General features: G+C 40.0%; 3 protein-coding genes and 1 long non-coding RNA gene across 4 annotated transcripts; 2 read left to right on the top strand and 2 right to left on the bottom strand.

Annotated features, from left to right (window-relative positions):
• Positions 1-27,393: 27,393 nt before the first annotated feature.
• On the top strand, positions 27,394-39,474 carry LOC115788977 (uncharacterized). Its single transcript, XR_004020656.1, has 3 exons — positions 27,394-27,501; positions 27,671-28,063; positions 39,441-39,474. It is a non-coding gene; the product is annotated as an uncharacterized LOC115788977 (long non-coding RNA).
• A 5,587-nt stretch (positions 39,475-45,061) lies between these two features.
• On the top strand, positions 45,062-47,217 carry LOC115788463 (uncharacterized). The gene is made up of 5 exons (XM_030741501.1): positions 45,062-45,274; positions 45,392-45,772; positions 46,022-46,159; positions 46,361-46,422; positions 46,563-47,217. The coding sequence occupies exons 1-5, from the start codon at positions 45,238-45,240 to the stop codon at positions 46,668-46,670; spliced, it is 726 nt and encodes a 241-aa protein (XP_030597361.1). The 5' UTR covers positions 45,062-45,237; the 3' UTR covers positions 46,671-47,217.
• Positions 47,218-52,838: 5,621 nt separating this feature from the next.
• Positions 52,839-60,677, bottom strand: LOC115787089 (stromal interaction molecule 2-like). Its single transcript, XM_030739664.1, has 12 exons — positions 60,557-60,677; positions 58,511-58,641; positions 57,590-57,701; positions 57,382-57,493; positions 57,013-57,128; positions 56,555-56,732; positions 56,272-56,449; positions 55,979-56,140; positions 55,781-55,881; positions 55,434-55,687; positions 54,451-54,640; positions 52,839-54,291 (listed from the first exon to the last, which is right to left on the bottom strand). The coding sequence occupies exons 1-12, from the start codon at positions 60,675-60,677 to the stop codon at positions 52,839-52,841; spliced, it is 3,108 nt and encodes a 1,035-aa protein (XP_030595524.1).
• Positions 60,678-62,371: 1,694 nt separating this feature from the next.
• On the bottom strand, positions 62,372-71,204 carry rbpja (recombination signal binding protein for immunoglobulin kappa J region a). Its single transcript, XM_030744085.1, has 11 exons — positions 70,966-71,204; positions 70,307-70,345; positions 70,081-70,176; positions 69,813-69,978; positions 68,965-69,139; positions 68,739-68,876; positions 68,535-68,647; positions 68,102-68,242; positions 64,688-64,843; positions 64,464-64,567; positions 62,372-64,382 (listed from the first exon to the last, which is right to left on the bottom strand). Exons 1-11 carry the CDS (start codon positions 70,983-70,985, stop codon positions 64,160-64,162), a joined length of 1,371 nt encoding a protein of 456 aa, XP_030599945.1. The 5' UTR covers positions 70,986-71,204; the 3' UTR covers positions 62,372-64,159.
• Between the last annotated feature and the right edge of the window lie 259 nt (positions 71,205-71,463).

Genomic DNA, 71,463 nt, shown 5'->3' on the forward strand with positions numbered 1-71,463 from the left:
GATCTGTTTGCACGATATGCAAACTGATGGGTGTCGAAAGTGGGGGGCAGATGGTCTTTGATGTGCTGGAGAACCAGCCTCTCAAAGCACTTCATGATTACCGGTGTGAGGGCCACAGGGCGGTAATCATTTAGGCTGGTGACAGATGACCTTTTGGGCACGGGGATGATTGTGGCTGTTTTTAGGCAGGGGGGGATGACTGCTTGGGCCAGGGAGAGGTTGAAAATCCTGGTGAGAATCAGGGTGAGCTGGTGGGCACACGCTCTGATTACCTTGCCAGGTACTCCGTCTGGTCCGGCAGCCTTCCTGGGGTTCACTGCCAGGAGCACGCGCCGTACCTCATGCTCCTGGACAGTGAGTGGGGTGCAGCCTGGTGGGGGGGGGGGGGGGGCAGGACTGGAGCAGATGGGTGGTCCTGAGGCATCTCAAAGCAAGCAAAGAAACAGTTAAGTTCCTCTGCTAGTGACACACTCAGGTCTCCTGCAGTCACATCACAGCCTCTGAAGTTTGTGATGTTCTGAATGCCCTGCCACACCTCCCGTGTGTTATTGCTGGACAGATGGGACTCTATTCTCCTCCTGTAGTCCGTCTTGGCTTTTTTAATTCCTCTTTTCAGGTCAGCTCGAGCAGCACTGTACAGAGCTCTGTCGCCTGACCTGAAGGCAGCATCACGGGTTTTGAGGAGTGAACGGACCTGGCTGTTCATCCAGGGTTTCTGGTTAGGGAAAACCCGGATGTTTTTGCTAACAGTCACATTTCCGATACAGAACTTAATGTAGTCCAGTACCGTCCCTGTGAATGTTTCTAGGTCCTCGTGTTCGAATAAGTCCCAGTCTGTGTATGCAAAGCAGTCCTGTAGGTCGGAGAGTGCGTTTTCAGGCCAGGTTGTAATGGTTTTTACAGTAGGCCTGGCTCTCCGTCTGAGGGGGGTGTATGCTGGGGTGAGCAGCAGGGAAAGATGGTCGGACTGGCCGAGGTGGGGGAGGGGTTTGGCTCTGTAAGCGTGCTTAATGTTGGAGTAAACATGAGGTCTTATCTTATCTTATCTTAATAATATAGTCATTCTTATCAAAGTGTCTTGAATAGGAATCAAATAAACACAAAAAATAACTTTATCATATAATATATATCTTCTTTCAAATACAAAGTGCACTTAACATGTCCACTTCAAAAACACAGCTTGAACACAACAAATGCCACAACAATGTGGTCTTAAAGGTAGAAAACTTCAAAGTGTTTTGCAAACTCTAATTTTGTCCAAAAACATTCTATTATCAGGAATACAGAAATATAGCACTTATTCTGATAGAAGCAATAATATTTGGGAAAGATTTCACTGTTCCACACTGAGAAATATGAAGAGTTGCATATACAAAATGTCAATCTCAGTGTATTTTACTCTCTCAATGTGAAACCTGTGCCTGTTTGGATGAACACAGAGCTGATATCCTGTGCCATGACATCCATTGATAAGACCTGCTAATCTGTATTCTCTGGGTCACTGTCACTTATACAATAAGTATGTGAGACACAGAGCTCGTTTGTTTGAAGTGTAATATAACACAGCACTGAAAAACAGACAGCTGAACCTGTAATACAACACTAGAAGTATCTTTATACAGTACCAACTTGAATTTTTGTTATTTTACGAGCAATTATGAAGATAAGGTGCTATGGTAACAGGAAGTGAAATTAGAAAATGTCTCATAGCGAAGTAGTAAAGCTGGACTCTTGTCTTGAGTCTTGAGTGTTTTCTTTAAAACTATTAAACTCTTGAAAACTCTTCTTAAACTCAGGCGGGTATTCTGAGGTACAAAGTGTGCAGTGGTCCAAATGAGTCATCTGACTCTTCTAAGACCAAAGGGCAGTCCTGATGTCCTCTAATTTGTCACAGGCATATCTGTGTTTTAAAAATGTATGAAGACTGGCCCCATTCTGGTCTCCTCAGTGAATCCTTGGATGTTAAATAATTTGTGTCACAACTGTGCCTCAGAAGCTCTGCATCAAATCTAAATTGAGAAACATGTAAGACGCAGGGCCAGAATTTCCTTTAGCTGGATGAGCTGATGTGTCAACACACCCACTGAAGTCATTCAGCAATTGAAGACACAGCAGTGGCTGAAATGAAAGACTCCTCAGCACACTGTGGAGTCAAGATGCTGTTCCTCTTTGCTGTACCTCATCCACTAATGAGACGCTCCATAGTTTCCAAAAGTAAGCTTAAAGTTAGTGTTAAGGCTGTACTGTCTTTGAACCTCACTGATAAGTTCTGTTGTGTAGAGTCAATGCTTGACAGCTGATGTATCCAAAGATAATTGGATTTACTCAGCTACTCATGACAGGAATCCACACAGTGTTTCATATGAAACACATCTACAGCTCACTCTTTTCTATTGTAGCTTTTTTCCTCTAGGTATTTCAAACAGCTACGCTTACTTTCAATTTCTACTTCAGCTTTAACCGATGCCCGTGCATTTCAAAGACCTCACAAGATAAAAGAGCTCACGAACCACAACCATAATGTGTAGACCATCTGGTGAGCAGTGGGCGCACAGCACAAACACAGAAGCAAATATCCCCTCCAACAGCTGAATGCAACAGACAAAAGATGCACACTGGTGACCTGATGACTACATTTGTGCACCCCTCACTTTTTTCAATCTTCATTCTGTATCCTTAAAAGCCACGTGGAGACAATGCCAAAAACACATACTGTATACACAATAGATTTCTGAGCAGAGGGATGCATTCTCTTCTTTAAAAAAAAAACACATATTGGTATTGCTGTAGGCAAACTAATTTTTTAGGTCATTTTGGCTATTTGGTGGCAACACAACAAGCTACACACACAAAATTTCTTTGATTACTTTTAGTCAGTGAATTACCAAGTGCAGTTTTAATTCTATGCCAAGCTAGTTTGACCAACTTCTTCAGCATTTTGGCTCTATAGCTGTTTACATTTATTTGTGGTAAATTTACCAGCTGATGACTTTGCATGCTATTTTTGTTGAGCAGTGTACCACAAGTCTGCTGCTCAAATCTGCATCAGTAATAAGAGTGTAAGTGAAAGAGTGTAAGAGTGAGTCAACCTTTTCTTTCATCTGCATCTAGCCATTTTATTTATTAATTTATAAATGGAAAATGAAGTTGATCCACTGGTATACTGAATATGCTGTATAAGATTCACATTTTTGCAAAACTTCCATTGACCTCCTCCATGAGTGATGACACAAAAAAAATAAACCCTAAAACATTTTTGACCCACTGCGGAAGTCATCTAAACTTTAAATTCATTAAATAGTCACTATTTGTGCAAGATATTTATGCATGCGTTCAGAAAATGGACCCATGCAGCTGTTAAGTAAAAATGCTAGTCACACTGATAAAAAAGTTTGGTGGTACAAACACAAAACTGAGTTAAGATTTAAATTGTGTCACTTGAGTCAAACTTCAAGTTGGCCTTGGAGCATGAGGTTGACAGATTATCAAAAAATGTAACTTTATTGCAGCTTAAAACTTTATTAAATATAAACAACATTTCCTTTATCAAAGGTAGATTTTTTTCTCATTAATAATGAAAGTGCTGTTACTGTAAACCATGTATGTGTGGGAAGTGGCTTATTTTAAAGCAGCAGCAGCGGTTGCTCAGCAGATCACACCTATATGTGTGGAAGTGCATACTCGTGAGCACACAGTTACAATTAGTTACAGTTAAGAAACAAGCACAGTAAAATCCCTTGTATTACTAATCTTTATTTATTTTTGTCATTGCCACTTTGATGTTGCTGTAGACATAATTTTATTCACTGCCTTCAGTGTACTATCTCCAAAAATATCTTTTCACTTTCTCTAGGCCACTAGTTCTCAATCTGTAGGCAGACCAACCCAGTGGGGCCACTCCCACAGAGAACAACACACTAGTGCAAACAGTTTAGGGAGGCCTACAGTTACTTCATGATATTAAGTGACCCCTAGCGGTCATGTGAGTAACTCCATGCTGAATGTTTAGAGGCACCTTCACCTTTAGATTTTTAGCACTATCCTTTAGGATACAGGATTAAGATTGTTATCTTAATTCTGTTTGTACAATGAATATGTACAAACATCCATTTTCTGCTGCTTATCCAGATCCAGATCACAGGCACACAAGTCTAAGTAGAGACAGCCAGATGCCAGGATGCCCAGACCCCTTCTTCCTGACCACCTGTTACAGCTCATTAGACTAGGATAAAAAAAAATCCAGGAATGCAAGTAGACTGGTAAATACAGATCTTCCTTGTTGAAATTACACATAATATGGCCAAAAAAGGAGGCCAACAACAAGGAGGAGGGACTGAGGCCGATAATGGTGAGGCAGAGTAGATAAATAAAGTAGAACCTCTCGGGGGTTCGAGCAGGGGCTGTGCTGATGAGGAAGAGCAGACCAAAAGTGGAGGCACAAGCCCTCTGGAGACTGACCAATTGACGAGCAGATATTTGATGGTATAGATCAGAAGGACAGTGAGGGCAACACAGAGCAGGAGATTGACCTTGAGGTAGGACAGGTGACCAGCAGTGAAGGCAGATGCTCTCAGGGGATCAAGCTGGTGGTTGATGGATGACTCCCTCATGAGATGAAGCTGCAGGACTGTCTGGCAGGACCAGCTCAAAACATGCTGCCACAGGGTTAGCTGGCTCTGGTTAGAATATTATGTAACAAGAACTACTTCTACTTTCAGCTGCTACTGTTAGGGGTCACCACAGTGGATCATCCACCTCCATCTCACCCTATGTCTTGCATCTTCTTTTCCCATACCAGCTCTCTGCATAACCTCCTTCACTAGATCCAAAACCTTCCCCATGGTTTTCCTCTTTTCCTCGTGCCTGTCAGCTCCATATTAATATCCATTGCCCAACATATCCACTATCCCTCCTCTGTCCAAACTATCTCAACCTTTCCTCTCTAAATTTGTCTCCAGCCGCTCAACCTTAGCCAGCTTTTTGATATACTCATTTGTAATCCTGGTCCTCCTGGTCACTGCCAGTGAAAATGTAGCCTCAATGGAATCCTAACCTCAAAATGAGGCCAAATAGAAAACAAAGAATTCAAGCTAATTACTGGCCAATCTCCACCTTTCTTTTCCTCTCAAAAATTCTTGAAAGAGTTTCAGAATTCATCACAATACAGAAACAGCATTAGTGAAGGTTACAAATGATCTTCTTATGGCCTCTAACAGTGGACTAATCTCTGTGCTTGCTCCGCTAGACCTCAGTGCAGCTTTCGATACTGTTGACCATAACATTTTATTATAGAGATTAGAACAGGGGTGGGCAACTCCAGGCCTCGAGGGCCGGTGTCCTGCAGGTTTTAGATGTGTCCCTGATCCAACACACCTGAATCAAATGGCTGAATTACCTCCTCAGTATGCAGTCAAGTTCTCCAGAGTCCTGCTAATGACTTCTATATGTGATTCAGGCGTGTTGGCTCAGGAACACATCTAAAAGATGCAGGACACCGGCCCTCGAGGCCTGGAGTTGCCCACCCCTGGATTAGAACCTACCATAGGTATTAAAGGTACTGCACTGCAGTGGTTTGAATCATATTTATCTAACAGACACCAATTTGTTCATGTAAATGGGGAGTCTTTGTCACAAACTAAGACTAATTATGGCGTTCCACAGGGTTCTGTGCTAGGACCAATTTTATTTACACTATAAATGCTTCCCTTATTTATTATTATTAGATATTATTAGAAAGCATTGCATACACTTTCATTGTTATGCAGATGATACCAGCTTTATCTATCCTTTAAGCCAGATGATGCACATAGATTAGTTAAACTGCAGGAATGTCTTAAAGACATAAAGGCCTGGATGACCTCTAATTTCCTGCTTCTAAATTCAGATAAAATTGAAGTTACTGTACTCAGGCCTACAAGCCTTAGAAACATGGTGTCTAACCATATGCTTACTCTGGATGGCATTACTTTGGCCTCCAGTAACACTGTGAAAAATCTTTCATTTTTGACCAGGATATGTCCTTCAATGCCCATATTGAGCAAATATGTAGGAATTGTTTCTAAAATTAGAAACATCTTGTCTCAGAGTGATGCTGAAAAACTAATTCATGCATTTATTACTTCTAGGCTGGACTACTGTAATTCATTACTATGAGGCTGTCCTAAAAGCTCCCTGAAAAGCCTTCAGCTGATACAAAATCCTGCAGCTAGAGTACTGACAGGGACTAGAAAGAGAGAGCAGAGAGAGAGCATATTTCTCCCATATTGGCTTCTTTTCATTGGTTCCCTATTAAATCCAGTATTGAATTTAAAATCATTCTCTACTTCTCTACTCTATGCTCTAGCTACCTTTAAGATTAAGATTAAAACTTTCCTTTTTGATAAAGTTTATGGTTAGGGCTTAGTTATGCTGCTACAGATCTAGCTGCTGGGGGGTTCCCATGATGCATTGCTTCTTTTCATTTACCTCTTTTCACTCTGTTTAAATACCACTCATGAGTAAATATTAATTTCTGGCTCTCTTCCACAGCATGTCTATTGTCCTGTCTCTCTCCCTTCAGCCCCACTGGTGGCAGCAGATGACTGCCCCTCCCTGACTGCCCCTCCCTGATCCTGGTTCTGCCAGTAGTTTCTTCCTGTTAAAAGGGAATTTTTCCTTCCCTTTCATGAAGTGCTTGCTCATAGGGTGTAATTTTTATTGTTGAGTTTTCTCTGTAATTATTGTAGGGTCCTTACCTTACAATGTAATGTGCCTTTTTGTTGTGATTTGATGCTATATAAATTAAATTAAATTAATAAAGGTCTGGAGAGGTTTGTTAGTGATAGTATTGTTCACTTCCCATGTCTCTGAACCATACAAGAGGACTGCCTTAAAGTTTGCATTGATGCCGTCTCATTTTTTTACTTTAATTTTCGGGGTGTTGAATTCAGTCCTCTATAGATCGATAATTTTTATTTCAATCAAACGATGTGGTGGTCTTTCATTCCTAACACAGTATCCAGTCCATATCACTACAGATATCCAGCATGATTTTTTCCCTACTGAAATATGATGCATTCTCAAAGTGTTCCTTTCATTTTTTTGAGCAGTGTACTTGTATATTATTCTTTCTTTCTACAACAAAATGTTCATTACATCACTTGTTTATTTTGCTTCTTTCCACCATTTCAATAGATGAAAAATTGATCAACTGCTAATAAACATTTAGACTGAGACTGTGTTTGTTACTACTGTGTTACGATTTAAAAAAAAAAATAATACTTACTTTTGAGCAAGTATAGTCATGCAGTAAGTGAAGTGAAAGTATACCCTCTTTCATTTCTACGGTTTTAAACATCAGGATGTAATAAATAATCATACAGATGGTCTCACATTGAACTCTTTGGTATACAGAGGAGTTCATCATCAACTCAGTGACTGCAGTGTGCCCAGGTCCTGTGACTGCAAACAAGTCCAAATCATCATCGTAAATAACTGAGACAACTTATGATTTAAAGAATCCTTTTCTTATCATTAACCAGCCAATCAAATGACTTTACTTGCAGGACACAGAGAGAAAGGTTTAGAATAGGTTTATTATCAGCAGAGTTTGGAACAGGTGGAAAACACACACACTTTCTTCGAGTACAAGGATCATTCAGAACTGAGTAAATCTGCACAGAAACGTTAATGTGAGAAATCATGAACAGGATGGGAGCCAGTGTTCTGTACCTTAGAAGACACAACGATCTGGTGACAACTGAGGGATTTCTTCAGCTTGAAGTAATCAGTCCTTGATTACCTCATATTCACAGCAGGTGAGTCAACAAGCAAATCTGCAGCAGGTGAGGGTTCAACAGGAGGAGGGAACACCTGTTGGCACCTTCCCTGAAGGAGATACTGTAAACATGTCCACAAACACACATGCACACAGACAGAGGAGAAAAGAAAGAGCGTGGGAGAGGAAAAAGGATGAAATAAGGCAGGTCAGCCAAGGAAGACCCGGAGATCATGTCACCTCCAGTCATAATTTGTACAGTCTAGCTGTGTGAACTTGCCCTTTTTATATACGCTGAAAGTAAAAGTTCTTTCACAAAGGGTATGCCTGTGCATCCTCAGTTATAGCTCCTCTACACTGGAATTTCTCTTGGTGAAAGGCAGTGATCAGGGATGGGTACACTTATATCCCCCAGGACTGATGCCTGTGCACTGTCATTTTTTCCAGTGGATGAGAGGGTTGATTCCCTGAGCTTTCATGTCAGAGAACAGCCTGACTGTGGTTTGCACTTGTGTGCCGAACAACAGGTCACTTTTCGTGGTTAAGTTAAAATTTCCAACTGACTAATATTTAAGTCTTAAATAAAGATCTAATAAAACTATTAGGTATGTCCAGTTTTTATTTATTCATACTGTAAATGTGGAAATATAATGTATTTTTCACTCTTACTGTGGGAGCTGTTAGCAGACAGTAATATAGCAACATAGTATCTCAAGTTTGGGACCTTAATTTTCAGTCAAAAAAGGCAGGACTGGCCAGGTCAGAGAGGTGAGGGCCTCAATTGAAGGAGGACACATTACTCAGGGTCTAGGTCACAACTGTGGGGATAATGGAGCAGGCGACTGACATATTGATCGGTGCAGTATCTGCAGTAATGTAGAGGCTGTACAGGTCTGTTGTTGTAAAACAAAAGCTGTCAGATATTTCAATGTTTGTCACATTATTTATTTATTTGTTTTCATTTTTTGTTGCTTTTAATTCCATTATTTTGCTGTGAATTACTTTTGTAAAGCATGTTGTGACTCATGTCAGTAAATAGTGGTAAATAAATATATTTGGCTTGTTTTTTTGTTTTTTTTTCTAGATGGGCTAGTAGTATTAAACCACAGATTTCTCTAGTTAGTCTGCTACTCTTACAACCTGGACTCAGACAAGCAGTACAGATGGATGGATGGATGGACGGATGGATGGATGGATGGATGGTCTTGTTAGGGGTCAATATCGTGGATTTTTAATGAAGTAGTACTCCCTGTTGTCACATTCTGTGTGAAAGCTACCAATTTCTCATTATAATATATTGAAATGTTTTGAACAAATTTTGCATCGTACACATCAGACAATTCATATCAGTAACAGTTAAGACTGAAAAGTAAATGTCTGATACTCTGTCATCTTGAAAAATGAAAACCTCACATACGCCAGTAGAAAACAACCACAGGTTCCACTCAACCAGCCAATCACAACTAGCATTACCTTTAATGGAAAGGTCTGCGTAGATCACGACATCTGAGAGACAGAACAATTTTACTGCAGTACATCATCAAACATGGACAGACTAAGTTTCTTTCTTGTTCTTCTTTTAGGTAATAATCTTAATCCTAAGAAACATTAAACAACTGTATTGATTCTGTTTCGCAATCTACATTAATTTTGATTCTCAACAATACAAGCATTTGGTATGATTTTAAACACTGGCCACATTTGTTATTGTGTTTGTATTTCAGGAGCTGATCTGATTTCTGGATCAGTGGTGGATGTGACAGTGAGATCAGGAGAAAACATCACTCTGCATTGTGACTGTAAAACATCAACTAAGGAATATATTGTGTGGTACAGAAATTGTACCCATGAAAATCAGCCTCCTCTTGTTCTAAAACTAAAAGAAGATCCGTGGAAACAATTCAGCGGTCAAGCCAGTCTACTGAATTCTCTACCTCGCTTCCACTTCGTAGAGAACCAGTCCTCTGGATCCTATGATCTGCTGATCGTGAATATTTCTGATTCTGATGAAGGCCTTTATTACTGTGGAACTGAAAAGGAACATGTGGTGGATGAAACAAGTATTAAGGTCAAATATGTTCACACATACAGCAGCATCACAACAAGAATCCTAATCAGTAAGTACATGTGTTGTTTTTTTTTATGTCTTTGTTTTTGTTTTATTTTTTAATATTAAGGAATTTAGCTATGACGAATCAATTAATAGTAAAAGTGTGTGCTCTTGTGTTCAGTGGAGAATTTATTTAATGATTAACTGACAGATCAATATGAGGTTACATCCAACTGCATATACAACAATAGTTTATGTAAAAATTTAGTTTACTTGCCTAAGTGGAAAGTCAGCGGCAAGTTTGCTTGGTCTTGCCTTTAAGTAGGATGACTGATGTGATGATTGCGCAATATTTTTTTTTCTCAACCCTAACCCTTCTCAATATTTAATATTTAAAAATAGTAACTCTCAGGTTAATTGTCAGAAAATTATGAAAGAAAAATGCTGGAGCAAATTATGTGATTATGTGAATTATTTGGCTATTCTTATTTTTTTAAAGTCCTTAAATATTCCTTCAATAGCACCTTGCAGTGCTGTGCAGTGTGCACATAATGGCAGGTTATCAAACGCTGCTCTGCATTTTTGAAAACAGACAAATATTTTGATTGGTTTGCATTTATTCTTTTTTATAAAGCTTGTTTTAGGTACTGATGTATGTAAAAAATATACACAGTATGAAAAATATACACAGAGACCTAACTGGAACACGTTTGTGAACAATTTAGACTCCAGTGATACAACTTCAACCGGTTACCCGACTCTGCAAGACTGCAGCATGTGCTGGAAACTGCTGTTCATCTTGTGTCCAGCTTTTGCTGTTTTCTCCTCTCTTCTCATCTCACTTCTTGTTCATCACCTCTGCCAGAAAACAGGTAACTACTAAATATGGAACTTTTGGTGAATCAGTCCTTCTGTCATCAGTTCATTACATCACTTAGTTTCATATTTTATTTTAAATTTAATGTTGGATGTAATTGTTTAATGATGTTTCCTTTTCTGTGGCTGAAAGGTGATCAACAAAGTTCAGAAACTTGTGGACAAACAAGAAGAAATCAGGTACATTACATTCGTGTCAAATTTCTTTGTCCAAAATTTCTCCACAATGATGTCACAGACTGACAAAGTCACGCATGATTACTTCAAGTTACTTTTGCAAAAAGTGGTTCTACAAGCTGTAAAAAAAATACAACATTAAGAAATTAAGTAATCTTTGTAATCATTATAGTATTCATTGAGTTGTAATAAATAGATGTCATGATGCTAAATGACAAAGATCAAATTGTTTCTCAGGATGAAGATTTGTGCTTCACACGAGTGCTGTTCCGTGCTCAGGATGGACATAAGCAACAGTAGATGGATTCTAGATGAAGAAAATATTATTCTTTCTCTACATTTTTACTGAAAAATAAAATCACTGCTGCGTCAGCTGTTACATATCAGTCTTATCTCTTTGGGGTTAATCATAGGAGGTTTTTTCTTTTCTCATTCTTTTCTCCTTTCAGTGTATTGTATCAAAACTATGCTTACAAAGTAGCTCTGGAACTGAAAAAGTAAATAATAAAGTATCAAAAGACAGTTGAAACTTGTCATTTTTATGAAAATTATACCATCAAATATCTGAAATGTTTTTCATGATTTCAGCTACAGCTATCCTTGTATAGTCACTACAGCTGGAATAGCTGAAAAAAAAAATCTTGAAATCTTTTGTGTTTTTTTTGTTTGTGTGTGTGTGTGTGTGGGGGGGGGGGGTCTTTTTAATATCTTTATTAACTAATTTGTTAACTGTCAATTTAAGTCATTACTCTGCAAAGTGCTTTGTAAATCTTTGTAAAACTGCTGTCTTGACAGATTTTTTTCCATCATATTTTTTTTTCATTTTTCCACATATATATGAAATACTTGCACTGCTCAATTTGCACTATTGTTACCAATAATGGCCTAAGTCATTTTTTAATGAAAGTTTTTATTTTGCCAAAATCATCATCATCATGATGACCATGATCATCATCATATTTTCACTGTTTCTCTGTTTCACACTTTTTTGTCCTTTCTGAAAAACCTGAAAAAATGCCTTAGGCCATTATTTAAAGAGGGTGATGATATGTGCTTTAGTGCAATCTCAGTTAGTCCATGTGATCAGCAGGGTTTAAGAGAAAACTACAATAATAATCAGAACCACTAAAACAACTGCAGGCTCAGCATCTAAGTACCTGCTGAAAACATATTCTTATTACTGTGAAACAAAACTCACACTTCAATCAGATTTCTCATAGCACATTAAAAGAATGTTGATGAAAAACATTTACAAAATAGTTTTGTTTTTTAAATCACTGAATGGGTTGGCATCTTTCAACTTCTCTAATCTCTTAACTTTGTACATTTGTTCATGCAAATTCACTGTGGTCTAAGCAAAAGCTCCTGCTTTTCCTGAAATACAAGTTACAGCACAGAGAATGTGGGACTTCTGCAACAACTGCTCCTAAAATCAGTTTTGATTTTTCAAGGTTTTCAGTGTGTTTTATTGTTAATGATACATGTTTTTTTTTTAATAAGTTGTGCTTACAAGTATATTGACTTGATATTATATTAAAGCATTTTTTTGCTTAATTAAAATGATCTTCTTTGAATGGGGTCTGTCATAATACATAACAATTGTACTCGGGTCATTTCCTGAGAATGTTTTTTTCCTCTACGTAAGCATCATATCCATATCTTTCAACAGATGATGAATGTATAGTTCATATTACCCAATGTGTTCAATAGAAATACCTCACCGAAAGAAGTTACCAGACAATACGACAGCGAAACCCACAAAATTTGGCCCACTGAGGCTTACAGGAACTCAACTGTGACAATCAGTCCCTCATTTTGCAGAGTTCAACATGCAGACAGATTAAAGATGGAAAAGGCTAAAATCTCATTTTTTGGATTATTGACATAATGAAACTGAAGTGTTAAATCCAACCCTGTTTTTATGAAAATTTTTTTGAAGTTTTTAGTTTAACTTCCTGAGACCTGAGCTCCTTTTTGCGATGTATTTTTAATTTCTCCTAGATATTTGTGATTGTTTGGACCTGATATCATCTTCCTGCCCCTTACTCAGAGTTTCTGTCTGATTTCTCAGAATTTGAATCTCAGTGCGCAGATTAGATGATGGAATTATTCATTTTTTTAACATTCATGTACACAGATCAAGTGTAACATTATGACCACTGACAGGTGAAGTGAATCATACTCTCTCTTCATCATGGCACCTGTTGTGATATATGAGGGAGCAAGTGAACATTTTGTTCTCAAAGTTGATGTGTTAGAAGTAGCTAGATGGCTACAGAAGAAAAGACAAATACAGGTAAGAAAAATAGAGACTGTATTGCTGACACTTTACTAAAGTGTAATCTTAAAAAAAACTTTTATCCTGTATCTAGACCATCACATGACATCACACCAATAGAAAACAGCCAAAGAGTTTCCGTTCAACAAGCCAATTACAACTTACATTTCCTTCAATGGTAAAATCTGCACAGATGTTGACACCCACAACTCAGACCCGTTTTACTGCCTTTTTACTGCACGTCATCATCAGACATGGGACGACTTCACATCGTGTTTGTCCTTCTGTTAGGTAATATTTTGGAAGCCCAGACTTTTAATAAACAATATACTATACTGATTCTATTTGACAATCTACATTAACATCTGTACTCAACAATTACAAACATTTGGCCACATTTGTTACTGTGTTTGTATTTCAGGAGGTGATTGGATTTCTGGATCAGTGGTGGATGTGACAGTGAGACTGGGAGAAAACATCACTTTGTATTGTGACTATAAAAACTCAACTATTATGTGGTACAGAAATTGTACCCATGGAAACCAGCCTCCTCTTGTTCTAAAACAAGAAGATGATCCATTTCGCCCCACCAGCGACCGAGCAACTTCAGTGACTTTACTACCTCGCTTCCATTTTATAGAAAACCAATCTTCTGGATCCTATGATCTGCTGATCATGAATATTTCTGATTCTGATACAGGTCTCTATTACTGTGGAACTGAGTGGCCATCATCTGAGGTTGGAATAAATTGTAAGGTTAAATATGTTTACAAATATGGCAGCATCAAAACAAGGATCCTAATCAGTAAGTACTGTTCTGTTTTTCATTTTTTCTTCTGATCAGTAGGAGTAATATGCAATAATTGTTCATTTTTTCAAACAGAACAACTGGGAGGCAAGAAAAAAAAAAAGCATATCACTCAGCTAACAATGTTCTAAAAATAATAACACTCAGGATGATTGTCAGAAAACATTTTTATTAAGGGAAAATGCTGAAGCAAATGATGTGATTATGGAATTATGTTGGCTATTTTTATTTACAAAAACCTTTAAATACTAAAATATTTGTGAATAATTTAGACCCCAGTAACCAAACTTCGACTGGTCACCTAACTTTTCAAGACTGCGGCATGTGCTGGAAACTGCTGTTCATCTTGTGTCCAACTTTTGCTGTTCTCGCCTCTCTTCTTGTCTCTCTTCTTGTTCATCACCTCTGCCAGAAAACAGGTAACTACTAAATATGGAACTTTTATCCACTGAATCCTTCATTTTATTACATCACTTAGTTTTATGACTGGTTAAATTTGTGATCTCAGATTTTTTCCAAAGACTAAAAGTGTTTTTAATCATAATAACAAAGCTTCGCCTAAATTTAAATCTCGTTTAGTGTTGGATGTTATTATTTAATAATGTTTTCTTCCTTTCTCTGACTGAAAGTTGATCGGCAGAGACCTGAAACCAGTGAGCAACCAAGAAGTAATCAGGTAAATTATATTAGTATCAAATTTCTATCATAGTTTCAGTCTTTTTTTTAATTCATTCTCCTACATTTTTTTTCCTAACATGAATCACGTTTATAATGGCTGCAGTCAATTTAGTGATTGTGCTTGATGGCACACTGGCATGCCCAATATATATGTCTTACACTAGATTTATTATCTCTAATAATAACTCATCACGAACTTCATCCTATGCCTTTTCTGCAATCGCCTTTTCTTATTCACTGGCATATTTCCATTTCTTACTATACCCTCATCTGCATCCTATTTACATGTTAAAAAAGTGGCATCGCTGGGATATTGCCAAGAAATGAGACTGTGACGACATCCAGCAATGACACATAAATACTTCCATACAGACATTAGGTATGAACTATAGAAAAGTATAGCTGCGTATCATCAGCATAGCAATGATAGGACAATATAACATGTACATGGGGTAATATATAAAGTGAAAATAGAACTGGTTGAGCCTATTGGATAAATATGATGGGAACCATTTGAGAGCAGTGATGCCAGCCCACTGCTCTCAAATGTCAATCATAATAGCATGATTATTGGTGAAAAAAAGGTGCAGATAATTCAGGCAGAATTAAAATGGAATATGATTTTTGCATTTATCCAAGCTCATAAAAATATTGTAAACAATTTTTAGTTGTGTTGTTTCTGTTCTGTTCTGTTTTTTTTTTTTTTTTTTTTTTTTTGTCAGTAACCAGATTAAAATTTATCAATTATATTGTGTCCCTCTACCAATGTCAAGAATTTTTGAAATGAATAGAAGTGGGAAATGGGGCTGTAATCATCTAAAACTGTGGACTCTACGGAGGGTTTTTTTTTAGGAAGAGGGCTTTTTTAATTATGAGACTTAACGTTTACAGTGCTGACCAGATTAATACACCAATATAAAGACTTGCAGAAAATCATGACTATCAAGCAGTACACCTGATTATGATCATAACTGTAAACAACAAATCTCCATTCACAGGGTGAAGATGTGTTTTATGCTACAGTGGAAACCCGTCGAGCAATACAGAGACCAAAGAAGATAACTTATAATTCAGACCTCTGCACTTATTCTGCTATCAACACCTCTGGGGTCTAGATTTAACAATGTCTCATTCCAAATGCATTATAAATTAATGACAAATCTTTTTTTTTTTTTTATCCTCCACCTATCAAGCTGAACAGTGACTAAAATTGATAAACTTTTGTCAATGAGCTGTAAAATACCTTAGATGATATTTAAGCTGTAGACAGTGATAAGTTAATGGTGTGATATTATCAGACCTTTGTTTGTTTGTTTTACCACAACGATTGTGAGCAGGTATGAATGGCCTCACTGAAAGCTGTAGTGACTTGAGTCTATGTGCATAACATGATCCACAATCTCCTCACTGCACGGAGGGGGGTTGTAGATGCATGAATGCTTAGTGCAGGATAATAGAAAAATATTCTTGTGTGTTTTTAATAAATGAATGTAAGAATAAATGTGTTTCTTTTTTTGATCTTCAATTAAGCAACTGAGTAGTATATATGGAGGCATTTAGTCTTAACTTGTCATATTAGAAAACTGTGGAGAAGACTGCGTGGGGACTTTGGCATCAGAACGTTACTATTGTCACTGAAGATTATTCATCCTCATCATCATAGTTATGTCTTTAATATCATTGCCATCAACAAAATTACTTTCTCACTAATAAGATACCTCACTATATAATGGTATGAATCCCAATGGATGGGAATTTATGCATATGCAGTCCCTAAGTGTTAATGTATAGCTCATGGTGTGATTACAAGTCTTATACAATAACATTACAAAAACAAAGTGCAACGGAAAATTGAGTAGCGGCAATAATAACACAACTGTCAAATACTTCAGAAACATTTGATTTAATAATTTTGTGAACTTTTTTTTTCATACAAACACACACACACATATACACTAACAGGCCAAAATATTTATGGTCATTTCTGCCAGTTACCATTTCTATTCTTCATGTGCCACCAAAACAACTCCAAAGTGCCAAATGACCAACTCTACAAATCCTCTCAAAACAACCAAGCCTGTCTGAGTGGTTTTGAGACCTGCGTATTTCTTCCTCATCCAACAGGCAGTGTTGCTGATGCAAGATGAAAGTTATTTACTGTACACTATATCTGTGAGTAGTCATGCTGAGGATGATTGTTGTGCACATTTATTTTATTCTGAATGTGTTCATTTATGGATTTATTTAGCTATTTTTAATTGAAAGGGTTTTACAAGGGCAAATCAACAATAAGAGTAGCTTCAGATTACATATTCGCTTCTGCCTCATAAAAGTTTTTCTTATATGGTTTTTATTTAATAGTGTAACAAATTAATAAAGTAACAAATCCAAATCTAGTGTGAATATATACATTAATTTATGGAAACAGAGACATGTTTACTATTGATGCAGATAACGTGCTAAAATGTGTTTGTATTTGTGGTCTGATGTTCTTTGCAGAGTGTTTTTGTTGTTGTTTCCTATATTACTGTGATTAGTAGGAAAAATAATAAACAAGCAAAAATGAATATACCATTAAAACAAATTTTACACTTAAGATTTCTTCCTTTTTATTACAAAATATGCTATGTCAACTAGTGCAGGGTTTTTGACACCCAGTACTGAGCATTTCTAAAAACTGAAATTTGAAAAACTAATTACACATAACGGGAATTAAATATAAGGATTTTCTTCATTCTTAATATTTTACATTATTTTTATATTGTGGATGTTAGATAAGGGAGGCTGAAGTGAAGTTTAATGTAATCATTAAGGCATTCCGCACTAACAAACAGGTCCTCATGTTACTGCAAACAGAAATTATAGGTGCACAAAATTTTGTTTCATTTTGTTCAAGAGTTAAATTTTATCCAATTATGACCCCTAAAATGTGCAGGTCTCCTAGACCCCATTCCTACTAGACTGCTCAAAGAAGTCCTACCCCTAATTGATACTTCAATCTTATATATGATCAATCTATCTTTATTAGTTGGCTATGTACCACAGCCTTTTAAGGCGGTAGTAATGAAACCATTACTTAAAAAGTCATCACTTATCTCAGCTATCTTATCTAATTATAAGCCAATCTCCAACCTTCTTTTAATCTCAAAAATTCTTGAAAGAGTAGTTGTAAAACAGCCAACTGATCATCTGCAGAGGAATGGTTTGTTTGAAGAGTTTCAGGACTGTATAGAAACACCATGAATGAAGGTTACAAATGATATATATATATATATATATATATATATATATATATATATATATATATATATATATATATATATATATATATATATATATATATATATATATATATATATATATATATATATATATATAAATGAAAGCAGCACAGCAGCATGAGTGTGGGTGGGCATAGTTGTGCAAGAGCAGTGTAGCTACACAGCCCCACCAGAGTTCAACAGTCTTACAGTTTCAGGGAAGACGCTGTTCCTCAGTCTGGTGGTCCTGCTCTTATTGCTCCTCAGCCTCCTGCCTGAAGGGAATGGAAAAATAAATTGTGTGTGCTGGGTGTGTGGGGTCCTTCATGAAGCAGTTGGCCCTTTTCCTGCATCTGGTCAGTGTCCCTGGTGGTGGAGAAGCTGACTCCAACAGTCCTCTGTGCAGCCTTCACCACCCTCTGCAGAGCTTTCTTCTCCGCTGCAGAGCAGCTTCCCTGCCACACAGTGATACAGGATCCCAGGACGTTCTCCACCACACATCTGTAGAATGAGGAGAGGACTGAACTTCCAAGTCCAGTGCACCTCAGCCTCCTGAGGACATAGAGGTGCTGATGTGCCTTCCTGACCAGACTGGAAGTGTTGTTGCCCCAGGTGCAGTTACTCAGGTGTACACCCAAGTACCTGTAACTTTGGGCCACTTCCAACACAGATCCTCCAGGGTGCAGGGGGAGGAGGGGGTGTATGACCCTTCTGAAGTCCACGATCATCTCCTTTGTTTTCATCACATTGATGCAGAGCTTATTCTCTCTGCACCAACCCTCCAGATGTTCCACCTCCTGCCTGTAGCTGGAGTCATCATTGTTAGCGATGCATCCGACCTTATTGCCTCTGACAGTGGACTCCTCTCTGTGCTTGTCCTGCTAGAATCAGTGCAACTAGACCTCAGTGCAGCTTATGGTCAACAGCTCAGTACTGTTGACCATAACATTTTATTACAGGGATTAGAACCTGCCATAGGTATTAAAGGTGCATTGCAGTGGTTTGAATCATATTTATCTAATATACTCCAATTTGTTCATGTAAATGGGGACTCTTCTTCATGCATTAAGGTTAATTATGGAGTTCCACAGGGTTCTGTGCTAGGACAACTTTTATTTACACCTTTCATGCTTTCCATGCAGTATTATCAGAAAGCATTGCATACATTTTCATTGTTATGCAGATGATACCCAGCTTTATCTATCCATGAAGCCAGATGACACACATCAATTAGTTAAACTGCAGGAATGCCTTAAAGACATAAAGGCCTGGATGACCTCGAATTTCCTGCTTTTAAATTCAGATACACCTGAAGTTCATGTACTCAGCCCCACAAATCTTAGAAACACAATGTCTATCCAGCTACTTACTCTGGATGGCATTATCTTGGCCTCCAGTAACACTGTGGGGAATCTTGGAGTAATTTTTGACCAGAATATGTCCTTCAGTGCACATATTAAGCAACTATGTAGGACTCCTTTTTTGCATTTGTGCAATATTTCTAAAATCAAAAACATCCTGTCTCAGCACGATGTTGAATAGTTAATTCATTCATGTTTTTTCCTATCTCTCTCCCCTCAACCCCAACCCGTCGCAGCAGATGACTGCCCCCCTTCTTTTCCTTTCCACTGTCGCAAAGTTCTGTCGTTTTGACCGTTGGGTTTTCTCTGTAATTATTTTTGGGTCTTTACCTTATTTGTTTTGAGTTGGCTCTATATAAATAACATTGAAACTAATGTACATCAGTTGACTAATGTTCATTAACTGATAAAAAAAATTGAAGTTTTACATTCAACAAACACAAGACAAAAACACAAGTTTTTTCTTCTATGTTAATTTCATTGACTTGATAAATATTAATGTCCTTCTTGTCTGTTGACATTAGTTTTTTTTCATTTCATAAATATAGATTCACCTATTCATTCTTATGAACAGAAAATGCTCTTCTTGAATGCATATGCATTCTGTGTGACAAGATTTGTAGAACAAAGGACCAAAAATGCAGAATCTCATCAAACAAAACAAACAAGCCTTATTTAGGTTGAACACTAATGTCCAAAAAAAAAACTCCACCACAGAACCAACATAAAAGCAAAAGTCCTCACAGGGAGCCAGGCAAAATAATTAGCAGACCAAAAAAAAAAGGAATTTTTCACAGGACTCTGAGGGTAAGCAGCAAAGTTCTGCAAATCAAATGTGACCAAAACAAGCACGACCACCTCTATAAAAATAGTCTGGAGGATGTGTGGTGTATATTACCACAGTGCTAAAGCCTTCCAGGAGTGGACTTCAAATTCACCCCAAGGTCAGACCCTGCATTGCTCAGGGAAACTGCAAAAATAATCAGCAGTTACATCTTAGATTCTGCAGGCCTCAGATAGCATGTTAAATGTTAAAGTTCATGACAGTACAATCTTAAAAAGACCGAACTCAAGTATAGCTTGTTTGGAAGGGTAGCCAGGTCTGATTTAAAATAGAGATATATTTTTTAAAAATTTCTAAGTAATTATTATTACTATTACTACTATATTACTGTAGTATTCATTAAGTTTTAACAAATTAAAATCATATTGTAAGAATGTTAAAATCTTTATCCAGATGAAGGCTTTTGTTTAAACATCATATTAAAGATGAATTTAAACTTCATATTTTTTGCACTGTTATAGTCTTGAATTGACTGATGTGTTTCTTTACATTAGAATTAGGGGTGGGACTTTAACGCGTTAATTTCGATTAATTAATTACGGGGAAATTTTAACGCATTTTAATCGCACTTTGCACCGTGGAACGTTTCTCAGTGCGCGAGTTCCCGGCATACAGATTATATCGACACACAATGTCCAAATTAGGGGCCGCATCCTGCGAAGGACCCGGCCCACGTCTTTCGCAGCCCACGAACACCACAAAGGCCGGAAGTGAGCGGCTAGCCTTCATATCAGCTGCCGTCACCTCTGCGTAGCTCATGTCGCCTAGCAACCGTGAGTGCGAAGCACAGCTGTGTAAAAACAGCTGTTAAACTGAGAACGAACTTTTTCTCCTTTTTGTGGTTTCATTTTAAGTCTTTAATTCAAAATAAGCTGTTAAAACAAGCAGAACACATTTCAACATCAAGGAATACAGCTGAGAGAATGATTAATTTCCAACTATATTAAGTGAGACATTAATGTTGAATAAAACTATCCAGTTATGATGCTTAACTTTAATTTCAGGAGTTTGCTTATCACAGGAGCACTTCCACCCTTCCTTGGTCTGTGTAGTAGACTGGAGGGAAAATAAAAAACATTTTGAAGTTTAAGCTTATGTATATTGATTTATTCATCAACTAAACTTAAATTAATATTTCTCATGTCAAATATTGAAATGCGATTAAAATGCGATTGTTTGGAAGGGTAGCCAGGTCTGATTTAAAATAGAGATATATTTTTAAAAAATTTCTAAGTAAATACTACTATATTACTGTAGTATTCATTAAGTTTTAACAAATTAAAATCATATTGTTAGAATGTTATCCAAATGAAGACTTTTGTTTAAACATCATATTAAAGATTATTAAAAGTTCTGAATTTAAACTTCATCTTTTTTTGCACTGTTATAGTCTTGAATTAACTGATGTGTTTCTTTACATTAGAATATTTGCTAAACTGCAACTTTAAAAATAGAATTTTCAAATAGAAATGTTTCTGTGGCATTGAGGTAGAGATTAAACTTTAAAGTCTGTCAGCTAACAGCTATAAAAAAAAACAGTGGGAAAATTTAATTTTCAAAAATAAAACTACCATTCACCATTTTGATGACAGAAATCCACACAGGGTTTAATATGAGACACGTCTATCTTCATGTCACCCTTTTCTCTTGTAGGTTTCGTTTTGCAGCTATTTCAAACAACCACACTTTAAATTTCCACTTCAGCTTTAACAGATGCCCCATGTATTTGAAAAATGTCACAAAGTAAAGGCGTTCGCAAACCATCAGTATGATGTAGACCATGTACTGATAGCAGGCACACAGGAAAACCACAAAAACAAGCGTCTACTTGGACAGTGAATGTTTTTGTGCACCCCTCATGTTGTTAAATCTTTATTCATTTTTTTATTCTAAATGTACACATACAGATCTGAAGATTTGATTTCTGAGCAGAGGGATGAATTATGCTATTTCAAGTACAGCTTCACTGTAGAGTTGTTCAATATTTTTTGTATCCCATTTTAACTCAGTGACAGCTACCTGAGGCTCCTCGGATCATCACTGATGATAGCTGTAAGTGAGCCAAACCAGAAGGGGTTTAGAATTAGATAAAGTTGCCGTCTGCTTTCATTACTACTTGATTAATTAATTTATAAATGAAAGATGAAGCAGATACACCAGTATGGTTCGTTCAGCTGAACGGACCATCAGAACCACCCTCCCCAACCTGCAGGACATTTACACCAAGCAGTGCAGGCTGAGGGCCATGAAGATCCTAAAACAGCCCAGCCCCCCCGGACACTCTCTCTTCTCCCTGCCCCCATCAGGCTGGTGTTACCGCTGCCTGAGGACTAAGACTGAAAGCCATCCGTCTGCTCAACTCTGAGTCCTAACTGGACTATTATTGCACAATGTAAATATTATAATCTATAATTCCATGTAAAAGTGTGTATAGTGTAAAGTATATAGAGTATAGTGTATAGTGTGAATTACTTATTTTTATTTTTCTTATTTATATGTGTGTGCATATATGGTTGCAGGTACAAAATACATTTCACTGTGCATTGTACTGTGTATAACTGTGCATGTGACAAATAAACACTATCTTAATCTTAATCTTAATTAATATGCTGTGCAGTGTGACACTCACACATTTGTGTGAGTGTCACACTGGCTGTAAGTAAACATCCCCCAACTCTCTCCCTGAGTGAATGTGACACATAAACTATAAGCAATGAAATGACAGATGGTTTGAAAGAGGAGTGAAAGAAGCCATCTATGTCCACTGTGAACAACCATCATTGAACAGAGGAGGTGGATTACGTCACCAACTTTCCCCCGCTTACAGTGCTGTCCTGAGCTCCCTTCCCAGACGTCTCAACCCCCATTCACACCTTTGTTCCAGTGACCTCAATAGGCCACAGGAAACAATGGAGCGGAGTCCTAACTTGGTTTCAACTGAAACCACTGACTGAAATGACCCACGCCTCCCTTCACACCTGGGCACATGTGTTTACGCACATGAACAATAGAGGGTCATAACCACCTCCAGGGGAATACGCCCACAGGTGTTTAAATACCTGGGTCTCTCCACCATTTGGTTGAGAACTGAAGAAGCCTTTCGGATGAGAGGTGAAACGTCTTCAAGAAACAAAAAGAAGTCCAGTCGCCTTTTTTTCAAGCTCCAGAGACTACTATGACCTGGATGACTGAGAATCTACACAGACAAGCAATGAAATGCTTTTGACCCATAGCTGACAAAACCTGTCATGTAAGCTCTAAATTCATTACATGGTCACATAGATGAACTACAAATCATGACATATTACATATGTCATTATTGATTTTAATAATCAAAAAATTAAAAGAAAAAGCCAAAACAGCAGAAACAATGTGAAAAACTAACATATAGGCCTGGGCTGTTAGACCACAGCCTCCTCCAGTTAGACTGCTACTCCTACAACCAGGACACAGATAGGCATTGAATGTATATATGGATGTATGTATGTATGGATGGATGGGTGTGTTCATTGATCACATGACTCATAATCCCTGTTATGTTACTTTCTTTGTGAAAGCTGCTAATTGGATATTAAACAGTGGTCTAATTTTGCGTCATACATATCAGATTATTCATATCTGTAAGACTGAAAAGCACGTTGAAAAGCATGTGTTCATGTTGAAAGATTGTTAATTTTTACATCTAGACCATCACATTCAGTTCAGTTCAATTCAATTTAATTCAGTTTAGTTTCATTTATATAACAGCTGAGGCACTTTATATTGTTCTGTACTGGAACTAATTTTATTTACACCTTTCATGCTTCCCATGCAGTATTATTAGAAAGCATTGCATTGTTATGCAGATGATACCCAGCTTTATCTATCCATGAAGCCAGATGACACACATCAATTAGTTAAACTGCAGAAATGTCTTAAAGACATAAAGGCCTGGATGACCTCGAATTTCCTGCTTTTAAATTCAGATACACCTGCAGTTATTGTACTCGGCCCCACAAATCTTAGAAACACTATGTCTATCCAGCTACTTACTCTGGATGGCATTATCTTGGCCTCCAGTAACACTGTGGGGAATCTTGGAGTAATTTTTGACCAGAACATGTCCTTCAATGCACATATTAAGCAACTATGTAGGACTGTTTTTTTTTTTGCATTTGTGCAGTATTTCTAAAATCAAAAACATCCTGTCTCAGCACGATGTTGAATAGTTAATTCATTCATGTTTTTTGTCCTATCTCTCTCCCCTCAGCCCCAGCCGGTCGCAGCAGATGACTGCCCCCCCCCCCCCCCCCCCCCCCCCCGAGCCTGGTTCTGACAGAGATTTCTTCCTTTAAAAAGGAGTTTTCCTTTCCACTGTCGCAAAGTTCAACAAGATTTGTAGAACAAAGGACCAAAAATGCAGAATCTCATCAAACAAAAAACAAAACTTTATTTAGGTTGAACATTAATGTCCAAAAAAAAACTCCACCACAGAACCAACATAAAAGCAAAAGTCCTCACAGGGAGCCAGGCAAAATAATTAGCAGACCAAAAAGAAAAAGGAATTTTTCACAGGACTCTGAGGGTAAGCAGCAAAGTTCTGCAAATCAAATGTGACCAAAGCAAGCACGACCACCTCTATAAAAATAGTCTGGAGGATGTGTGGTGTATATTACCACAGTGCTAAAGCCTTCCAGGAGTGGACTTCAAATTCACCCCAAGGTCAGACCCTGCATTGCTCAGGGAAACTGCAAAAATAATCAGCAGTTACATCTTAGATTCTGCAGGCCTCAGATAGCATGTTAAATGTTAAAGTTCATGACAGTACAATCGTAAAAAGACCGAACTCAAGTATAGCTTGTTTGGAAGGGTAGCCAGGTCTGATTTAAAATAGAGATATATTTTTTAAAAATTTCTAAGTAATTATTATTACTATTACTACTATATTACTGTAGTATTCATTAAGTTTTAACAAATTAAAATCATATTGTAAGAATGTTAAAATCTTTATCCAGATGAAGGCTTTTGTTTAAACATCATATTAAAGATGAATTTAAACTTCATATTTTTTGCACTGTTATAGTCTTGAATTGACTGATGTGTTTCTTTACATTAGAATTAGGGGTGGGACTTTAACATTTTAACGCACTTTGCACCGTGGAACGTTTCTCAGTGCACGAGTTCCCGGCATACAGATTATATCGACGCACAATGTCCAAATTAGGGGCCGCATCCTGCGAAGGACCCGGCCCACGTCTTTCGCAGCCCACGAACACCACAAAGGCCGGAAGTGAGCGGCTAACCTTCATATCAGCTGCCATCACCTCTGCATAGCTCATGTCGCCTAGCAACCGTGAGTGCGAAGCACAGCTGTGTAAAAGCAGCTGTTAAACGGAGAACGAACTTTTTCTCCTTTTTGTGGTTTCATTTTAAGTCTTTAATTCAAAATAAGCTGTTAAAACAAGCATAACACATTTCAACATCAAGGAATACAGCTGAGAGAATGATTAATTTCCAACTATAACAAGTGAGACATTAATGTTGAATAAAACTATCCAGTTATGATGCTTAACTTTAATTTCAGGAGTTTGCTTATCACAGGAGCACTTCCACCCTTCCTTGGTCTGTGTAGTAGACTGGAGGGAAAATAAAAAACATTTTGAAGTTTAAGCTTATGTATATTGATTTATTCATCAACTAAACTTAAATTAATATTTCTCATGTCAAATATTGAAATGCGATTAAAATGCGATTGTTTGGAAGGGTAGCCAGGTCTGATTTAAAATAGAGATATATTTTTAAAAAATTTCTAAGTAAATACTACTATATTACTGTAGTATTCATTAAGTTTTAACAAATTAAAATCATATTGTTAGAATGTTATCCAAATGAAGACTTTTGTTTAAACATCATATTAAAGATTATTAAAAGTTCTGAATTTAAACTTCATATTTTTTGCACTGTTATAGTCTTGAATTAACTGATGTGTTTCTTTACATTAGAATATTTGCTAAACTGCAACTTTAAAAATAGAATTTTCAAATAGAAATGTTTCTGTGGCATTGAGGTAGAGATTAAACTTTAAAGTCTGTCAGCTAACAGCTGTAAGAAACAGTGGGAAGAATCAATTTTCAAAAATAAAACTACCATTCACCATTTTGATGACAGAAATCCACACAGGGTTTAATATGAGACACGTCTATCTTCATGTCACCCTTTTCTCTTGTAGGTTTCGTTTTGCAGCTATTTCAAACAACCACACTTTAAATTTCCACTTCAGCTTTAACAGATGCCCCATGCATTTGAAAAATGTCACAAAGTAAAGGCGTTCGCAAACCATCACTATGCTGTAGACCATGTACTGATAGCAGGCACACAGGAAAACCACAAAAACAAGCGTCTACTTGGACGACAGAATTCAACAGTGAATGTTTTTGTGCACCCCTCATGTTGTTAAATCTTTATTCATTTTTTTATTCTAAATGTACACATACAGATCTGAAGATCTGACTTCTGAGCAGAGGGATGCATTATGTTATTTCAAGTACAGCTTCACTGTAGAGTTGTTCAATATTTTTGTATCCCATTTTAACTCAGTGACAGCTACCTGAGGCTCCTCGGATCATCACTGACGATAGCTGTAAGTGAGCCAAACCAGAAGGGGTTTAGAATTAGATAAAGTTGCCGTCTGTTTCATTACTACTTGATTAATTAATTTATAAATGAAAGATGAAGCAGATATACCAGTATATAGTATATGCTGTGCAGTTTGACACTCACACATTTGTTTGAATGTCACACTGGCTGTAAGTAAATATCCCCCAACTCTCTCCCTGAGTGAATGTGACACAAACTATAAGCAATGAAATGCTTTTGACCCATAGCTGACAAAATCTGTCATGTAAGCTCTAAATTCATTACATGGTCACATAGATGAACTACAAAACATGACGTATTACATATGCCATTATTGATTTTAGTAATCAAAAAATTAAAAGAAAAAGCCAAAACAGCAGAAACAATGTGAAAAACTAACATATAGGCCTGGGCTGGGAGGGGCAGTCATCTACCCCTCCCTGAGCATTTAACTGTTTTCTTTGGTGCAGCTGAGGATGCTGTATTGTTCTTTCTTTGTGCATTTTTATATTTAAATTATGTTTTGATGATTTTTGGTTTGTTTTTTGGTTGTCTGGAAACAGACACAGTCTCCATGGGGACAGGTTTTTGGGGGTGGAGGGGTGACAACATCGCACCAACAAAAAACAACCGCAGAATTAAATGTTCCACTCAACAAGCCAGCCACAACTAGCATTTCCTTTGATGGAAAAGTCTGCGTAGGCGATCACATCTGAGAGTCAGTCCAGTTTTACTCTTTTAACTGCAAGTCATCATCAAACATGGATAGACTTCATGTTGTTCTTGCCCTTCTTTTAGGTAATATTTTGGAGGTGTAATTTTATTAAACATTAAGATCATTACACATTAAATGACTGTACTGACTCTAGCCGAGTATCTACTTAAAATCAACTTCTGCACTCAACACTCAAATCATTTGATATGATTTTAAAAAATGGCCACATTTGTTACTATGTTTGTATTTCAGGAGGTCATTGGATTTCTGGATCAGTGGTGGATCTGACAGTGAGGTTGGGAGAAAACATCACTCTGTACTGTGACTGTAAAATATCAACTGAGGAATATATTGTGTGGTATAGAAACTGTACCCATGAAAATCAGCCTCCTCTTGTTCTACAACTAAAAGAGGATCCATGGAAACAAATTAGTGACCGAGGAACTTCAGTGAATTCTCTCCCTCGCTTCCACTTTGTAAAGAGCCAGTTCTCTGGATCCTATGATCTGCTGATTACGAATATTTCGGATTCTGATGAGGGTCTCTATTACTGTGGAACTGAAAAGGAACACTTGGTGGATGAAGCAAGCGTTAAGGTCAAATATGTTCACAGATATGGAAGTAACACAACAAGAATCCTAATCAGTAAGTACTTGTGTGATTTTTTTTTTATATTAAAGAATTTAACCATGGCTGATTAATACTAAGAGAGTATGTTCTTGTACTCAGTGGATAATTATATTTAATGATTAAGTGACAGATGACCATCACAGGAATAACCCTGATTTAAACTGTATATACAACAACAGTATATATGAAAATTTGGTTCTTCATTACTTGCTGATGTGGTAAACAACTCTCATTCAAATAATGTACAACACTTACAAGAGATTACCCCTAAGGCCAGCTAAATCTGGAGCCTGTTTCACAGAGACTGCATCTATGGCATCTATGGCTATTATATTTGTCAGACAGTGGCTGTAGTGACAGTGCTGTGCAAAAGTCTCAAACCGCCCTTCATTTATTTATTTTTAATTTTGTCACTGATTTTCAGTTCAGTTCTTGTGTAATTTGGCATATTTAAGCTTTTTCTCTCTGTTTCCCTTCCATAAGAATGGCTTCTTGATAGCTACTGTTGCCCTCTCAAGAAGACAGGACTCTATCTCAACTTTATTATTCCTGGTTCTACTTACTATACAAACTGACTAGAGTGCGAATGCAAAAGTATGCCCGCATGGGAGGTCACTCAGCTCACCTACCTGCGCTGGCTGATGACATCACATACTGAATTCTGACCTCTTGATACTAACATTAATCAGAGAAATAGCAAAAGACAACAGAAAGAGGAAATAGTTACCTTTATCTGTTTAAATCTGTTACTGCCAGCTAAATTATCCAAAATACAAATCATATAACGATAGGTGTTTCTAGGTTGCAACACTACCCCTCCACTCAGATAAGCATAGGTGAGCAGTAGATGGATAAGCTGAAAGGCCAGCAGTATCTTTCAAGACCTGTGTCAGGTCTGTTTGTCTGCTGTGGATAGCTTTTTAGGTCTACCACTTCTTCTGTCCTCCATTTGTCCAGTTTTCTCAAACTTTTAAGGACACACTGCACACCATGCCAAAATATGCCAAGTTTTAGTCTAATAATATCAGCAGAAACAGTTGTCTTTACACCTGTTTATTTCTCCTGAATACAACATTCAGTCTACCTTTGAGTGACAATTATGGGCTCATGGGTTTAGATGGACAAGAAATCCCTTTGGTGTGTCTTGCAGTTTTTTTATCCATGTAATTTTTTTATTTGTTTTTAAGTGAAAAGGTTTTATAGGAACAGAGCAATTATATCAATATCTTGTCCTATATAAATGACTGGTTTTTTGCTTCTCACTGGCTGGCTTTTATTTAATGACCAATCAAATGAGTAAAAGAACACAGTAAGCTGCAAATTCAGAGATTTTGGGATTCTATTCTAAAGTCCATTCTGTTTTATATCATTTATGGAAGCAGACACGCATACACAGTTATTGCAGTTAACAAACTAAAATACCATTGTCAGTGTGATTTTATTTGTAATGTGATCTTACTTGTAGTATCTTGTTTTTTCCCCCCTTATGACCTCAAAGTTCCTCTAATAAATATCCAGTCATCTAGCCATGCATTTTCTTCTACTTATCCAGTTCAGGGTTGCAGGGGTGCTGAAAGCCTATCCCTGCTGTAGCATAAATCATAACATACAAAAGGAGAGTTCACTGAGGAGTGAATCTATGTGGAAGTGCCTTGAACCTAGATTCATTCTAATGGTAATGCAGGGGTGATTACTCAGGTTGCAAATGGAAGTCTGGCTATAAGTAAATCTTTGAGAAAGTGACCCAATTTCACATTTGATTTACTACCTTAGTAAAGTTTTTCCTAATGTGTTTATAGTCTTATTCACTGGTTTCAAGTCTTCATAAATACATCATCCATTCTATCCATTTATCCATCCATTTATCCATTTTCTTCCACTTATCCAGGGCTGAGGTCAGACAGGCATTGATAGAAAAAAATGGACCAGTTTACGTATCTGGTCAGCCGTCTGTCCAGCGACGGAGATACAGAAGAGAAGTGGCAAGGTAGCACCTGTCTTCCAGCGTCTCCATCCAGTATAGTCACTCAAATCCATCAGCACAAGAATAAAAATCCAGTTATACATGTCCATCATTGTGCCAACACTATTGTATGCCAGTGAGATGTGGAAAAAATCTGACAGTGTCATTCACAGGCTGGAGGTCTTCCATCGACATCTCAGGTTGCTACTCCACATTACAGGGAAGACCCTGTAACCAATGAAGATCCGATAAAGCGAGCCGGCACTGAAAACATCCAAGAGAACCGCAAATGGCACTTTGCCGGACATGTATGCCAAATATGTCCCCAGAGACCAGCATATGTCATAGTCTCGGCACGGTTTGTAGGCATTTCCATTAGTACCTGGTACCAGGTACTTTTTTAGCACCCACTCGACCAGGGTTCCAAGCAATCCAAGGCAATCCAAAAATGTGACGCAGAAGAACAGCATGCCACTGATTGGCCAGGGAGTGTCATCACCAGTTGAGTCATGAAAGCGACTCCTTCACCAGAATCAACTATGCCATTTTTAAAACCCGACAGCAAGAAAATAGAGGCACGCAAAGCACAGAGAGGCTTGTTGAATGCCTAGACCAACAGTTCGCAGCGCTAGTTTTGCAACAAGAGAGCCATCTGAAATGCACACACAGCATGCGTATATTAATACATAACAATGATAACCTTCATCCATTAAAACATTGTACTGGCATTAGCTATGTTAGCTTGCCTCTATCTCATTCATTTCTGTCTTGTGTTTTAAGTCACATATAAATTACATCAAGAAACTACTGCCTGCATTGCTATATCAACTCCACCCACTTTGAGGTAGTACTCAGTTGCAATGGAAACAAAACAAGTGTCATGTGGGAACGGTGTGGCAGGCAGGGTGGACCCAAATGCAGAACTCCAAGGCAGACTGAGCTTAAAAGTAGACTGAACTTATTGTAGATAACATGAAACATAACACAGAGGAATGGCACTGTAACAAAACTCAAACTGAAAGGAAACCAGAACAAAACCACATGATGGAGAATAGAACAAACACAGGGGCTTAAATACACACAGGAGGTAATAATGGGAGACAAGAACCAGCTGGGGAACACAGGGTACAGGTGAACAGAATCTAACAAATTAAACAAGGGAAGCAAAACTAAACACGACACATAGGGAACACCGGACTGTCAAACTAAAATAGGAACTAAACAAGAAAACAAGACAACAACTAAGACTGGACAAAGGAGACTAATCACAGAGGGAACTAAACATACTCAGAAATATAACTTAAACAGAACAAAAAGAACACAAAACTCTGGGCCACCGGCCCAGGACCATGACAACAAGACCGTGGCAAGTCGTGCCGAGTCGAGTTGACCCGTGCTGAGTAGGTACTAATGGAAATGCAGCAAGAGGTGTTCCCAGGCCAGCCAAGAAATCTCCCCGCATGTCCTCTTACCAAAAGGCACCCTGAGTAGGACCATGGCCTCAGACTTGGAGGTGCTAATTCTCATACCTCCCACTTCACATTCAGCTGCAAACTGCTTCTGTGCAAGCTAGAGGCCACCACTTGATGAAGCCTGTAGGACCACATTATCCACAAAAAGCAGAGATGAGATTCTGAGCCCACCGAGGCAGAAACCTTTCACCACTTGGCTACACCTAGAAATTATGTCCATAAAACTTATGAACAGAATTGGTGACAACGTTCCGCCTGGCCTGCTGATACCCATCAGCTGCCTCCAAAGTCCCACAGGTGAAGAAACTCCTTTTTCAGCTTGATGGCTTCCTTAGCTCCTGTCTCTACCATCTAGTTTGGGGATTTCCACCGTGACAGGCACCAGCCGTCTTGCAGCTGCAGCTCCGTGCAGCACCCTCAACAGTAGAGGTGTGGAACATGGTCCATTCAGACCAAATGTCCTCAACTGTGAGAGTTGAAGATCTTGTGGACTGGGGCCTCTGCTGGGCATTTCCAGCACACCCTCGCTATATCTTTAAGTGTACCTGTCATGTCCTGGGCCGTTGGCCCAGCGTTTTGTGTTAATAGTTTATTTCCTGAGTTTGTCCTCCCTGTATGTTTGTCATGTTCCCAGTGTTGTGACTTGTCTGCGTGTTCCTTGGTTTATCACTTCCTGTTTTATTTTGCCTATGTGATTTCCTTGTGCTTTGTGTTTAGCTTTGCTTCCCCTGTGTAATTAGTTTCATTTGCCTCACCTGTTGTTCCCTGCTGTTTCCTCTTGCCCTGATTACCCATTGTGTATTTAAACCCTCAGTTTTCATTTGTTCTCTGTCGCGTCGTTGATGTTTTGTGCCCGCATGTTCCTGTGTTCCCTGTGCCTGCCCTTCGTCTCCCTGTGCCTCCCTTCCAAGGTTTTTGTATTTGTGTTTCCCCGTTGAAATAAATCCCCTTTTTAGTTATGTTTGCTTCTGGAGTCCTTCATGTGAGTCCTTCCTCGTCCGTTTCCTCCCCGGCCATGACAGAACGACGCGACCAACCTATGGACCCCGCAGATATAAGGACCCTCTCTGAGCAAGAAGAGAAGATCCTGGAGCTCAAGGATTTCTCCGAGAAAATTGTTCAGGCCCCCACCAGTCACCACCGGTTAATACAATTAGCTTTCTGTTGTGGACTTATTTCGTCCTCCACCTGGCTCCTCACCCATCCTGACACCGCTTCACTTGCCCATTCAATAATCATGCTCCGAAAGAACCTACAATATGAACTGCACAATATTGGCCGCCCAGTCCAGGGCAGGGACTCAAATTTTTTCTTCAAGCCATCACTAATGCACCTCTCCTGCAGCCAGACGGCTTATCCTCGTCTCCTCCTCTCCATGGCCCCTCATCGCCACCGGCACTGCCTTGCTCTCCGGCCCTGCCATCTTCCATTCCACTCACCTCTCCCCAAGACCCGAGCGGTATAACGCCGCGGACATTGTCACCGCTTCACGCACAGGCCACCACCTCCGTGAGTACCACCGGGCTCGATATTATTGCGGCAAGTGATGAGACTTTTTCCCACTCCACCGTCGCGCAGCCCGACCTCTGTTGGCTGCCGCAAGATGTAGAAATCATTGATTCTCCTCTGCTAGTGGACATTCTGGATGCAGAGAATCGTGCCTCCCACTCCAACAGAAAGCGGAGGAAGCAGCGCACCCGGCATCGTCGCGCTCCCCCCCGGTCGCGCTCGCCCCTGTCTGCTGTGATGCCAGCTCGTCTCCAGGAGCCCCAGGTTCCGCCAGCCTCTGTGAAGTCCTCTGCACCCGTACCTGTTTCGCGGGGGGAGGCAGCCACGGACGGGCTGTCCTCTGCACCCGTACCTGTTTCGCGGGGGGAGGCAGCCACGGACGGGCTGTCCTCTGCGCCCGTACCTGTTTCGCGGGGGGAGGCAGCCACGGACGGGCTGTCCTCTGCGCCCGTACCTGTTTCGCGGGGGGAGGCAGCCACGGACGGGCTGACCTCTGCGCCCGTACCTGTTTCGCGGGGGGAGGCAGCCACGGACGGGCTGTCCTCTGCGCCCGTACCTGTTTCGCGGGGGGAGGCAGCCACGGACGGGCTGTCCTCTGCGCCCGTACCTGTTTCGCGGGGGGAGGCAGCCACGGACGGGCTGTCCTCTGCGCCCGTACCTGTTTCGCGGGGGGAGGCAGCCACGGACGGGCTGACCTCTGCGCCCGTTCCTGTTCCGCGGGGGGAGGCAGCCACGGACGGGCTGACCTCTGCGCCCGCTCCTGTTCCGCGGGTGGGGGCAGCCAGGTCCAAGCCTTCACAGCAGTTTTCAGTGTCGTCCACAGTGCCTCTTCAGTCTGTCTCCACGCAGTCAGCTCTCTCTAGCTCTCAGTCAGTCTCCACGCAGTCGGCTCTCCCTCAGTCTGCTCCCACGCAGCCAGCAGCTCTCCCTCGCCCTCAGTCAGCTCTAGCTCCAGTCGCTCTCCCTCGCCCTCAGTCAGCTCTAGCTCCAGTAACTCTTCCTCGGTCCCCAGTGTCAGCTGTTTCAGTGCCCTCTCAGTCAGTTTCCTCAGCCCCTGTCTTAGTTCCTTCGGTTTTGGTCCCAGTTCCCTCAGCTCCTGCTCCTTCTGTAGCTCCAGTTGTGTCAGCTCCCTCTCAGGCCCCAGTGTTAGCTAGCTCTCGGTCTGTTTCCACGCAGCCAGATCTCCCTAGCTCTCGGTCTGTTTCCACGCAGCCAGACCTCCCTAGCTCTCGGTCAGTTTCCACGCAGCCTGATTTCCCTAGCTCTCGGTCAGTTTCCACGCAGCCTGATTTCCCTAGCTCTCGGTCAGTTTCCACGCAGCCTGATTTCCCTAGCTCTCGGTCAGTTTCCACGCAGCCTGATTTCCCTAGCTCTCGGTCAGTTTCCACGCAGCCTGATTTCCCTAGCTCTCGGTCAGTTTCCACGCAGCCTGATTTCCCTAGCTCTCGGTCAGTTGCCACGCAGCCTGATTTCCCTAGCTCTCGGTCAGTTTCCACGCAGCCTGATTTCCCTAGCTCTCGGGCAGTTTCCACGCCGCCTGATTTCCCTAGCTCTCAGCCCGCCGCTCTCCCTCGTCCTCAGTCTGCTGTAGCTCCAGCCACCTCCCAGTCTCAGTCTGCTTCCACGCAGTTCGCTAGTGTAGCACTAGCTCGCCCTCAGTCAGCTCTCCTGTCACCCTCATCCTCACCATCTGACTCACCCGATCTATCTGCAAAGCAGCCCCAGTCGTCGGAGGAGACGGCTGCGTGCCCTGCAATGCAGCCAGGGAGTTCCGCTCAGTCCGAGCCGATGGGGGTCTCCGCTCAGTCCGAGCCAGGGGGTCCCGCTCAGTCCGAGCCGATGGGGGTCTCCGCTCAGTCCGAGCCGATGGGGGTCTCCGCTCAGTCCGAGCGCTCCGCGCCAGAGGGTTCCGCTCAGTCCGAGCCGATGGGGGTCTCCGCTCAGTCCGAGCCAGGGGGTCCCGCTCAGTCCGAGCACTCCGCGCCAGAGGGTCCCGCTCAGTCCGAGCCGATGGGGGTCTCCGCTCAGTCCGAGCGCTCCGCGCCGGAGAGTCCTGCTCAGTCCGAGCCGCCAGAGTCCTCAGAGTGTTCCGCTCAGTCCGAGCCGCCAGGGGGTCCCGCTCAGTCCGAGCCGCCAGGGGGTCCCGCTCAGTCCGAGTCTTCGGAGTGTTCCGCTCAGTCCGAGCCGCCAGGGGGTCCCGCTCAGTCCGAGCCTCCGGAGTCTTCGGAGTGTCCCGCTCAGTCCGAGCCGCCAGGGGGTCCCGCTCAGTCCGAGCCGCCAGGGGGTCCCGCTCAGTCCGAGCCGCCAGGGGGTCCCGCTCAGTCCGAGCCGCCGGAGTCTTCGGAGTGTTCCGCTCAGTCCGAGCCGCCGGAGTCTTCGGAGTGTTCCGCTCAGTCCGAGCCGCCGGAGTCTTCGGAGTGTTCCGCTCAGTCCGAGCCGCCAGGGGGTCCCGCTCGGTTCGGACCTTCCGAGTTTCCTGTGTCCTTGACCGCCCTGGGCTCAGGGGAGTCCGGGCATGTTGCGGCTCTGGTGTGTCTTCGTCGTCGCCGCCGCCGCCGCTGGGGGCGCGGTCGGACTCCAGTGTCTTCTCCTCGTCTCCGCCGCCGCCGCTGGGAGCGCGGTCGGCCTCCAGTGTCTTCTCCTCGTCTCCGCCGCCGCCGCTGGGAGCGCGGTCGGCCTCCAGTGTCTTCTCCTCGTCTCCGCCGCCGCCGCTGGGAGCGCGGTCGGCCTCGGGTGCCTGCTCCCCGTCGCCGCCGCCGCTGGGAGCGCGGTCGGCCTCCAGTGTCTTCTCCTCGTCTCCGCCGCCGCCGCTGGGAGCGCGGTCGGCCTCCAGTGACTCCCCCTCGTCCTCGTCGCCGCCGCCGCTGGGAGCGCGGTCGGCCTCCAGTGACTCCCCCTCGTCCTCGTCGCCGCCGCCGCTGGGAGCGCGGTCGGCCTCCAGTGATTCCCCCTCGTCCTCGTCGCCGCCGCCGCTGGGAGCGCGGTCGGCCTCCAGTGATTCCTTCTCGTCCTCGTCGCCGCCGCCGCTGGGAGCGCGGTCGGCCTCCAGTGATTCCTTCTCGTCCTCGTCGCCGCCGCCGCTGGGAGCGCGGTCGGCCTCCAGTGATTCCTTCTCGTCCTCGTCGCCGCCGCCGCTGGGAGCGCGGTCGGCCTCCCTCGTTGGGATTTTGCTTTGTGGCCCCTTGGCCTCTGCGGCCTCCTGAACTGTGTGTTTTTTGTTTTTGGATTTCCCACTGACTCCCCTGAACTGTGGACTGTTTTTTCCCCTGCTGTTTTTTGTTTTGTCATAGCTCCTGGACTGTTCCTTGTTTCGACCCCCTGTTTTGGACTGTCTCCGGCCTTGTGCCGTCGCCTTTTGTTCTGGTCCTGTGTTTTTGTTTTCTTCCTGTACGGGTTTGATTTGTTTTGTTCACGCCCTGTGATTTCTGTTTTGCTCCCTGTCTTTGTTTTTGTTTCGGGCCCTCCCTCCTGGTCCCCCGCCTCCCGCCCTTGTCTGGTTTTGGCCGGCGGGAGCCGGCCTTTGAGGGGGGGTACTGTCATGTCCTGGGCCGTTGGCCCAGCGTTTTGTGTTAATAGTTTATTTCCTGAGTTTGTCCTCCCTGTATGTTTGTCATGTTCCCAGTGTTGTGACTTGTCTGCGTGTTCCTTGGTTTATCACTTCCTGTTTTATTTTGCCTATGTGATTTCCTTGTGCTTTGTGTTTAGCTTTGCTTCCCCTGTGTAATTAGTTTCATTTGCCTCACCTGTTGTTCCCTGCTGTTTCCTCTTGCCCTGATTACCCATTGTGTATTTAAACCCTCAGTTTTCATTTGTTCTCTGTCGCGTCGTTGATGTTTTGTGCCCGCATGTTCCTGTGTTCCCTGTGCCTGCCCTTCGTCTCCCTGTGCCTCCCTTCCAAGGTTTTTGTATTTGTGTTTCCCCGTTGAAATAAATCCCCTTTTTAGTTATGTTTGCTTCTGGAGTCCTTCATGTGAGTCCTTCCTCGTCCGTTTCCTCCCCGGCCATGACAGTACCAGGTCCGTCCAGCATCCTCCTCCACCACCTGATCCAATTCACCACCAGATGGTGATCAATTGACAGCTCAGCTCCTCTCTTCACCTGACTGTCCAGATGACTGTTGTTCCTAAGGTATTTAAAAGTTGAATAAGAGTAAGAGATTTCAGCTTTCAGATCCCTCTTCTGTGGAACCAGCTCCCAGCTTGGATTCAGGAGACACCCTCTCTATTTTTAAGATTAGGCTTAAACCTTTCCCTTTTGATAAAGCTTATAGTTAGGGCTGGATAAGTTTACTCTGAACTGTCAGTCAGCACATACGCACAAACAAAAGTCAGGACCCCTTCCCCAGCCTGAAGGCACAGGGAAATGATCTTCTCATCCACAGGTGAAAACTCCAGTGTACAGGCAGCAAGCCAAGAGGATACAAGGATACCCACCCCATCCCATCATCTCACCAAGGGTAACTCCAGACTGGAGAGCCCAGCCCTTCTCCAGAGCTCAGGCTGTGCATTGAGGTGAGCCTGATGATATCTAGCCAATTTCACGCACTACCTCAGGCTCCTTCCTCACCAGAGAAGTGACATTTCATGTCCCAGTAGCCAGCCTTGATAGCCGGATGATTGGTCCACTCGGCACACACTGCACCTAACCCCTACAAGACCTCCTTCAGGTAGTGGGCCTACAGGAAGCCAGGCCCATGTGTCCTCTTTGGGCTGCACCCTGCCAGGCGCTCTCCCTAGAGTTCCCTACCCAGGCCTGGCTCCAGGGTGGGGTCCCAGTAACCTTATTCCAGTCAGGTCCCTTGATCTTTCTGTCATCAGGGTCATCTGAATCACTCCTTGTATTGTCCCTCACCCAGGACCAATTTTCCCTGGGAGATGCTACCAGAAGGCAAAAACCCCCAGAGAACATAGCCTGTGGGATCACCGGGACACACAAACCCCTCTACCACAATAAGGTGGCAATTTGCAGAGGGGGTAAAAATGTTCATTTTGTCAATAATGGTCCTAAAACAGACAATTATTCAGGGTATGCTTTAAGAAAAAGAATAACTTTATTTATCCCAGAGGGAAATGATATGTTTGTATGAGAATTAAAAAGCCTAATGACTGTGGGTGCAAATGATTTCCTGTATCTTTCTGTTTTGCAAAGTCTTCCAGTACTCATGTTTTTTTGTTCCATAAAAATATTATAAAGTGGGTGATCAGAGTTGTTCAGGATGACTTTGGTGGTGACTTCTGTGGTGGTAACTGGTTACCCTCCAAGTGGTGGCAAGACACTAGCTCTGCAAGATTCTTTGACACTGGTGTATTGTGTCAAAGAGTGTATTGTGTATTGGTGAAATTATGAAGACTACCTCTAGATGTTTAGTCTGCACCCTAGCAACAGTCTCCTGGAGAACTTCACAGGGAACCTCAGGTGTTGCCTTTATTTTTCTTGCCGCTTGCATCAGCATCTCTGTCTAACGGTATGAGGGTGAAAGCAGGTAGATCCACATTAGAGTCTGATTCTGATTCAACCAAGTTTCAGTAAAATACATGAGACTCCACTCACTTTCAGATCTTCCAGATTTGCTCAACTTCAATGAAAAAAGCTCTTCTCTTGAGTAAACTCTTCTCCCCACAGAAGCATCCATCAGTACTTGACAAACACTAACCAACTAAATAAATAAATAAAAATACAACGCGCAGGTGGCGCAGTGGTTAGCACTGCTGCCTCACAGTTAGAATAACATCTGGAAGGTCTGGGTTTGATTCCACCTTGGCCCAGGCCTTTCCCTCTCTCTGTGTGGAGTTTGCATGTTCTCCCCGTGCTTGCGTGGGTTTCCTCCGGGTGGTTTCCTCCCACATTTCAAAGACATGCACTTACTGGGGTTAGGTTAATTGGCTACACTAAATTGCCCATAGGTGTGAATGAGAGCATGAATGTGAGTTTGAAAGGTTGTTTGTCTCTCTGTGTTGGCCCTGCAACAGGCTGGCGACCTGTTCAGGGTGTACCCTGCCTCTCGCCCTATGATAGCTGGGATAGGCTCCAGCCCCCCCGCAACCCTGACCACGATGAGCAGAAGTGAATGGATGGATGGATGGACAACAAAAATAAAGATCAGAGCTACCAGACTTTGCTGCTACCAGTTGAAGCGCATGTTCTGGACACTTTAGCATTGTGTTTCCTTTTAATTGCTTTACTTCCCTTTCAATTTAAACTCTGAAAAAAAACTGCACTCATCTTAACCATTTTACAAACTAATAACATTAAGAAAATATGGTCTTACATTAGGTAAAGTCACCTTACATCAAGTGAGAGTGTGTTATACAATAACAAGCGATTACTAAAGTGGATAGCAACCCAGTACTTTTATAATGTGTAAACTAACACTATACAAAGTACTATACATAAGTGCACTTAATTGTAAGAAAAAATTTAGACCTAATACACTACATATTTCATGCAGACTCACCTCATGCCAGTCCTTGCCCTGACTCCAGTCCTTGCCCTGACTCCAGTCCTTGCCCTGACTCCAGTCCTCGTCCTGACTCCAGTTCTAGTCCTGTCTACAGTGAAACCTGTGGTTCCAGTGTTGTGCCCTTGATGATGATGCTTGCACCAGGATTTTCTATTCTCATTTCCTTTTTTTCCTTTATTTTTATTTATCAGTTCTGTCAGAAAACAGGTACTGTAAATTATAATCATTAGAATTATATTTTCTAATTGTGCATTGTGTATAGATTCACCCCCACTCCCACATCCTCCTCTAAGAAAACTATAAACAAACATTAAATTAGCAATTTCTTTATGGCAATGTTGCTGCTGAATGCTCCAGTATGATAGTGTACTTTTTTTTGTGCAGAAAAAGGACTTCAAATTTATCAGAATAGACCAGATAACAATGGTCAAAGGAGACAGAATCAGGTAAGCTTAGGAACTTTTCATCTTCTCATTTACACTTGATTTTTTATAAACTATATGTATTATTCATAGCAAAATTGTGAGGGTCATTACTCAAAAGAGTAATGTATTACAAACATTGCTAATGCCCTTTTTTGAAAAGTCATCAATTACTGTACCTAATTACTCGATGGAGAATTTATTTATTTGTTTATTTTACCTACATTTTACATTAGTTTTACATTACTCTGTAACATGGCCTGAGAAGCATTGTCACATAGCTATCAGTTAATAATATAAACCTCAGGCTACAGTCTCACACACTGACACAGTATCTATCTGAATCTTTCAGTGAGTCATGTGATTACTGAATTTAGTACAGTAATGCATTACATAATTGCAATGTGATTATAATAATTCATTAGTTTGCAACACATTATATACAATGCCGATAAAGGCCAATCATATGACATTATGTGTTCTTTAATAATATATGACACTTCTTAAAATTACAAACTGTTCTAATATTTAAGTAATTACTTAATATCAGAATAAGTTATGATTTTAAATGACAAATGTCAAATTGTTTCTCAGGATGAAGATTTGTGTTTAACACAAGTCTGGTTCCAGTAGATGCATTCAAGATGGGGAAAACGTCCTCTTTGTCCACATTTTCATTTGTTGCATGAGAATAATTGTCAGTCAACAGAGTTAGGATTATAATATTATAGGATTTTGCCTTTTATTTTTCGTAATTCTTTACATTTTCCTTATATTGTAGTTTTTGTGACAGTGACATGTAAGTAGCTTTAAATGTTTTTCATAATTTTAAAATTACATGTGACTGGTATACTAACCACATGAACTACAATATTTATATCAGTAAAACTCCCATTATTATTATTATTATTATTATTATTATTATTATTATTATTATTATTATTATTATTGTTGTTGTTGTTGTTGTTCTTGGTTTTGAAATAAAAATGAAATGACAGTTTGGTATTAGCATTGCTCTACTGAATGTCTTTATAGACTCAACTTCCTTTGTTTCTCTTTGATTGCTGAGTCAACCAATCCTGGACACTGCAAACTGCTCCCTAAAATAATTTTAATTTTGTAGATCATTGTTATTATCATCATTTGTATCTGTTGACAGTTTTAGACAATGTCATATTCATTTTTGGTGTGGATACTGGCAACCATGGGGTTTGCCAGTAAAAAAAAAAAAAAAAAAAGGAACAGCAACAAAACTCCAAACCCAGATTGTAGCAGTTTTTTTTTCCTCCTGCTAACTGTACAGTTTTGTCAAGTGATAAGTAATTAATTTCTTTCATGCAGTCACACAAAGTTTCTGCGGCCTACAGTTATTTACCACAGTTAGCAGGTCAATAAGATCGTTAGGACTCAGAGGAAAATGACAACAGCAAACATCTTGTCATATCACCACAGGGCTCAATATGCAGGTACCTACTAAGAAACATCTTCACTTTTGAGAAAAAAAATTGCACTTCAATAAGACATTTATGCACAAGAATAACATCATATACCAAAGAAAAGAAATGTCATATTTTCATTGCCTTTGTCATAAAATATACATTGGAATGCAAAGTAAAATTACAAAATATTACATGTCAAATCAAAGTGGCTCAAAGGATATGGAGTATAAGGACAACAGCAATATATGTTTCATTTGTATGGTTTGGAGTAGACAGAGATGCAAATGCAAAAGAAGGCAGATGAAAGAAAGACGGGGTGAGCACATGGGACAGCATTTATACTGTGAAGAGTATCAGGTGAAGCGTATCAGCAGACACTCATCCTGCGTTTTTCTGTTACCATCTGATATGATCTGGGAAATTCTCCAAGACATTAGAAAAGGTGCCACAGCAGTATTCAAGATTTTAGGATTAGTAAAACTACACATTTACTGTAAAATATTTGCAAATTTTGCATTCCTACCTTCACTAGCTGAATCTATTTCTGTGCATTGTGTATAGAGTGGCTTCATAAACAGATATGCCTTCATTGTATGAGGAGAGACTCTAAGGTACAAGTCTTAATCCTTGTATTTGAAGGACAAACATTTTTCTGTTTTTTTCAATGGATAAACAGGGGAAAAAATACTTTCATATATCAACATTTTTTAAAATCTTTTTGTCTGGAAAGGATGTGGGGGGGATTCCTTGTCTCTCAAAGATGACATTTGATGTAAATGTAACCCTTCTCCTGTTAAATAGTAAGAGGGGTTGACAGTGGCTTCTAGAAGTTAATATTATAGCCAGAATACTGCAGTCCTAAAGAAATGGCTTTAGACAGAATGCTGTAAAGTGTCAGAGTATCAACACCTGGTGAGTCACAGCACAAAGCCAGTTAAGCCTCATGATACTGTATGTCATATGCTGCAAGGGAAAACCTCCAGGCAACTAGGAATAGGCATTGCAAACTAGTGCAGGCTGGTGTGTTGCCTGGTTCGTGTAATATACTAAACTAAGCATTAAAACCAAAGAACTTGGAGTTCTGAGTTCAGCACTTATTCTGCTACCAAATCTTTCAGTGGAATAAGGAACAAACTAATTTAAACACGTGATTATAAACATCCTCATCTTTTTCTCCACTGTATTATAAGCCTAACACACTGAATTAAATTAATCCATTCAGTGTCATTAACAGAGCTGCAGAGGTAGAAATATCTTAAACCATTTTGGCCTCTGTAGCAGCTGGAGACCACAGTATGAGTCTGAGAATGTAACAGAAAGCCTGGGGTTTGCTAAATTAAATTAAATTAAATTTTGATGTTTGCCAATGCAACAAACTCAAGTTTGTTTTCTGCATACCAGTGGCAGCATTAAAGTATTGTGATGTCTCTCTCAGAGACCATGAGATCAGTCACGGCTAAGAGAAACATCCCAGAAGCAAACTCATGCTCCAGAATGCACATGAGCTCAGATTAAGATGAAAACTAAACTTTCAATTACGGCAACCAACATATAACAAACAGTGGGAACAAATCTATTTTTAAAATAGTTGCCATTCCTGTGATGACCTTGATAACAGAAATTCCCACAGCACTAATAACCATACACATCTACATATCACTTTTTTCCTCTTTTAGGTTTCTTCTTGTAGCTATTTGCCATCACTACATTTTAAATATCCACTTCAACTTTAACCTACAGCTGGTGCATTTCAACAATCCGAGAAAATAGACATGACAAACCACAACCATTATGTAGCTCATCTAGTGAGCAGCAGGCTCACAGGAAAACCACAGAAACAAGCATCCCCTCGGACGACTGAATGCAACAAGCAGACAGTCAAAAGCTGCACACTGGCGTGGCCCAATGAATGCTTTTGTGCACCCCTCACTTTGTTCATTCTTGACTGATGGTCAGTCTCATATTCATCTTCAACAAATATATTGCAGTAAGAACTAAGGGAAAATGCTTTTATTTTGTTTTATGTGGTTTTTGCAAAGAACAAGAACAACACAGCAAGTCTTTAGCATAAACACTTTAGGAAGACATTTACATTTTGATATTAAGTGACTTCTAGCAATTGTGTGAAAAAGTCCATTTTGAATGTTTGTAGGAAGTTTTACCTTTAGATATTTAGCAGCATTATTTGGAATATAATAATTTATTCTCTTTATTATTATTTATTTTTATTTATTATGTATTTTTTAAATTATTTTTATTATTTATCTTTATATATTATTTATTATCTTTGTACAATGTACATGTGCCATGCTAACCTTATTAGTTTTATATATATATATATATATATATATATATATATATATATATATATATATATATATATATATATATATATATATAAAAAAAAGCTACAGCAATTTTAACATTTCCACATGCTTTGTGATTGTGTTTGTATTCCAGGAGTTCAAGTCATAGTTTAATCAGTGGATTAGTTTTGGACTCTCAACAACTGTGACGGTAAAAAATCAAATGAAAAATATACAGCAAGTGTTGAAGGAGTTATTATCATGTGAACCAGTTTCTCTTGTCATGAAACTAAAATGTATTTTCTTCCTTCTTTTTACTTTGTACAACAGGCCAAGGCAGGAGGTAGAGGAAAAAATATATATATTCTTTAAGATGTTTTTTCAGTATGGCGATATAATAACACAATAAATAACTAAAATAACTGCAGTGACTGTCTCAGTTTTCTGTTTCATGCAAAGTCCAGCAGGTGTCATCATTATGAGACTCCTCAATACTGTGGTGGATTTATGGATTATGTATTTATGCTTTGGAAGTTCAACCGAAGAAGGAGAAAACACAGAGTCCTGAGCTCAGCAATCAAAAGAACATAAAGGCTCAAAAAATGTATACTAACAGAACAAAATTGATAATGAATTCATTATGCTTTAATTATTTTATTTACCCTGCAAAACAGCAGCTCAGTCATGAGCTGCCATATGGGATAAGTAAATTCATCGAAAAGAGTCATGGTATTAATTCTAATATGCAATAGCATGTTTATGATGTTGATCATATTACATTTATTATTATATTACTGTGTTACTTTAAAAATAAGCATACATAAATATTTAAGCAGTTTGTGCCCAAATATAAAAGAAATAAACTGTCTTTATTTTCAACGCTTTCTCCAAGCTGTAACAACCCGCATTGCGCCACTCATATGATTAGGCCAACAGGAAACCCACAGAAACAAAAAGACCCCACATGCAGGCTGACTGGTGTCATAGATCAGTGGCCTGTTGAAGATGTTGCCACATGACTTTCTCACACTTGCAATATGTTTGCTGGAAAGCACATCTTATGATGGAAAGAGCAGGTATACAAGGCTCGTATGAACAAACACCATATGAAACCACGGGCCATGCAATGTCCTGTTATGCTGCATAACTTAAACACTATATTTATTTTAATACTTATACATTATTTTAGTAGTTATACACTATTTTAAGTTTTTATAAACCCTCCCCACACACTTATACACCAAATATATACATTACTGTACAACACGTACTACGCATGTGAAGAACGAGTACCGCAAAAACCCGCAAAACAGCAAAAATACCCCAATAAATATTTTATACTAATATTGATTGAAAACCCGTGAAAAGCGAAGTAGTGAGGGATTACTGTATACTGAAATAAATCTTCTCTCTCTCTCTTTGTGAGTCTGTTTGTGTTACAGGGGTTGCTTCTTGGTGTCCATAGTAACTGCACAGTCACTTTGCACATTGTGCACCGCAACCAAAATATAAACCACAAAAAACAACTAACCAATCAACTACATTTCCTGGAAAAGTGTGCATACATCATGCACGTGTGCCTCATACACTGTCTTTCAACCTCCCATGCTCTTCACAAATGGATGGATTGCATATTATTCGTCTTGTTCTCTTTGGTAATTTTACCATTTAAGTTACAGTCCTCGAGTTTCATTTGGAACATTTTTTTTTTTTTTCATCCTTACAGTTTCAGTTTTTTGTCACACACATTTATAATTGTACTTTTATTCCAGGAGTTTTTTCCTGCTGTCAAAGTGTGATTTCCGAATCCACATTGGAAGTGACAGCCCAACCTGGAGACAACATCACTCTGTACTGTGACTGCAAATTAACCATTGGAGTTTACATAATATGGTACAGGAACTGTTCTCACGAGAACACTCTTGTTCTAAGACACAAATCTGTGTCATCTGATGCTATCAAACCCTTTTCTCATTTTCACTTTGTGAGGAATGATTCCTCTAATTCCCGAGACCTCATGATTTTAAATGTCACTGATTCTGATGAAGGCCTCTACTACTGTGGAACAGAAGAGCAGCACGAGGGGGATAAAGAAGTCATCCCTGCTATGTATATTTACACATATGGCAATTCTACAACAAGAATTAAATTAGGTAAGTTTTGTGATCAGGCTTCTCCTTTAAGTAAACGCAGTGAATGTATTTATTTAACTGATCCAAGTATTAAGATTAGATTGGAAAATGTTTGCTTTGGAGAAAAAAGTGACTCCGGTCATTTATCAAAAATATTCCAGATTTACCACATTACCTAATGACCGTGTTTCAGCATGCATACTGACTTTTTTTTCTATATCAAATTAAAATGGATCTGAGGTGATGATTTGTATGTTTTACTCACTATAGGAAAACCATCCATCTCACAAGAAAAAATAATTGTCAGTGTAACCCGTGTGTCGTGGATGGTGGTGCTCACTCCAGCCTTTACCATTCTCTCCTCCCTCTTCTCCTTTATTCTGGTGTATCACGTCTGTCAGAAAACAGGTACCTATTACAGTCCCACAGGTGCTTTAATAGTCTTGTACATGATAGGTTTGTTTCTGTCTGGAATGTTTTATTATTATTATTTATTCTGTTACGTGTAATTTTTCTTTAGAAGGTGTTTATTTTCAGACTCACAATCCCAATAGATAAATGTTTTTCAAGCCTTCAGATATTACACTATTGTTGTGTTCATTTGTGCAGAAAAAGGATCTCAAGATCATCAGAAAAGATTGAGTATCAAAAGACGATGGAAGCAGAATATGGTAACCAACATTTCTTTTTGATTTGCACATCCTTTGTGCTGTTTGTACTTTATTATTATGTTGCATTCACAATTTTTCCTTTTTAATAACAGTGTTGAATGAAAAACTAATATTTTTCAAATTTTTAAATTGTCTTTCAGGATGAAGACTTGTGTTTAACGCGAGTTGTGTTCCTGCCTCAAGATGGACAAACACACCAATCAGAAGACAAACATATAACTACCCCTGTCCTTAACTTAGAATTATGAGGCTTATAATCAGCCATGTATTTTTTTCAACCTATTAATGATTATTTTGGGGCACTTTTTTTTTAATGTTTTTTTTTTCTTTCCTCATTGTTCCAGCTACAGTATATGTTAAAGGCTGCTTCTTGTGTCACAAACCAGGCCGCACAGCTATGACAAAAAAGGTCATCATGTGATTAAATTTTAAAAATAAATATTTATCAATACACCTCTGCTGCCCATGACCCTGTTGCTGGTTCACCACTGTTCCTTCCATGGAACACTTTTAATAGACACTGACCACTGCAGATCAGGAACTCCCCCAAGAGCTGCAGTTTTGGAGATGCTCTGACCCAGTCATCCAGCCATCACAATTTAGCCCTCGTCAAACTTGCTCAAATTCTTACGTTTGCCCATTTTTCCTGCTTCTAACATCAACTTTGAGGAAAAAATGTTCATTTGCTCCCCAATACATCCCATCCACTAACAGGTGCCATGATGAAGAGATAATCAGTTATCCTCGTCACCTGTCAGTGGTCATGTTATGCTTGATCAGTGTATGTGACAATTAATTGGGAAAACATATGTTATTTTACTATTTTTATTATTATTATTTATTATTATATTATTTTATTTCAAATCTTGTAGAAAAGCAAGGATTGAGATGAGGAGCTCTGCAGCAATTTTAATTTTACTTTGTGGTCATTGAACAGGTAGGTCCAAACCCTATAGAATATATTGCTACTATAACTAATGAATAATAAGTATGATATGTTCAGTAGTAAAGTCTGTACTGTTTATGTCCTCCTTTCACACAGACAGCATCCTACTATTTGGTATAATTGTAACAGCATCACAAACACTTAAATCACGCCAAGAAAAAAACCGATTATTAACAGCTGAATTCTCTCACACCCACCACAGAAGGACTGAGGAAAAACTACTACTCAAATCTGACAGCATTGTCAGATAACTTGCTGCTAGGATTTCTTGATTGGTTTTGACAGGTAAACAGGTTGTTTGCAAAGGAAGACATCTGAAACACTTTAATTAAAAAAGTAAGACATTTAATATATTAAAGAAGTAGTTATCACACATGCAAATGCAGGGACTCAGAGGAGGAGACAGGCCTGTGTGTGTGCTCTCTCTCTCTCTCTCCCCGAGCCCATGTTCCTGACTAATCATAACATCTTTATACTGTTATGATTAGTCAGTTGTTATGAGTTGGCCTTCAATCTTGTCCAGATTAATAACAGAACATGGTGACGTTGGTGATGTTTTAATTGTATGTACTGCAGCTGAACCTCAAGATAACATGCACTGAGACAGAAGTTAGTCGATCACTTTCTGTTGCTCTCTGTCTAATGTATTATTTAATTGTTTATTATTTGGTTGATCCACTGTTTATTAATTAATTCACTGGAGTTTATTTTAAAACATTTGTCATTTATTCATTGAATAAAAAATAATCTCGAACAGTTTTGTGCGTTCAAACAAGATTACTGGCAATATCTGACCTGTTTACTCTTTGTGTGTTTGTGGACAGAAAAGAAAAGTATGTTGATTGTTGTCACAGCATGTCAAACAAATCTTAAACAGATGAAATGAGGTAGAGTTATAAATTGCAGAGCAGTGACTTTGGAAGGTTTTGCTGAGTCAAGGGAAGAGTGGTGTGGGAGAGAGAGCGTTTACGAACCCTCAGCATCACTCAGAAGCATCACATGCTGCCTTTTATCTGAACACTTCTGACCTCTATTGGAGATGAAAGGTAATAAACTAAAAACCTCATCACAAAAGCTCCACTGAACAGTCAAAGCTAAATTACATTGTTGTCTTATCCTCAAATGCATTTTAGTTGCTGGAAGTTTATACCATGAATATATTCATTCTAATGACTGTAATGCACTGTAGGGAAATCCCCTTTTTAATGAGTTTTCTTGTTACTGTGCATGTAGGCTCTATTCATTTGAAACCTCGGATGGGTTGGTAATCCTCTCAAACACAAGGGGGAGCATGGCTGCTGCTGTGATGAGTGTTTACACTGACCATGATTTTAGGTAGTGTTCAAGATCAAAGCTTCTCAATAATGGTTGTGGGAGGTTTTGGATTAATATTTTAAAATCACCATGTGTGCTGACGATGGTCTACCTTGCACCACAAAATTGAACTTGGAGGGGGAAAAAAAGCTTTTACATGATTTTGTAAAATTTTAATTAAAAATGTTCAATATACTGTCAAATTAACTTAAGTCTGTTGTTGGCTATTCTCAAACACTTAGTTTGCAAATAATTGACAGAAAATTAAAGAAAAAAAAAAAGGGTTAGCTCATTGTTTACTTCCAGGAAGTTCAAATCTGTTACTTAGCAATCAAATTTCTTTTACAAATGACACGATTAACATGCTGTTTTTATGTTCAGGTTTTTATTTTGCCACACTGGGCAACATTTTCTGATTTTACCATCTTTTTAAGTTATCAATTTCAGCTTCTTATAAATTAGCAAACAACAGTTATTCATTCATAGTACAATCTTTTTTAGAACAGGAGAAAACATTTTACACTTACGACACTTGACATTGAAATAACTTAGAACCAGTGCAGTGTTATTTGTTTTAGTAACAGAGCACACCAAGTTGAGTTATTTGTTTCTCAGGATCTGACGGTAAATAATGTTTTGTGTTCTTCTACACATCGCACAGGTCAGCTGTGAAATAGTTTGTAATAATGCGGTTCTCCTCTGGATAAATCTTAAGCTCCACCTGAGTCAGAAATTTCAGAAGAGCTATCTTTTGTATCAAAAAGTATTGTTTCTCCTTCAGCCTCTTGTCATTTCCCTTAATGCCCACACTGTTTTCGGAGAGAAGCAGATGTGTAAAACCTGAACTTATTATTTTTGTTAAGCCTCACTTGCTCACTCATCAAGTCCTCTCATTTTTGAGCTACTCACTTGCACTGCTTTTGGCAGATAATGGCTGCATCTGTTAGCAGAGCTTTCTACTCCCATTGCAGCATTTTTGTGAATGCTTCACTGGGCTAATTTGCCCCATGGCGTTCAGTCACAAAGCTGACATTCTGCCTCTTTAGTAGAGCCCAAGAGTGGCTTTTTGATGTTTTGCACTGCTTAATAAATCCAGCTCTAAATATTATGAACAGCATTGACCTCTCACTTTGTGTTTATTGGCTAGTTTATTGTATGAATATACTTAAAATGACAGCTGAACTTCAACTACTTAATCCAATTGTGAATATTTTATTTCCTCACTTGGGAAAAAAATGGGGGCGAGTTGCTCTGTTGCGCTCCAGCAGAACTACGCCTCTGCTGACAAGTGGTATAAAAAAAATAGTTAATTATTGGAAAAGAGTTCCAATTACAATCTTCATGTCTGAAGCATTTGAATAAAAAACGAAAAACAATAATGTCCGAAAACAATTTAATAACCATAAATCATTCAGTAACATAAACAATTTAGATTAAAAATAATAAATAGCTACAATATTTTCGCATTTGTCACTTTTAAAAATAAGCCAATGCATCTATGCTCATGAAAAAATAAGCTAATCAAAGCAAAACAATAAAGCAACAATCCTAAAAAAAGAAAAAAAAAAAAGCTGCGATTGTTTACTTTAACTGATCAATTTCTAATTTTACTACTTTATCTATTAACTTGTTTCTGTCTGACACAGAAGTGGTCAGAAATAGTCCAAATTAAAAGTGTAGGAGCAAACAACCAACAACAACTACGACAGTGCATCAGAGAACTATGTATTTCTAATTGTTTTGTTTATTTCAGAAACTATTTAAAGGTTGCTGTTTAACCACAAATAAAAAGTGCTGATGCTGACTGAAAACGTTATTTAATTGCACAGAGGTGAGCTAAGCCTTATCCAAAACTTCCTGCTAAAACAGAATTACTTACCACAAACATACAAAATATCTACACAAAATATATTATAAAACCATTAAAGATGTTTTTTGTTGTAAAACAAATGTGTCCTTTATTGTGTGGAATACTTTTAGTGCAGATCTATTCAGCTGTCTAACACATTTATTTTCATGTCAGTCTAAGGGCACTTTACTCACCACAAGGAGCCTAACCCCAACCTGTGATCCCCTAACCCCAACACAAAATAGGCTTTGCAGCTGCTTTGAAAATTTCCCAAACATGCCTAACCAGTAAATTATGATAAAATTTGGATAAGTTGAGGAAGGTAAATTTAATTTTGACATCACAGAGTTTCATTCAACTTTTTTTTCACACAAGAAGGATTTCATTTCATTTTTGTACTATATTAAACAGCCTTTAAGATTTAAAGTTAATTTAAGCATTGCCACTGTTATAAAGGAAAGCAGTATCTGTTAAAACATTTAATCATTCACTCGTAGGCAACCATAAAAAAAGAAATCTAAAATACTATATAGTATCAGCCGTGTATCTGTAAGACAGTACAGAAAGTAAAATCAATTTAAAATACAGTTTGTGTGTTTTTTGGAAATAACACTTTTTTATAATCAATTAATTGATTTGTTTTTGTCTCTGGACAGCACCACAAAGGAGGTTAGAAACAAGCAATCAAAGTGTGGTTGAAGTGCAGACTTCCAGCTTTAATTCAAGGGGTTTAACAACAGCTTTGCCTGAACTGTTTAGGAATTACAGCCAATTTATTCATAGTATCTTTTTCAAACAGCCAATAGGAATGGACTATTGTCTGATAATTAGCTCTGTGGTCAGGTGAGGGCTGTTCCCCTGTTATTCCATGACAAATTAAGCAGATAAAAGATATGGAGGTGTTGAACTTATATTTGGTAGGTTTTCAATGGAACTCCCAATATGAGGTCCAAAGAGATGCGAGTGAAAGAGGTGATCAATAGGCTGAAAAACCCAAATAAACATATAAGAGTATCCAAATCAACAAACAAATACAGTGCATTCTTAAAAGGAGAATGTGCTGACCAACTCAGCAACACCAAAAGGCCAAAAGACCACAAACGACAACTCACACAAATGATCACAGAATTCGTTCCACAGTTATAACAAGCCCTTCACAGCCACATCCAAGTCAATAACACCCTGAAGAAGGCAGGCATTTCACTGTGCAAGTCTACAATGAAGAGACACCATCAAAATGTAAATAGTGTTTACAACAAGGTACAAACCACTGGTTACACTCAGGAACAAAAAGGTCAGATTAGACTGTGCCAGAAAACATCTAAAAGAGCCTGAAAAGTTCTGTGAAAAAATATTTAGATAAAACCAGATTGTGCCAGAATGATGGGAAGATAAAAGTCCGAAGAGGGAGAGAAACAGCTCAGAATCTGAAGCACAGTCACATCATCAGTCAAATATAGTGGAGGCAGTGTTATGGCAGGAGCATGTACAGCCGTCAGTGGAACTGGGTTACAAGTGTTTATTCATGCTAAAAGTAGTAGTAAGATAAAGTGTACGGGGCTATGCTTCCTGCTCACATTCAGCCAAATGCTGCAAAACTGATTGGACAGCACCTCACAGTGCAAAGGACCTGAAGCGTACTGCAAAAACAACTCAAGAGTTTTTAAAGGCAACGAAATGGGATGTTCTTCAGCGGCCAAGTCAGTCATCTGATCTCAACCCAACAGAGCGTGCAAGAGAAGGCAGAAAGACCCACAAACAAGTAGCAACTGAAGGTGGCTGCAGTAAAGGCCCAACAGAGCATCTCAAGGGAGGAAATGCAGCATTCGGTGATGTTTTTGGGTTCCAGACTTCACTGATAATCACTGACTGCAAAGGATTTTATCCAAGCATTAAAAGCAACCTTTATCTTTAAAATGATATAGAAATGCCTGCAATTCCTGAGCAGGTAATGCAATATGTTTGTCAAACCCCCTGAGCTAAAAAATAAATAAATAAAGCTGAAATTCTGGACTTCCATCACATCTTGATTATTAAACTTAAAATCTCCTGTGGGGGTATACAGATGGGGAAAAAAAGTAATTGTCCAACAATGTATGGACTGAATTGTAAAACCTATGTGTTTTGATGTGCTGTATTTTCCTGACATTCTTCTCCAGCTCAACTTTTACTTTTGCTGTGAATAGGTCCAATTTTAAGTAAGTGCCTTTTCACTACTGAATGTCAGCAAAGACATTCTGAAACTCCACTTTATACAAAATGTTAAAGAAAGAAAGAAAATTATCCGCTGATTGTCTGAAGGCCACTTTAAAGCTTCTCTGGAGTTTGCTCGTTCTTCTTTTTAAAAAGATTTTTGAGCTTTAAAGGCTTCTTGCTCTTTTCCTTATCCTTGCTCCTGTCATCTGCAGCCTCAGAGGGCGATGATGAAGGAGCTGGGAGGACAACCCTTGGCGGTGGCGGCGGCAGTGGCTGCTCCATCTCTGCTAGCAGCCTGCCGGCAGAGAGGTTTGGTGCTGAGAACATGGAGCTGCATGATTTTTCAAGGATCCCATCATACACAAGCTGGCTCAGCGGGCCAACGGTGAAAAAGTCTGACGAGGACTGCCACGGCACCTGGGAAGTTAACATAAGGTCTGGCTGTACATGTCGAGCTGGCAGTGACCCTGATTCTGATACCCCCAACTCCTCCCTCACTATGAATTGTTTAGGCATTTCTCTTGGAATATCAAATCTATCCCAAGAGATTTTTCTAGTGGGAGTGTCTATGGAGCTTTCAGCATCCTCTTTAGGCATTCTCGCCATTCTCCTTCTGAGAGAACCAGCAGACATCTCAAGTTCATTTCTCTGTAAACTTTTACTTGTTGATGGCTCTAGACAAAACTCTTGCATCGCTGTGGAGGATGATGTATCCACAAGTGCTTCAAGTTTCTCTCTGTTAAGTATCTTTATTGAAGCAACATCTGTACAATACTCCAGCTCATCTCTAGATATTTTTCTTGATGGTGTTCTAGCTGTCTCAACCATTTTGTCTTTTGCTAATGCCCTCACAGAGGAATCAAGACATTCCCCTTTATGGAACGTGTGCTTCCTGGAACCTGTGTCCTGGGACATCCTTCTGGAGTCAAATGGATGTTCAAGATCGTCTCTCATCATCTTTCCTGAAGCAGAGTCAACTGAAGCCCCCATCAAGTCTCTTGATATCTTCCTTTGTGCCACATCAGCTGATGCTTCTACTTTATCCCAAATCATCTTTCTCACATCTAGTGCTAAATCACTTCGTTCTCTGTATATATTCTTTGACGAAATTTCCATCAAATCCCCCACGGTGTCTTTTTCTACTTTCCTGGGTGAAAACTCTTCATCTGTCTCATTTGAAATTCCCTTTTTAAGCGCAGCATCAATGGGAAGTCCAGTCCTGTCGCGTAACATCTTCCTTGATGTAGAATCTGTGAATGACTCTTCTGTAGGCATTTTCAAAGGAGAGGTTTCCAAAGAAGTATCCGAGGCTTTGTTTTTTGCCATCTTGCTACAGGCAATATCAACAGAAGTTTCAAGGTCTTCTGCAGAAATTTTGTGACCTGGTGATTCAACAACCGCCTCTGCTTCTTTAAACAAAGTTTTCGTAACAGGGCTCTCAGCGTGCAGCTCGGTGTCATCGTGATAGAGCTTTCGAGAGGAAATGTCAACAGCAGAACTGGGGAACAGTTTGCTGAGAGGAGAAGTGATATACTCTGACTCTGAGAACCTCTCTTGGGAATCTCTATTAGCGAGAGAAAGGAAAAGAAGCAAAAGGAAAGAAAACAGGAAGGAAACAAATCAAAGAGCAGATAAAGCTTGTGAAAATGTAATGAAAGCTGTTTAAAATGCACAGTGTTTAAAATCACAGTGGCCTTTAAAAGCTGTGAACAGGCAGACATACTGTTTTTTTAGTGTTTTTAAGAATTGCTCCTCTTCCCCATCATAGCAAGGGTAGGAAGTTCGAATGGGGATGAGAAGGTCAGGGTCTGGGGAGATCATGGCGGCCGGTGGTTGAGGAATGACCCCGGAACGACGTGACCGACGTATGGATACCCGTGCTCGGGGAGAGCGTTTAAGTGGTGCAACAGAAACTGGAGGGAAACCAGAGATTAAACAGTTACTAAAACTGAAGAATCTATACAGAGCAGATGCTGTAATGGCAGAAATTAATGTGTACTCTAGTTTTCATTCTTAAAGATGTGGTGAGACCAGAAAGCTACTCATTAATATTTGTCTGCAAATCTGCACTAAATATATGGCTGTGGATGCTGGGTGATGTAGCAATAGAGAGGGCTTTTGCTAGACTATTGCATCTATATGTAAATGTAAACTTGGCACAACAAAAGTAAGGAAATTTGTGTTTGGTCGATTATTTCTTTGTTGTAACGATCTGCTTGTTGGCAATAAATCTTATACTGTTGGAAAGCCTGTTTATTTCCCCTTAAATGGAGCCACATTTGTAAGGAAACTGCATTTGTGTGTTGAGCAGCAGAACTGCGTATGTGGGTTGCGCCCATGAAAAACTTGCCAAATCTTCTCTGCCAATGCCAAACAGCATTCTTCAAGCAGCAATCATTCAAAGTTTTCCATGTGTGCAACCTACATAGGACCCATCTAATACTAATGTTTTTGTGACAGCGCATTATTGGATATCAAATTGTTATTAAACTTGTATTTTCAGGTAAAATACAAACCATGAAGGGTGTAACTCAATGCAAAGTATTAAATTCTGCCAATGTGTTAACTGAATTCAATGATCAGAAATATGTCAATCACACGCTACTTCCCTCATCACCAGATTCCAGTCCAACGTAACACTTTCTGACACTGGCACTAATGAGGACCCAACTAAAATGGGAAAACTTCCTCATTCCTGTTTCTTACCTGGCATCTGAGGTAAAATTGGAGAGGTAGACTCATCTAAAAGATCCTCTATGGAACCATGAATGGAGCTGTGGCATGAACAAGATGACTGGGACAATCTAGGCAATCCCAGGGCGATCGAGTCGGAGTAGAGTTGAGCGGTGAGGTTTGCTAAGCCAGGATTCCTGATGATGGGAAAGCCACAGAGGAGCTCAATCTGTTGCCAGCGATGAAGACGCTCCCGCAGGCAGGCTGTTACTTCAGACAAGGCATTCCTTTACGAGATGCAAAAAGCTTTGTGATGAAATGCTGAATGTTTATATTGGCAGACACAAACAAAGACCTGCACAGGTAACTTTGCGACTCACTTTGCCTCCAGAATTTTTTGGTCAACTTGGTCTAAAGAGGAGCTGTGGGCAACATGGAGCGTCCCCAGTACGGAGCTCCTCTTCTTCTTAATCCTCTCTGCCTGGAAAAAATTATATGTGTGAGTTTTGGTAATCACATATGCAGGATAGTCACTCTAAATATCATTATACTTGTATATACTGTTGTTAATGGATTACCTCCTCCTTAGCAGTTGCAAGCTGTAGTTCTGCACCTTGCTTTTTAACATTGTAGTACTGCACCTCTACCTCATGTGTCAGCTGCAGCCACTGCTGAAGCACCTCTGAAACAGTCCAACTGGCCTGCATGTCCTTCTCGGCCTGCTTCAGTGCTCCACGGACCTGAAGAGGTGGCAAATGTTAAAAATCAGTATGTAGAAAATAATTTATGGTAAATCCTTCAGTCTTGACACACTAGGGTCATCGGTGTCTTGCACTTGTGAAGCTGCTTCCACTAAATGCCGTGCTTCTACCTGTTCCAGCTCCTCCTCCGCATATCGGAGGCGGCTCAGCTCACTGACAGCTCCCTGCCTCAGCTCGTGCAGACGGTGAGCCTCTTCCTGTGCCCCCATGATCTCATCTCTCATCTTCTCCTCCAGGCTCTGTTTTTCCTCTGCCACATTACGCTTTTCTTCCTGGGCTCGCTCCAGTCTGAGTAAAGCAAAGTTTTTTTTAGTTCAATCACACAAAGCAAAAGCAATCCAGTAACTTACAGTAGCTAAGAGACTGAGAAAGAAAAAAAATCACAGTTCTTACTGTTCTTGCAGATCTATGAGGCTCTGTTCAGCTCTCTGGAGACTTTCTAAATCTTTCATCATCTTGGCTATGTGGACTTTGCTGGATTTGTTCTGCGCCTGGGCAAACCAGCAGCCACCAACTCCCATCACAACTGACACAATGAGGAGTAGGTCCTTCATGTAGTTATGAGGGGGGCCTATGAATGAACGAATGAAGATCAGGATTATTGATTGGTTATTACTATAAATAAGAACACATAACAGTATGAACATTAGGTGTGCCAAACACAAAGAGCAAAAATATAAACTGATTCAGCAGTTTTGCTGCCTGATCAATCCTTTTATTTATTTTTTTAATTAAGGGGGAAAAATAACATAATAATTTGATAGTTATGGTATGTTCAAAAATGGCAACAGGACATATGCATCTTTGATTCTTCAAAGACAGAGAGGGAATAAAGTCAGGAGTTTTCTTACGTGTAGGTGGTCCGAACAGGACAACATCCAGAGCTTTGATGGTGAGCTTCTGTTTGTCTCTCTGGTCCTGAACTCTTAGCTGGCCACTCAGGAATGAAGGCTCATTAGCTGCAATCCTACAAACAGATATGGTGGACATGATAGGTTCAGTGTTCATGTGGCACCTAACAACAAGTAATCTGTTTTCACCATCCCACCAGCATGATACAATGTAAAGTGATTTATCTCCAACAAAATATGGTCTAATTATAAACCACAAGACCTTTCACTTAATTTTGTAATATTATCGTCATTATTATTATTTGGACTTTTGAATTTCTTTTAGGAGACCAAGATGTTTGTAGTGGACACCCTCTGTGTTATTCTCACCTGGGAAGCGTGTTTCCATTGACTTTAAAGTCTTTAAAATTTCTCTCATACTGTGACAGCTCAACGAACTCCTTCAGCCAGTGGAGCACATCATCCTGAGTCCAATTATGTACTTAAAAAAAAAAAAAAACAACACAAAGTTTAAAATAAAATATGTTGTGATGCTTACTGGACACAAACACACGGACTCGCTCTTACACCCGCATACCTTCGGATGACTTCCAGCCTCTCCAGAGCTCCTCAACTGTGATGTGCTGGTCTTCTCTGTGCAGGTTGCTGTGTTTGTTGGTCTGTTGCTGCTTCATGTCTTCAATGATGAACTGCGACGGTGGAGAAAAACAATACAGCGTACAACACTAAAATGCACAGGCAGGGATCACAAGCACATAACATTATTTGAACATTATTTCTGTCCAGGATAAATCGGGTGAGTGTTGCAGTGCGTCATGTGCTTGGATTTCAGTCTAGGAATAAGGAGTGGGTGTTTTGAGTGCGCATTTATTTAGAATGGCTGCAAAGCCCGAGTGTGTATTGCAAACTTCAGGGATTGCATGTGTGTGTTGGTGCTGTCTTGGAATGTGCACTTGGCTCTAAACGGAGGCTTCATATGATGGCTAAAGGAATTTTGGGACTTTGATGAGCCCAGACCCCTCCTCTGACATCTCTATGGCAACTGTAACCCAAGCTCCTGGATACTGTATCCCCCCCGAAGTGCTTTCTGAAAGGCAAAGGCATTCTAGAATTCCGGGATTATTACCTACCGCACAAGCAAACGGTATAGCATTGAGGTAGTTTATTATTAAAGCAGTCTGTGCTAACAACAACAAACTGGCTGAAAACCGAAGGAAAATTGTGTCAGGACACGTTGCGTGCTGTTAACTATGACTATAAAGGTCAGCAGTGTTACAGTTTTCTATTTGTGCAAACCACTTTTGTCACTGAGCCAAAGGCAAAGTTATACTGCTATCCTTGAAGGAGCATTTGACTCTTCCAGCAGCAATAGCACCTGTTGTTGCACTGCTAAACACTGTCTGCCTCATGCATGCAAAAACATACATGCACAGGGATTAAGTTTAAAAAAAAAAAATTAAATATGGGTTAAATATTTAATGAAGAGCAAGACATTTACCTCCACACTCTCCTCCACCTCAATCCCGCCATCTTGGTCATCGTCCATCATCTGATGGATGCTCCGAAGAGCCTCCAAGCTGAAGCGATCGGCCTCGCTCATACATGGCGGAGACACCACCATGCAGGGGTCTACATGGGTGGGAAAGGCAATAATACATCTCATTATTTCACTCAGTTTATCCTGAAAATAACTTTCATTTGCCCACTTCAAATCATCAGTTAAGCTCATGTACAAGAGCCTTTCTTTTGTCTCATAAAGTGCACGCATAATCTATATGGCCACAGGACCAACAAAGAGAGTGCACAATATCTTACTGTCTCCTCTCTGCATGTGGCAGTTATCACCATTTCTCTAAAAATCCCAAGTAGCAGTGATTATAGACTGCATGTTCATCAAATGGGATTACATGTAGTGTTCTGTTTAAAAGTGCTTTAGAGTTTCAGAGGAAGCCACATTTAATCTCATTGTCCTCTGCTTGATTCTGGAGAAGGACATCATTTGAGTCTTTTTCACTCTTTTTTTTTTGCATCTCTTTTTTTCTGTCAATAAACTTAAAATGCACCCCTCATACTAATCCAAAGTTCTAGTTTTTTCATTAAGGTCAAATAGGTTTAAAACAGCTTGAACTAGTTTTATCAACAAAAGAAAATTTAAAGCTCAATCCTTCACTCCATGTGAAAATATACAGGAAATATTTCACTGAATCATAACGGGATCTCTGTGGAATCATTATAGGCAAATCAACTGCTGTAATTTGGTTTAAATCGTACATTGTGTTCCTGGCTTGAGTAGAAGTTGAGTACACTGATGCATTAAAACATGACCCACAGCTTTCCATCATCTGTCAGTCCGCTGAGTCACAGCCCATTTTCGTCTCTGTGACAAGAGTCTGAGTGTTTCAAGGGGCAAGACGCTGAGGGTCAAAGGTCTGCTAGCTAAGCCCGCTGTTAGCCAGCTCCAGTAGCTATTCCTTGCCAACAATGCACAGAAGAAATAACCCATGAGTTAAAAAAAAAAAACAAAAAACTGAGAATTCCCACTTCTCAGCGTCCTGCCCTTAAGCATCCTGTATGGTCTTACAAAAATATTGGCATTTATCTCTTAAGTTTTTGTTTGTTTGCTTGTTTGTTTCATATGAAGCAAACCCTTATGCATTTTTGGCGTTTTCAGACAGTCGTAACCATATGAGCCACATGTTTTCTTCATGTGTAAGTGGAGCTTCTTCTGGCTCACAAAGCTGTGTGAGCGGAAGGCCCTAAAACACCGTTTGTACCTTTACTACTCACTTTGAGACAATTAATCTGTTAAATGATGGTGCTGTTGGGAATCACCTGCATTTATGAGCAATAACTAGTTAACAAGTAAATTAATAAAACTATGAAAACGGAGTTCAAGCTTAGGGTAAGGTTTAGTTGTTGTAAGGGTAAGTCTCCAGGAAATGAACGTAGTTCGGTCTGAGTGTCCTCTGAAGTGATGGGAAACACAATGCGTGTTTGTGCGCGTGTGATTGTGTGGGTTTAACGCTGCCCCTCCACAGGCAAACTTTCCACAGGTGAGCGGAAGCTGTTGGAATCCCGTGAGAGTGGAGCACATTGTAGCACATGTATATTTAGATTCAATTGTCAGTCAGAACACTATCATTAGCCCCCTTAACAAGTTTATGCATGATTTATGAGTACATGTTTTTTTTTAAGTAAGTAATGCAAAACAAAAAGTTCCTATTTCCTATGTGCATTATTAGCAGCATGTGCAAGTTTCACAAACACAAAACAAATGGAATTTTACGAATAGCCTAATGATTTATTAAACAATAAATAAATAAATAAATAAATAAATAAAACATAACTGCAGATTAAAAAAATTTTAAATGAGTCTCTGAGATCAAATTTCATAACAGCCGCCTATCATGCCTCGGCGCGACAATAACAGTGATAGGGCAGATCTGAACACAATCTAAACACCTTGTCAAGCCTTACTTTTTTTCACGTTCTCGCTTTTGTTGGATCGACGCATCAATCAATCAATCAATCAATCAGTGCATACCTGCCGGGTCAAAACCTGCGCTGTCAGCGGGGAAGGTGACGCCCTGGAGGTCCCCGGCACCTTGCGCGGCCCAGAAGAGCGCGGCGGGGAAAACGAGCAGTAGAGGGGACGGAGGAAGCATTTCACAGGGTCGGTACTACTGTTGTCCAAAGATGAGAAACTCCTCAAAATAAAAGAATAAAGAAAATATACATAAACAACCCCCGTTTCGGAGGCACCAGCGTCAGTCTGCGAAAACGTGTTAAGCGATCCGCGTTGCTATTATGGGTACATCCAGTAGGGAGATGTGATAGGCTGCTGATGTCCACTTGAGATCAGGCGGTGGGACTAGTGTGCTGACTGAAACGTAAAGTTTTTGTGGAAAAAGTTTAATCAAAGCATAATTCAAACACAATGAGTCAAAGTCCTTCAAAGCTGTGCATGAAAATCAGCTTTTGGCATAATAAATCCATATTCAGTGTAATCATCAGAATAAACGGTGCTGGGAGTGATCCATTGCCCAAAAAATAAAGAATCCAGTTATAACTAAAGGCAACAGCATTTAAATTGTGGCTGCATTCCCTGTCCGGTCTGAGTCTGTTTGGGTCGGGTTTGACTCTTTTATAGTCCAGCTAATCGTACAAAAGGTTCTCTGGCCTCTCTACATGCAGCCCTTTCCCAGAGATGTCGAGATGTTCTTCCACAGAACTCCTCCCCCTCACTCCATTTCCAGCACCGGGGCCCCTTAATTAGTTTTCCTAACATATTTCCCAGCCCATCCAAATGGAGGTTAAAAATCTCATATGCTACTGCCCCGCTTGACTAAAACTGACATGGAGAATTGATTTTTCAGAGTTAGTTTCCTTTTTGTCACAGGTAGCTTTGCAGTGGATCAATTAAATCCTTTAGACCTCAGTATTGGAAGTATTTCTTAAGATCAGCTAATGATTGGCTGTCCTGATATCATAGCTCTGGGTCTGGCAGTTGGATCCTTGATTGCAATTCTTCAAGCTCTGTGAAAGGGCTTAGCGAATGTTTGCACACCTGTTCATTAATGACGTCTATATGTGGCTTCCCATTTATTACTCACTTACACAGGAACTCTCAGATGCACGCTCTCATTAAAAGTATAGCTAGAAACTTAGAGAGAGCGGTGGACTAAAGCAGACCACAGGCATACGCACAAACATTAACAGCAACAAAGTGTCAGGTTTCATTCCAGCAACCCGGCTCCCAGTTTAAAAATAAGTCAGACAGATTTGACCTCTATCCTGGGTAGCATGCTCGAGTGGGTGGTGTCTACAGGCCCCAGGAGGATGTGAGTATACAACAGGTTCAATTTACATGATAGACAGAAACAGGAAGAGAGGGGATACATGCAACAAGAGTACACACAGGACACCAGAGAATCAGGATCAGTTGTCTAGGTGATTTAGTAATTAACTATTAGATTGTCTGAAAATTACAAGTATGTCATCAGGTTTGTAAATTTCCAGATATTTCAAATATATCTGCTCATGCAGAGTAAGACAGGGATCAAAGGCATCAGTGTTACAGGACAATGAAAGCTGCAGCTCTGCCTTCAACAGAAGCTGTAAAAATTATTTGCCTACTTTAGGTACTGGATCAGTCCAGTTGTTGTATGCTTAAGAGTGTGCTCGGAGAAAGGCCATTTACACAGTGATTTTGCATTCTAGCCATTTACTAGATGCACTCTGACATCAATAGCCAATTTAGAACAAATGAAGAAACAATTTAAGCTATGATGTGTGTCTTTGGACTAGAGCACCGAGGAAAAAACATGCAGACACTGGCCAAACATGGAAAGCCCAGATATAACAGCCTCAGGAAGGTTTAATTCAAGGCAGACGTGGAATGAAACAAAAAAAATTCAGGCTGGGAATTTGTCTCCAACCCACAGCCTTTTCTTCCTGTCAATCTCTTATTTTTACTGTAACTGGTACCAGACAAATTATTATTGCCATGAAGAAAGAAGCATCATATACACAATATAAAACCATAATGCAATAATATACTGTCTCTTTGTACATAAGCAAGACAGATTCTGTAGGTAGTGTTCAACAGGGCGTCAGACAGTTTATGAAGTAGCTGGTAACAAAGTAACCCATCGCATACAACCCAAAAGCACAGCCAAAGCTGCTGGTGTAAGTTAGCTCTGCTGTGCTTGCTTTCAGGTGTCTTCAGCTTGACACTAATGATAAACTGGTGCACTTTGTAGCTCTGAAGCTACACAGATGGTATTTTTTTCCCCCCAACACACGAGCGTGATGAGCTCAACTTAAAACCCTTGAAATCTCAGGCCAAACTAAAGATCAGCTCATCAACGGGGCAAAAAAGTTTTGATGTTCGTTATTTGCTTCTTGGCCATTCTCTGAAAATATGCAAGAGATGAGAAACTTTTTAAAAGGCTTCACTTAAATGAAACAAAAGAAAGACGGAAACAAGAGAAACTGCTTGCTTAAATTTGTGACTGAGTATACAGAGTACAAAAAGAGCAAGATCATTAAAAAGAGAACACTCTCAAAGTGTATTACATCTGATCAAACACACACACACACACACACACACACACACACGCGCGCGCGCGCACTACATTCATTAAAATTTTCATCTTTGATATAAAACATTAACAAGAAACTGTTCAGTGGCCTGGAAAATGTAAAACAGCCAAGCCAATAACTGCAGGCAGACAGAGATGTCATTTTCTAAAGTGCCTCTTTAAAAACAAAAAGACTGATTGACTCTTTTTCATTGCAACACACAGAACTGTTAATGACAGCGAGCGAGTAAGCTTTAAAGAACAAAAGTGAAGAAAAAGGTGAGAAGCTGTAATGAAACGATGTTTCCATCTTGACTCAATTGAGACAAAACAGGCAACAATACGAAACAATACGAAAAAACTATATTGGTAACAAACTGAACTTACTATGCAGTGTATCATACATAAAATGTACCTCAGAAAAAGCTTATAAAATACAATATGAATAAAATAATATAATAATATTCCTTGGTCCAATAAAAACTATGTTACTCTTACAAATTTTCCCTTGCTCAACACAGTTACATCAACCGTTCTTTTTCTGCAAAAATAATGGTGGTAGTAAGAAAGCACAGAGAAGGCAACTTCCAAACACCCAAGTATATAAAAACAAAAAGGTTATTTTACAAATGATGTTTCTATGGGAGTTAGATAGGTCACATTCTTTTACATGAAGAGCATGGATATCACCGTACTCTGAGTGGAGCCTACGATATGTCCACAACAACCCACAAGAGGGCGATACAGTACAGAGTCAGTTATCACAATGACTTTGAAGCTGTCCCCCCCCCAAAGCTCTCCAGCACTGCTCATAGTTTCACAGTTCCTCCAAAAGAACTTCTTTGCTTCTGTGCAATTCTTCACAGGTCCATGAGCCTCTTTGGAGTAAATGTCCACATTTTCTCACTCGGTCACTTAGAACACAACCACAAAACGAGTTTTATTATGAGAGCACCGACATAGTTGAAGTCCCCGAAGACATACCCGAGTCACTGCTGCTCTAAGCCGCGTGGGCCATCCCCGAGCCCACCCATCAAAGATGAAGGTGAGGATGAGGATGCAGGTCATGATGAAGAAGTGCTGTGTGACCGCAGAATAGCCCCAGCAGCACTGCAGTGAGGTCTCGGCCCTGGTTCGGGGGTGTACGTGAAGGTTAAGGCAGTGGCATAGATGATTCCATCATTGCGAACCAGTGTGACAGGGACCTGAACTGGCTGTCTCACCCAGCGCCAACCCTCCCTAAAGGCAGAGATGTCTGGCACCACACAGAGGATGCTCTCCCCACACCTAAGGAAGCAAACAGATGAGACAAGGCTCAAGTGTTTGAACAAAAGGGGAAAACACACACACAAACACACACACACTTACCTGTACATGGTGTCTGCCTCCACATCTCCAAACCACACTCGGAGGTTAGGGGTGAAGTTCTGTCCTGTCAGCTCCAACATAGCAACGTCTCCTCCACCATTTAACTTGACACAGACAAAAAGGTATCAAGTCTTATAATGTGCTTGTGTATGAAAGTGTCACTCATGCTTGCTAGTGAAGAGAAATATAAAACATATCTTCAATAGAAAAGGCTGTATGTGTACCTGCAGACTTTCAACCACAGGTACGGGTGTTACTGGTGTGGTGACGGGGCCCATGCCCTCATAAAAGGTGTACTCTGCCTTGTCAGTACTAATGATAGTCCAGCAAGCACCATCATTAATCATCTCCTTGTTGGTCTCTTTGGAGCATGGTGTAGCCTGAAAAACAAACAAACAAACAAAAAGAACCCAATTCATTTTCATTTCTTACCTTTATGTCTAACCAGGCACAAAAAAAAAAAAAAAAAAAAAAATCCTGAACAAGTTTTCATGGCAGCTCAGCTGACAGAAGACTCTTTTCATGTTATCAAATCTAGAAACTCTAGATTTAAGTCAGAAATCAACTGCTCCAAGTAATGCTCTCAACCAGCTGTATTAATACACTGTATTGCCAATATTCACTCATCTGCCTTCACACGCATATGAACTCGAGTGACATCCCATTCTAATATAGAGGGTTTAATATGATCTCGACCCACCCTTTGCAGCTATAACAGCTTCAACTCTTCCGGAAAGGCTTTCTACAAGGTTCAGGAGTGTTTATGGGAATTTTCTACATTCTTCCAGAAGCACATTTGTGAGGTCAGACACTGATGTTGGACGAGAAGGCCTGGCTCGCAGTCTCCACTCTAATTGATCCCAAAGGTGTTCTGTAAGGTTGAGGTCAGGAGTCTGTGCAGGCCAGTCAAGCACTATGTGCCACAGCATCTGCTGACCCCGTCATTTTATATGGCCCACCACTTCGTGGCTGAGTTGCTGTTGGTCCCGCTTTGTTATAATCCCACTAACAGTTGACTGTGGAACATTTAGTAGTGGGGAAATTTCACAACTGCACAGCTGGCATCCTATCACAGTACCATACTGGAATTCACTGAGCTCCTGAGAGCGACCCATTCTTTCATAAATGTTTGTAGAAGCAGTCTGCGTGCCTAGGTGCTTGGTTTATACACCTGTGGCCATGGACGTGATTCGAACACCTGAATTCAAAAACTTGGATGGGTGAATACTTTTGATGTGGATCTACTATGTTCTACATTTCTATACAGTAACTAAGATTATCTCATCTGCAAGTTTCAGTAGCTTCAAATCAAAGTTAGATATTTAATGTGAGTAAAATGTCTTAAGTCTTCCCAGATTCATTATTTTTTTAAGAATTCACTAATTTTTCACTAATTTTAGAGCCTTGTATAAAGGCCCCCATGATACCGTTTTTCCTTTTATGAGACGTTGTATAGCAGGAAATAAAAGAAGACTACCTCAATTTGTCACGTATTGTTGTACTTTAACATATTTGGTGGGAAGTATGTTTTATCGAGTATATTGGGTAAAATATACTCAATCGTAGTGTTTCAAAACTGCAGGTTAGTGTTCTGGGATTAAAAGGAAGAGGACAGCCTTCCCTCAAACCCTGTTAGAGTATAACTGCAGCTTTCAGGCTCTAATCAAATCAATTCTAAATTCTCCTACAGAAGCAGCAAAAAATGTCAAAAAGCCACTTTTCAGTTCAAACCAAACACAAAGTGAAATGTTCATGTTCAAAATGAAAATTTTTCAGCTCTAGGCGCCGTGTCACTGTGTCACAAAACTCTGTCAGGTGAAATTCTCTCATAGGCTGAGCTTTTGCTGATGCCGTCCTATAATTCAACTCTGCTTTATGTGGTGACAGAAGCAAAAAAAGTAAAGAGTAGGTAAAAACCTTCTGTTAAGTTCTGAGAAGAGGTTACTCAACTCTTTGGAGTACACGTCAGAAAGCAGTAACTCTTCTATCGGCTGCATTTCGCAATCCAAATATTTATGAATTGTGAAATACTCCAAAAACCCTTTAGCATTAGTTGCACAAGTAATGTGAGGTGAAAATCTGCAGGTTAGAGTCTGTGAAAAGGAAAACCAAATATTTGTTTTTTAACACATTATACTGTTAGAATTTTTTTTAAACAATTTTTTAAAAAGAAGCTGTTTTTCACGTCAAAGTCACAGCACCATCTAGATGCTAGAGGGGATTAGTATCAGTAGTTAAATCTGGAGTTGCTACAGTTTTTAAAGGCTTTAACTGGTCTTCCTTGGATTGCAGAATTTGCAAAACAGCACAGCCTCCTTATTTGAACTTCCTACAAATGAATTTGTTTTTCTTTTTCTTTTCGGGGGGAGTGGGGGGGGGGGGGGGGGTAAGAAGAGTTACACTGACACAGACCTGAGGATCACCACCAACACCCACCTCTGCAAGCTTTCCATTAATTGGAAGAGGCTAGAACTTGCGGCTATCTTTCTCCCCAGAATGAATCCTCCTGACCCCCCCCAGCATCAACGCTACTGTCCACAGAATACCGACTGCAAGTGTCTTTATGTGGTTATGCACAGTTGGCAATTTAGTCCACAGTAACTTTTTTATGCGCATCAATAAAACCATGACTAGGAATTATTATGAGTAAATCAGGATTTTATGTTAATGTTAGCAGCTTAGTGCAATCCACTGGAGCTGACGTGAGCGCTGCCAGTCAGCACCCTGTGTAGACAGGCCTTACAGATTTCTGAGCACAGAATGCTGCTTATTTCTTGATTTCTAAGCCTAATTTTGTGCACCTCTCATTTTTTTAATAATTCAAATTTATTGGATGAATTATTTTTCTGTGATGTTACAAACTCCAAAAACACATTTAATTCTGAAAAGGATAAGAGGAAGAGGATGGATGGACGGATGGACAGAAGGACGGATGGACAGACATACTTCAAGCCTATTTAAGTATGACTTCTGAATAAATTTTGAATAACTCCACAGTCACCCTTGTCTTTTCTGCCAAACAAGAATACAACTCTGATGTGCACCACTGGCAGGTTTCTTCTCCTTCCCGGCCATCATGAAAAATTTATAAAACTTGATTTCATGAAAACAATATTTTGCTGAAATAATTAAAACTGTGAGTTACAACAAAGTAACAGAACACTACCAGGAGGAGTCCCATGTTTGAATGGTAAATTCCATTGAGATTATCATTAAAACATTTCTTGAATAATGTAGTTTACACAAGTGTTTGGCAAGTGAAATATCACTGGTTCGATTCCAGCTGGTGACAAATCCCCATTGGTGTTTCATCTGGAAAGGTATCAGCATAAAAGGAAAGAAAAAAAAAAAAAACTCTGCCAACTCAAACATGCGAGCTACCCACTGTGGTGATCCCTTGTGGTAATGGAGGGGAATGATACCAAAACATGCAGGTTTTCCTATCCCCCAAATCTTAAAAAAACATTAAACACTTCTTAAGACAAAGAATTTGAGCTAAAATATTACAAGAACTGGATTTCAAAGTGTTTCAAATAAAGCAGTCAAGCCTGTGTGTGTGTGTGTGTGTGTGTGTGTGTGTGTGTGTGTGTGTGTGTGTGTGTGTGTGTGTGTGTGTGTGTGTGTGTGTGTTTGCACACCTGGAACTGGATGATCCTCTCTTGTGAAAGACAGAGATACATCCTGTCTGTATCCTTCAGGTAGAAAGCACACTTGTGAAGCTGGGACACTGGGTCATCAGCATCCATTAATGCTGCTTGCTTGTCCACTTTTCGAATGATCTGGGAATCATAACACACTCATCATAAATACACAGAAACAAATACTGATCGTAGATTTAAAGGATCTCAAAGCCATTTGGAAACATTGCATAGTTGAAAACATCCACATACATGAATTTTTTGGACAAATATCTGTTTCCTAATGTCTAACTTAATTAGGAAATCTTGATTATTTTATTCTTTTTCAGAAATCAGTCATTTGCATGACGCAGGCCCCTTTTGATAGACACCTGGATGCCACCACAGGCAGCTCACTTTCTCACAAACAACTAAAATAAAAAGTGCCACATACCAGTCTGGGCAGGGCCATGCCAGTAACAGAACAAACCAATTTGACTGTCTGGCCATAGTGAATGTAGCCATCTCTTACAGCAAACTCCTCCCCTTCAGACTCATCATCATCCACTGAACAAAATAAAAGAAGAAAAAAAAAATTAGATGTTTATTATTTGGAAACTTAACTGAGACAAAAAGAAAAACAAGAGGTGTGACTCACAGAGATGGATGTAGAAGGCACCCCACTGTTGGGAGCTGGCATGAAAGTTTCCCCCCTCCACATGGAGATATCTGGTACTGACTGTCTGGGAACGCAGGCGGTTAAACAAGGCCACCTTTGTCCCAGATGCTATACACACTGGAGAGGTAGAGAGAGGGGAGTGAAATAAATAAAATTCAAATCTCTGTGTGTCTGTGTGTTTGTGCTGACACATCTAGTAACTCACAATCAGCATTTTTCAAGGACTGTTTCTTCTTGGAAGGCTTGGAGATGACCTTGATCCTCTTGCTGAGGAAGACTCCAATGTTGGCGCTGTTTCCATACAACATCTTCACAGATAGCATGAAGTGCTTCCTTTTATCAGAGTCACTGATATAAAGCGTCTTAGCTGTGCAGAAGTGCTACCCAGGAAAAAAAAAAAAAAAAAAAAATTAAAATCCCCTAAACTTTATTCTTGTCAGTGTTTGTGGTTTTATTTGTCCCCCTTTCACTTCCCTCATATCTCCTACCAGAGAACAAGCATTTTAGCAGCATTTGTGCAAAGTGAAAATATCCATATGTGAAGTAATATCAGTTACAGCGTGAACGTGATTAATACGGTTCTGCAGCAGCAAGCAGAGGAAAGTGCAAAGCAAAGCACATGTAAATCTGACTCCTGTGGTTACTTTTGATACTTTGCATTGCATAGCACTTGTGGAGGACAGAGAAAAAGCAAGCAACCCGTTTATTTATCGGATGAGTGAAAAATCAAAAGACTATGTAAAAAGATAACATTTTAGAGATTTTTTGTCAGTGAAACAATAAATCTTCATTTTAAATAACCACTTTAACGTCTGCCAGCCCCTTATCACAATGAACACAAATTCAATCATACAAATTGGAACTGGATCCCAGACACAAGGACAGCAAAATTAATAAGACGCAGCAGATAAACATCAGCCACTGCCACTGATGAAAGTCATCTTATCTGGTGAGAAGCAAACTGCTGATAGCAGTCAACAAGGCCACTATCTGATACTGATGTCAGGGCTCTAAATCAGCGCATCCCTAGTGTCATTATAAATGCCCACCCACCTTCCCTTCCAGATTGAGTTGCTGCATCTCCTGCTCACTGTTGCCTATTCCAATGAACGCACAAGGCTGGGCCTCCTGCTCAGTGCAGCCCTCCTTCTCCATTTTTTCTAACTTCTTTTGCCATCCGGTGCCCATCAGATACACACTCGGTGGAGGACAGAAAAATCTAATTGACACGAGCAGAGATTAAAAACAAAATAAAACATAGATAACGCTCTTTAAACTCAAGCAAGCTCAAAGCATGCGTCTTTAACAGTGTCACGCAAACCTCTTTTCATTGCCATATGACTTTTGCGCAACTTTTGCATGCAGAATGAGCACTGTTTGATCATCTTTTTCCTTCAAGTAATTCCTCATAGCCTCCCTGCAATGGAGAGAAACAAATTAACCCTTTGAGAGCACTTTATTTTAAAAATTACATAATCAACTTTTTTTTTCTTATATTAAAAAGTCGGAGTTTGCATGAGAAGAGTCTACTGTTTCTCACGCTCTACCTTGTCAGTCGCTGTGGTTGGGCTCGCTCACCAAACTTCCTGCAAAACAAAAACAGGGTAAAAGGCGTTTACACGTGCTTGCAGTGCTGGGCTGGTGCAGCAGATATGTAAAATAAGCTTGACTGAAAGTGAATGCGTAAAGTGATGGTACAGTGGCAATGTGATTTTATTTAAACTTCTTTTGGATTAGAAGAAAATTAAACAAAGAAAGGAAAAAAAACCCTTTGAATAATATGGGAAAGTTTGGTTTTTAATTAGTTAACCCAAATTTTTTTCCTTTAGTATCTGACAAAGTTGTCTCTGAGGGTATTATGTTGTTGCTGATGCACTCAACTTGTTTAAAAACACAAACTAAGCCAAAAATAAAAACATACTGGGACAAAAAAAGTTTCTGAAATAGTTTCAAACTTACTTAATAGGACAGTTCACTAAACTGTACAGAAAACAGGCGACACGAAGAATAGTTTTGCACAACTGACCCCGCATCGAGCCACAAGGTAGTATACTGTGTGGGGTATGCCTACTGAGACCAAAGCACTGGAAACACCCAAAAACATCCACCCCACAGCCCCCCCAAAAAACGATACCAACTGCCAGTATTTTCCCACGTAAAAACAGCCCGTTTTTAAAAACATACTGCTTTAAATTTCTGCACTTACCCCGTTACAACGGGCGCCATCTTCCGAATAACTCTCCCCCCCGGAAAAAAAAAAATCCCAACAATCGCGAGATCCCTCCCCACCCCCCCAGCTCCCTCGCCAAAGCCAACGGCACAACAGAAAGAAGCAGACTGGAAGGAAAAGAAGGGAGAGAAAGAGGGAGGAGACCGTGACGGGGCAAAGTGGGTGAGAAGAGGGCGAGGGAGGGGCGGCGGGCAAGAGGGCAGACGCCACAACAACAGGCGTGGGAAAGTTATAACGTCGCGCGAGAACGGAAAAACTCTCACAATAGACACGCATGAAGAAAGACCATTTATATCGCGAGATATTGCACTTTCACAACTTGCTATTTTTTTTCCCACAGGGCGCTCGCAGTGTAACTCGATTCCCACGCTTATTGAGCAACGAAGGAGGCTGCACCTTTTTATACTGGAGGTCTAGAAACACAGCTACAGGATAAATATGTGTTATATGAACTGCAGCACTGGGAATATAGGG

Source organism: Archocentrus centrarchus, chromosome 1, assembly GCF_007364275.1.
Source record: "Archocentrus centrarchus isolate MPI-CPG fArcCen1 chromosome 1, fArcCen1, whole genome shotgun sequence".
NCBI lineage: Eukaryota > Metazoa > Chordata > Actinopteri > Cichliformes > Cichlidae > Archocentrus > Archocentrus centrarchus.

What these genes read in the sequence shown, in the direction of transcription:
- LOC115788463 (XM_030741501.1), top strand. Translation starts at nt 45,238, where the DNA reads ATGGATGGATTGCATATTATTCGTCTTGTTCTCTTTG. An exon ending in TATTCGTCTTGTTCTCTTTG is followed by an intron (nt 45,275 to 45,391) that starts GTAATTTTACCA and finishes CTTTTATTCCAG; the next exon opens with GAGTTTTTTCCTGCTGTCAA. An exon ending in GACGATGGAAGCAGAATATG is followed by an intron (nt 46,423 to 46,562) that starts GTAACCAACATT and finishes ATTGTCTTTCAG; the next exon opens with GATGAAGACTTGTGTTTAAC.
- LOC115787089 (XM_030739664.1), bottom strand. Translation starts at nt 60,677, where the DNA reads ATGCTTCCTCCGTCCCCTCTACTGCTCGTTTTCCCCGCCGCGCTCTTC. An exon ending in AGGTGGAGGAGAGTGTGGAG is followed by an intron (nt 57,702 to 58,510) that starts GTAAATGTCTTG and finishes CCACCGTCGCAG; the next exon opens with TTCATCATTGAAGACATGAA. An exon ending in CAAAAAATTCTGGAGGCAAA is followed by an intron (nt 55,688 to 55,780) that starts GTGAGTCGCAAA and finishes CATCTCGTAAAG; the next exon opens with GAATGCCTTGTCTGAAGTAA.
- rbpja (XM_030744085.1), bottom strand. Translation starts at nt 70,985, where the DNA reads ATGGCGCCCGTTGTAACGGG. An exon ending in GTCCTTGAAAAATGCTGATT is followed by an intron (nt 68,877 to 68,964) that starts GTGAGTTACTAG and finishes CTACCTCTCCAG; the next exon opens with TGTGTATAGCATCTGGGACA. An exon ending in TGCCTTCTACATCCATCTCT is followed by an intron (nt 68,648 to 68,738) that starts GTGAGTCACACC and finishes TATTTTGTTCAG; the next exon opens with TGGATGATGATGAGTCTGAA.